This window comes from Fundulus heteroclitus, chromosome 9 (assembly GCF_011125445.2).
Source record: "Fundulus heteroclitus isolate FHET01 chromosome 9, MU-UCD_Fhet_4.1, whole genome shotgun sequence".
Classification (NCBI taxonomy): Eukaryota; Metazoa; Chordata; class Actinopteri; order Cyprinodontiformes; family Fundulidae; genus Fundulus; species Fundulus heteroclitus.
In genome coordinates this window covers 16,982,640-17,054,728 of record NC_046369.1, presented here as the reverse complement: position 1 = coordinate 17,054,728, position 72,089 = coordinate 16,982,640, and the positions used below count along the sequence as shown (strand labels likewise).

General features: G+C 38.4%; 2 protein-coding genes across 5 annotated transcripts; both read left to right on the top strand.

Annotated features, from left to right (window-relative positions):
• The first annotated feature begins 41,036 nt into the window (after positions 1–41,036).
• On the top strand, positions 41,037–46,722 carry zranb2 (zinc finger, RAN-binding domain containing 2). Of its 4 annotated transcripts, XM_012866061.3 has the most exons (10): positions 41,047–41,199; positions 42,039–42,091; positions 42,197–42,305; positions 42,400–42,482; positions 43,019–43,095; positions 43,210–43,374; positions 43,471–43,622; positions 44,050–44,109; positions 45,916–46,065; positions 46,291–46,722. In XM_012866061.3, the coding sequence occupies exons 1-10, from the start codon at positions 41,144–41,146 to the stop codon at positions 46,346–46,348; spliced, it is 963 nt and encodes a 320-aa protein (XP_012721515.2). In that variant the 5' UTR covers positions 41,047–41,143; the 3' UTR covers positions 46,349–46,722. The 4 variants fall into 4 exon arrangements, with proteins under 4 accessions (XP_035996999.1, XP_012721513.2, XP_012721514.2 ...); XM_012866059.3 differs by having other exon boundaries at positions 41,041–41,199; positions 43,210–43,622; XM_012866060.3 differs by having other exon boundaries at positions 41,044–41,199; positions 45,916–46,722.
• A 2,225-nt stretch (positions 46,723–48,947) lies between these two features.
• On the top strand, positions 48,948–52,797 carry ptger3 (prostaglandin E receptor 3 (subtype EP3)). The gene is made up of 2 exons (XM_012865977.3): positions 48,948–50,051; positions 52,049–52,797. Exons 1-2 carry the CDS (start codon positions 49,230–49,232, stop codon positions 52,373–52,375), a joined length of 1,149 nt encoding a protein of 382 aa, XP_012721431.2. The 5' UTR covers positions 48,948–49,229; the 3' UTR covers positions 52,376–52,797.
• Positions 52,798–72,089: the final 19,292 nt, after the last annotated feature.

Below are 72,089 nucleotides of genomic sequence, written 5' to 3'. Positions count from 1 at the left end.
CTTAAAAACAAAATTTATTTAAATATCACATGCAAACCACTCTTTTTCCACTCATTCATACTCAATGATGGAAGTAGACATTTGCTGAATTGATGTAAAATCAATAACCTGGAACATTTCAGATGCTGTTAATGATGAATAAAAAGTTGTTTTTTTCTAGCTCTTTTATGTCCTCTTGTTTATCGTGTGAACCTGTACCTCTTGCGCATGGTCTCCTCGGGCTCCAAGGGACTTCGGAGCAGAACTAGATGGAGTAAATGCAGATGAAGTAGGACTCATGGAGGCGATGTGGAATCTGCTTATTTAATTTTCCAACAGGAGTTGATTACCTGATCACACTGCCGAAAGTCCCAATACCTCGTTTCATGTCAATGACATCACTGCACTTGACTTACCAACAAATTGGCCTGACCTAAACTCCTTTGTGAAGATTATCTGAGCAACATCAGCTTCCTTACACTGTTGAGTTGAGGTATAGCTGGGCCCAACCTGACCAGCAAACATTAATTAAAAACACAGTACACAGTAAAGTATAGTGGGAGATGAGTTGTGCTGCATTGTGTGGAGCATATTCATTCCACAGCAGGATCATGGATCAGTTTGAATGAATTCAAACACGTGAAAGGATCATTTTGCATTAGGAAGAAGAGGAAATGAATGGCCCTGAATTGTTGAATTGAGTTTTTCAACAAAACAAAGAGCTCAAAAACACCAGCAAGCAATGCTATTATTTTGAGTGTAATGAATCTGTATATTTAGGATTCTCACTGACATGCACTCATATTTCACAAAGATCTCCGAGCTGAGCTATTTTGTTACTCATATGAACAATGCTGGAAGTTTAAGTCCTCCATCTTAATTATATGCACTGTTTTTTATATTGGATGTTGTTTTTTTTGCACTGCTTTAATGCCATCATCCAACAAAGACCCCTCCTTTTTGATCTGAAGAAATCATTATCCCCCCTCGGTGTGAAACTAAGAAACCATGAAAGGGTGGGAAAGTGCAAAGTGTGTTTTACATACTGGCTTTTAATCCCAACACTCCAATAATTGGACTCAGTCACATGTACCGTTTGAAGTATTTCTGTCTGAGTATCCACGAAGCTGAGTCTACCCCCAAAGACCACGCAAAGCCAAAAAGCTCTCTGAGCAAAACAGCCTCTGTTTTTTTTTTTTGTTGCATCTCTCCTAAAACCGGTGTGCACCACACTCACAACAAGAATCCTCACAAATCACTCTTCAATAAGCCTTGAGTATGGGGAATGAGTTTGCTAAGGGGGTAAATATCATCTATACGTGTGATCCTATCACTATATGATTAAAAATGTCAGTATGGCCCTGGAGGTGACAGATTGCAGGGTTTGTTGGCATCCCTGGGTATTTTCGATGCAGGGACAGGTGCACTATGCCTGGGAGACTCGGAGGAAGAAGTGTGCTGATGAGAGGGAGAAAGGGTAAAAATGGAAAGCAGGCAAGGAGGGAAGAAGGAGAAAGAGCTGTTATTCAATGGCCTGTGGCTAGCCTACATCATCCACTATCTAGGCTGGGCTCCAGCTCATCTGTGTTGGGCAGAAAGTACTGTTACTCTCAGCATGACTGTAAAAAAAGCATTGTAAATAAGTTTGTAAAAGGCCGTAACTAACACCAATCACTGTGCCGTTGATGTTAGGCATTTAGTGCTGTAGGGATTCAGGAGCACTCACAACATTCACACCTCCTTGTCCACATGGAAAAACTGCCAGGACAACATAGCACTGTGATAGACAAAAACCTTGCTGGAGTCCATCAGAGTGTCCTTCAAGCCCAATCCATCTGTTCCCACTGGTCAGTTGACTCAGATATGTCATTCAAGGGGGCAGCAGAGTCAGCCAGCCTGTTTCTTTGTGTGTGTTAGCACATACTGGCCTGCATGGATTTCAGCAAGTCCCATTTGTGCTGCCAAAAGAACTCTGACAAGTTGTGGTGTGAATAAAATAAATATGTTCTCAAGTGTCCAAAGCCAAGAGAGAAGCAGAAACTTTGTGTTTCGGTCATTATAGCTCTTGCCACTGCACATGCATTACAGTGCCTTGCAAAAAGTAGGGATTGTCCTTCATTTTTTTATGTGACAGACCTATAGGAATTAACACATAGTAGTTTCACAAAACATAAATATATCCATCCAGTTTGTGGGATCAGATTGCAGGGGGCAGCAGGTTCAGGAGGAATACCCAGGTTATAGGAAAGGAAATATAGTCCCTCTAATGAGTTCTGGGTCTGGCCTGGGTTCTCTCAGAACCCAGGCCAGAGTTTGACCCACTTTGTTCATGGTGGTCTTTAATATTAATGTCATCGCTCTACAGTTTTTCCAAACTACCTCATAGTAAACCTTCTTATTTCTCCTCGCTCCACGGCCAATCACTCAAAAGAGGGGCGTTCATGTGAGACCCTCCCAAAGAGTGGAATAGTTTTTATTTTACTTGAAAATGAAAATGCAAGTTAAAGGTATTTTAATGTACTGTAATGGTTATTCAGCCAAATAATATCAGTAGAAATCCGCTGTAGATCGCTAGGATGAGAAACGGAACCTTTCTGTCATAGTCCGTGTTTCCAGGTGCTCCCTCCCCTCAGAGGAGTTTTTGGAACGAAAGAGAATGGTTCGGTGTTCTTGATCCTGTGATCATTCACTCTGTTTTTCAGGTTAGTACAACGTGAAAACAACCTCAACTTATCCCTTAAGATTCAACAGTTTATGTAAAGTTACTGGGAAACCGTTTATGACATTTTTGAGTGCTTTAGATCGAGTTTTAGACACTATAAAAAGTCCGCGATGTTCGCGGGTTGTGCTGCTGTTATTGCCGCGGCAACGGGCGGCTTTGTGACACTGAAGATGGCGCCGTCCACCACATGTACTAAACACAGAGAGATGGTTGTTTATATTCATCCACGATATTACTACTGTTGGTTACCTGATTACTTCACAACTGTATTTTATTAGGTGAAGTGTTTTGTTATCTTTACATTTATTATAATACTTTAATATTTCTTCTCTTTACATTTCCAAATATTTGTGTTTAAGGGTTTACTGTACACTATATGGTTTATGAAGATAAGTGAGCCTTTAGTGCACTTATTGTTGTTGGAATGGTTTGAACATATTTGTTATTTTCCATTTTTATTCCCCATTTGCAATGATGTCAATACGTTTTGAAAAGACATATTGAGTATTCTGAACAGCTTTAAGCTAAAGAAAATGAAAGTGAATTCATATTGCACTATAGTTGTGATTAGCAGCACTATAAAAACTGCACTGGCTAACAGTATTATTTGTACTATTTAATGGCAGCTATATGGGACTAGTACCTATACAGAGAGTGCCCATGGATATATTTCAATGTGAAATGATGATGGGTTTAGGTGTTTATTGAAGTCAAAGCGTGATACTGAGTGTGAGAGGAACTAATGTATTTTGACAGAGTTATATGGTTATGTTGAATATAACAATAGCTTTATGGTTATACTGTATGTTTGTGTTCTATGGGAACAGAACAAACAACAACATTACATACTCACCTGTTTAATGGACACTGGACACTGCACATTCACCTACATTCACACATATCATACTTACCTGACAGTGACACACACTCACCTACTTACCTGAAACATACGCTACCTGGGAAAAAAAAGGGAATAAGAACTGTATACACGTTCGTATGCACGTTGTACCTGAAAGAGGACACTGAAAGAGACACTATTGCAAATTTTGGGAATATTTTATTGGTTGCTTGATTGATTGTTTTGTTATATAATTGTGAATAAATGAGAGGAGTTTTGGGAACGAAAGAGAATGGTTCGGTGTTCTTGATCCTGTGATCATTCACTCTGTTTTTCAGAGCCCAATGCCAGCGAGACACTGAACACTCATCTTTTTCAATATAGTGACGTGGTACCCGGCCCAGCTTGGGACCCGTTACATTCACTCAAAACTCCTCTAGAGTCAGCTCGGTTTGGCCTTACTCCTTAGCAGAGCCGGATAAACCTTGCCTGACCCTGATAAAAACTGTTCCTGAAACACTCGAATGAAAGCGGTGCGGTGCGTGACCAATACGAGCCTGTGGAACAGGGCCTTTGGAGCATCGAGAGGTCCTGCGGCGCATTTCAACCATGCCTGATTCTGCTGCCTCTCGTTACTAGCTAAAACCTAGACCCCGGATTTGACTTCTGCAACCTCCAGGTCATTGAAAAGGTTAGTGGCTTTTTTCAGTGCTCATTAAACATCACTAAGATGTTTTCAGCCACTAACCTGTCTCTCCCCTTTGCAGTGGTTCCTGTCGGTTCCGTCTACTTCAGCTTTTTAATAAATCTGTTAAAGGTACCTTGGTGTCTGACTGAATTTTTGGGTCTCCAGCTTCTGAGTCTAGTTAAATTACAATTAATTTACATTTCAATCTAAATCAGTGTTGTATTGGTCTATGCTTAAACACAACAACCAGTGTGCAATCATGTAGGTGGCGAAACCATTGTTGGTTTAAACATCACATCGGCTCAGTGACTTCCTCTTGGCAACTCAGAGGCATTTCAGCTGTTTATTCATTCTGACTGAACACCACTACAGTATTTTCACTGATGGCACCAAAACAGATGTACCAGGGCTGGATGGAGAAAGGATGAGGAAAATGAACTTTGGGTGCGACTGAGGAGTGAAGTCCCCACAGCCCAAGTGAAACAAGATCACTCCACCGTCTCAGTTACAAACCACCAGTGGTCCAAATGTCTGTTCTCTCTTTCATTTCTGTCGAACATTAGGTAATGTTTATAATTTCACTTATTTTAACAGCATCTGACAGTGTATCTCATAGACTTTATCCTTTCTAAACCTTTTAACACAGAAGGTTTGCTACTCTCTTTGGAATTGAAAAAGTGTAGTTATGCTAAGATCGAAAGAATCCCACATGACCCTAATAGGGCTTAAGTTGAAGGTGACCTTTCAATGAGCCAGAGACTGTAGCTTTTTATATAATGTGCCCTGAGTTATTTGATTTAAGTAACATCATACAAACTATGAAGAGTAGTGGAGGAGATTTTATGAATTGCATTTCCCCAAACACCTCATGCTTTGATATGATGTGTCATTCGCTGCTGATTGTCCAGTATTGTGCCAAGCTTAAAAAAGAGCAGCTGATGACAATGTACTGTATGGTGTCTTAACTGATGCATGACGTTGTGGAGGAAACCCGCCGTTAAAGCTTGGTACAAAGTTCAATTTCAATAATTAATAAGGGTGCAAACATGCTTCATTGTGATCTTAAATTAATAAGATTTTGATAGATGACAGATTGTATAAATGATTATTTCTGCAGGAGAAATTTGGCCAAACATTACATTAGTCCAACAGTAAACAGTAAGAATGCACTGATATCCTCTAAATCAAGCTCACAATGTATGACTTTCTCGCAATTCCTATACAGCAAAAAACTTTCTCTAAGATGCCAAAAATGATTCTTTGTGAACCCAGTTTTAAAGAAATCAGACTTATTTCTACCAACATGTTTCTCTTCACTAAAAGTAATACAGTATTAATATTTTAAAGTGGCAGACAAAGCCCCTCTTGGATCTGATCAAGAATCTGTGGGGGTACTATGGAGCAAAGAAGGGTCAAAATCATTGCGTATATATATATATATATATATATATATATATATATATATATATATATATATATATATATATATATATATATATATATATATATATATAAAGACAAAACATTAAGGTTGGAACTGAATTTACAATTAAAGTAATAATAGTATCATTAAAGTGTTTCACGACTGGGTCAAAGTGTCTTCTTTATTGCAAATCAAAATACGGTCACCCCTCATCAACACACTGTCTGGCGTAATACTTTCCATAAACCTACAGCAGTGATTCAAGGTGCGATATATAGGAGAAGATGCTTTAAATGTTCAAAAACCAAATGAAATGACAAAAGAGAAATGTGTGAATAATTTGAGCCCTTTAAGTATTTGAAACAGGATTGGTTACACTTTTAATGTAATGTTCTGTTTTGGTTTTGGTTTAGTGTTTGATTATGTTGCTTCTTTCATGCCTTTGGGTATATTTCCTTTGTAGATTCTGTTTTGTTTTATGGTTTGTTTAGTCTGTGTATTGTTTTTAAGTAATCCAGTCTTTGTATTAGTTCTTATTTTGTGCTTAGAGTTTATTCTTGGTCTTAGTTTTATCCTTCTGTCAGTGTCGTTATTGTTTCCACCTGCCTGTGGTTAATTAGTTCCCTCCGCTCACCTGTGCGTCTGTTTATTTAAGTCTCACTCCCTCCTCAGTTATCTGTCGGTACGTTACACTCTCATGCCCATGCTCCTGTGGCGCCTTGTCTTATCTCTCTGTTTTTTGGTAAGAGCCCCAGAACCTTGATTCTGTTTTGGTTACCTGTTTTCTGCTTATTCTGCCCAGCTTGTTCGCCCGTTCCAGTCTAGTGTGTTTGGATGTCTGCATTACCCCTTTTGGATCCCGTTTCTGTTCCTCTTTTGTCAATAAACCCTGTTAGAAGAATTACTGTTTCAGCTGACTATCGGATTCTGCTCCACACCAGTCATAACATTTAATAAATATTCAGAGCTGGGTTTATTTTATATAGATTGTTTCAAAGTACCAATTCCTTTGAGAAAGACCTTGAATTGGGTAAAAATCAGCAGTCTTTCAGCTTCATTCAGGATTCTTTTAGTTATGTCAGGTCATAAAAACAAGAGAAGACCTTAAAACCCTCACTGAACAAAGGCTGACATCTTCAAAGTGTTACCCTTTTATCTCTGTCATCAGATATGCAAGGTTAAGTTGCATATCTGAGCCAAAATGGCTTCTTTGGACTGATTTAAAATGTGTGCATTAGTTTTTTCCACAATTGATGTGTTTCAAAGCTTGAACAGCACTTTGTGTATGTCATTTTGGTTGGTAGACTTAGAAAAGAAACCACCCTCCTGGTGGTTTTACTTGATGAAGACCAGATTTGTTCAGAATTTTACTACCTCTGTGGTTCTGCCAAATACCTTATCAGCTCGTCAGTGTCAATCAAAGATACTTTCCTGTTTTTTCAGGCTCTTAACTTTTTCAGGTGGATTTTTAGTGAACTTGGTATTGAGTCCCATATGTTGTTTTTATTTTCAGCAGCATCGAGTCTTGATCTGGAAACAAAATCATCTTCTTCTTCAACTCATTCCCATGAGCTGGAGTCATTCGTCCATTTGTTCAATATTAAAAAGGATGCATACAATATTATGGCACACACACACATGCACACACACTTGCACGCACACACATACACATTATTTTGCTGTAATGAGTTTCCCATCTAATCATGTCTTTTAGATTACGATGCACATTTGCAAAGATGTTTATTTACTATTTCACAGCTAAGTAGCAATGGAAATATGCATAAATGTGTTTCTCTTTGAAATCTTTAAAAAATAGTTATTCAAGTATTAACTGTTTTGACCATTTTCTTGTAAAACATTGCTCCAGTTGTAACTAAACCATGCAAAATTACTTCAATTTTAACCTTGGGTGGCTCATGGGTACTGATACAAATCACTTCAGGCTCAAACTGGGGAGAGTCTAAAAAAGCTTTCGACTCAATATGTACAGTTTGTATTGGAATCATTTTAAAGGACCTCTTTCAGTGTTTAACACATAGAAATGTAGATTTTGCAAAGAGACAGCAGTGCAACAGATGCTTTTATTAATGGGGTGTGCATTTTATTCATGTTTAAACTTTACAAAGTCTTTTTACTCTCAGTGAACCAATGGGAGTTGACCCTGTTCAGTGATCCATGGCAGAAAAACGGTAGGTGTGCTGGATGGTGGACCAGCTGCTTCATCCGCATGCCCATGAAAAGAGCACAGATATTTAAATAACGCCAGAAAAACTGTAAACCACTTGGATGTTTAATGTCAAATCGTGATTTTTTAATTAAAATGGTATAGCATACTAAGGACTGTTTACAGGGAAGCTTCAGAAGGTGTCAGACACCATAGATTTGTAATTAAACAACTTTATAAACTCTACATTACATTTTCAACCCTACATACTTTCCTGAACAATGGTTTTCTCTGATCAGATGCCAAAGCAAAGTATGGTCTCTAGACCTTTCTATTTACAAGAGTGAATACTTGTCTTTTTTTTATTTTACACACAAATGTTAACATAGTTGAAAATCCAAAACCAAACTGACCAATATTGAAATAAGAGGGGATTTTTTTTTCATCTGTATGAATAGATTTTACAGAGCTCCCTAGGGGACATGGGAATTTTTATTTTTATTTGCATTACCTCGCAAAAGTATTGCATAACCTAGTAGACAGTTCATGTGGCTTATTGGATACTGAAAATCTTTCTGCTACAACATATGGTTTTAATAAGGTTTGTTCATGTATGTTAATATCTAGTTAGTGAAATATCTAAAGTTTTATATTATTTCTTTAGGATACAAATGCACCACAAACTTATGTGCAAATTGCAAAGGCAAAACGGGTTAAACATGGGCTTTCCATCTCCTTCAATCCCTTCTAAGACAAACATAAACTTTCCGTTAGAAGTAAAGAAAGAAAAAATACATTCAAGCTATTTGGACTATTTTTGAGTTATTTTCACTGGGTAATAAAGTCAACTGACAGTTTTGATTGTGTCTTTTTTGTGTTGGTACTTTGGCTAATAAAGGTCCGTTTTCCTGCACCGTTCTATCTCAACATTACACAAACAAACAGGAACACACAGTTAATAGATCAATTTTCAGTCAGTTTTCTGCGCCAAAGAGTTAAGAAGGTATAAAATTGTTTTTTCTGAGGCTGTTTTTAAAGGTATTTGCAATTTTAAATTGAACCTTATGTTATAGCTGAAAGACTTTTAGTATTCAATATGTCGCATGAACCATGTACTGGGTTAATGCGAGAGAACGCAAAACCTATTGTGAGGGAATGCAAAAGTATTGCGTGGGAATGCAATACTTTTGCGAGGGAACGCAAAAAAACAAAACAAAATTCCAATGTGCCCTTGGGGGCTCTGTAAGATTTTGTATAGAATATGAAATCCAATTTTTTTTTTTTTTTTTACTCACCTGAGGGTTTTCTACACAGGAACAGGCAGGCAGGTTATTGGTAATGGCTCATCAGGTCAAAGAGGCCTTGCTGCTGCAGGCTCTCCATAAGCTGAGCACTGATGGAGTATAATGGGGCTTTGCAAAAAAAGGAAAACAACTGTTTAGGACTTAACTCTGTTAGATTTTCCTGAACAAATGTGCATCGATAACACTAACCAAATTAAACAGGGAGAGACTTTGTGAGCTACCGTTTAAGATATGTAAGGAAAGGCCACAACTGAATGTTCAGTCGATATTAATGTAAAATCTTTTCGTGTCCTTCTCTACGGTAGAAAATGGATGCAACAGCCTTCCTCCTGCTGTTGAACTTTGCTAGGTTCCTTTGCTGCTGCTGTCTGTTAGGAGGCAGCTACGTTCATGCCTGAATGGAACAGATAGTTGTAACCAACTCTGGATGCTCAAAGCATCAGTAGCATGACCAGGCTATTTTTTTTATATTTAAAGGGGCTCAGGTTGTTCATATCGATTTTCTTTAGTCATTCTTGTCTGGTTTGGGTATATTTCAAACCCCTTTTCCCTCGTGTCTCAACGTATTTCACTGCTGTGGGTTTACAGAGAGTATGACACCAGACAGTACGTTATAAAAGGCAGAAGATTACCTGTTTCCCACTCTCCATTGGGAGAAGTGGCCATATTAAAAAGAATCACAGCTGGGGATACTTTGTGGGCATGGGATATTCCAACGGCTAAAGTGTTGCTTCCAATTTAATGCTGAACTCAATATGAGGGGGGGCGGACACTTCAGCCCTGTGGGGCATACAGTGAGAGTGGAACATAAGTCTGAATCTGGGGAAAAAAATATTTAAAGATGAATAAACTGATTGAAAGATCTGAATTAAAAAAAATCAAAACAAAAATGTATAAAAAGAAAATAGAACTGAATTAGCTTTTTATTCAAACTAAAGTAACATATCAGTTAATTGAAAAAGTGCTTGGACGTGTCAGACATGTCCACTCCTGCTGCACTAACAACTGGCTTGCCTCGGCAGCTGTCAGCTAACTGTGCGGTCGGGCCTCACCATGTCGAGAGAGAACGCCTGTTTCTCCGCCCATTGCTTTTAAACTCCCGCTGGCTTTCCCCAGTGAGTTAAAAACAATGAGTTAAAAACAGAAATAATTCAGTCAGATGGTATCTAATGTACAGTTTTTATCGCTGTTCAAATAATCCATGATACTTATCCAAGATGGCTGCGTGTGCTGCGCAGATGCCCGAGGCTCTCAGCTCATACTGCAGCAGAAAACAGAGGCTGTGATCAAGCCACCCCTGAGGCCAAAAGACCACTGGAAACACAGGGGGGGAAAAGAGGCATGGGAGGCGGACTGCGTGCTTGGCTAAAGGCTAACCCACTAAGACCAGCTCTGCCCAATTTCCTCCTGACCAATGCCAGATCACTCGCCAACAAAAAGATCTTGTAGAGGATTGCCTCACGTAAGAGTGACAGCTGTGTAGCGATCGTCTAAAAGACGCGGCTGAACAACAACAAACCGGATGCTAGCAGGCTGCTCTTTGTAGCCAACAGAACTACAGCTGCAGGGAAGATGAAAAGGTGGAGTTTTGACACTGTGCATTCATATAAGAGACAATTGGAACCTTCAGCTCCCCTGATCTACAATATGTGGCAGTTTTATGCAAACCCTTTAAACTGGCATGACAGCTCAGCTCATCATTGCAGCCTGCATACAGCCAAAGGCTAATGCTAAATTAGCCATGGAAGAGCGATATTGTTTTTGGATGGTAAAGATGTTTGTGCCTTTTTACCTACCTAATTTAGCAGAGTCACTTACTGGTTACAACATTTTCATTTGCGACCGTGATTGGTTAAAACCAACCTTTGGTAGGCGGACACTAGGTGTACCTTTGCCCAATCAGCTTGGAAAGGTTTGCATAATGTCTCTCCTTTACCTGAATGGGTTTAATGGGAACAGGCTCAAATTTATAATGTGCAGAACAGAAAGTGCTACACATCATCAACCTGGCTTGCCAGGTTAGGACTATTTGTACACTTCAAGCTTCTCAGGAAGGGATGTAAGTGCAATCAAAAAAAAAGAGTGAAAACCGTTTGTCTTGTTGTGTCTGCTTGTTATGGGTTATCTATGTGCCTTCTGAGCCACTGTCTCGCCAAAATCTCATTATGGTACCACATAATGACTTTGATCCTTGATTAGATTCACTAAGTAAGGACAAACAGAAATGCCAGAACACATAAGCAGTGTTCTTTTGTTGTTTTTCTGTACTGAATTATAATCTTCATGCCACAAAAGAATGAGCCACCCTACCTAGCATCAGCAAAAAATGTTTTGTAATGTCTAATCAGATCTTTGTCAAGGGAAGCCTGGCAACATATTCATTTGTGCATAGCCTTTGTGATTAAGATGCCTACTGTGTGCCCTTTCAGCAGACAGCGCTCTGGGGTCTAACAAATGGACGTTGTAATAGGTTATAGTCAGTGTGGTGGTGCCACGGGTCATTGCCTTTGGTCAGGAATGATGACTAAAATACTGGGTCCAACATTAGCAGAAACAAATTCTCTGAGATTTCACCCATTCTTATGCACAAAAATTACTTCACGAAATACATGAGCCAGAATGTGTGCAGCCTCATGTCTTGTTGCTCACTGTAATTTATTTTCTGTAGTGTGGAGGTGGGGAGGGAAAGGAGGGGGATTAACATTGGAACAGGAAAATGTGTGATTATAACTTCAGGAATTGTTTGGTGTACTGCAGTTAAGTGAACTACACTGCAACGAGTTTACTTTCTATGTTTACTGCATAATGTTCTCTTCTAGACACAGATTTACAAAGAAACTTTACATGCAGATAGAGGAGGAACTGTGTTGCTCACAGTAAAATATAAATGTGATGTATAATATTAATTAGTCAGCAGTGTGTCTTAAACTTTGTATTACAAGTACCACTTGAATGGACACAAATTTCCCTGAGTACCAAAAGGATGACAGCCATTTAAAAAAGTAGGAAAGACTACTTGGACATTTACATGTTGTGTTATGTCCAGAGGTGGCTAGAGTAGCCAAAAAGTAGAGTAAGAGTAGCACTACTTCAACACATTTTTACTGTAGTAAGAGTAAAATGTTGTTAGCGAAGAAATTACTCAAGTAAGAGTGAAAAATCATTCAGTAAGAAGGCTACTCAAGTCCTGAGTAACCAATCATATCAGCTGACTATTTAATATTTTATCAAGATTATTTAAATAATGTTAATTATTTAAATTATGTAGTCAGACAGACAAAAGTATAACGTTATGTGCAATATTGTCAACATTAAACTTGAAAGTAATACTTACAGCAGTTAATGTATATACAGTATGCTATAACAGTGTGAAGTTCTTCCAATGACAATATGTACTGTTTACAGATAGAAAATAACATTAAAATAACAAAGCTTGTGTACAAATAAGAAGTTTCACTTTAACATAAACTCTAGGTTTTTTTTTTCTCTGGTGCATTTTTGGTTAAAACAAGTTTGTTCTTTATTCTTGAAGTTACTCACAGTAGGTAGAGTAGTCAGAAATTTTACTCAAGTAAATGTAACGATATCTGAGTAATAACATGACTCAAGTAAAAGTAAAAAGTATATTGCAGTAGATCTACTCCTAAAAGAACATTTTGCTCAAAAAGTAAATGTAACTAGTTACTCCCCACCTCAGTCATAAAATGTGCTTATCCACACAGTGCAATGGTTACCCTGGCCATTGTGTATATCAGTGAGCAAATCCCAACACTTTCATTTAGACCATTTGGAAATGGACCACAATTAGGATTTGGTTTGATTTTATTCCTGAACGTATCAGCTGAGGTCTATTTGGAGCATAAACAGCGGCAAACCCTTGTTATTGGTTTACTGTTTGAAATAGAGGTTCTTAAAACCTTCTGAAATTTGCCATTCATTTCTGTTTATGTTTCTTAGTTTTCAGTGCAAAAGAAAAAACACCCCAAAATTGTAGTTCTGGTTCTGATGTTCATTGTTTTCACCCAGCAAGTAAGAATTTTTTTTTACTCAGTTCAATTTGAACTTGATTGTTTTAATTTAGATGTTTCAGAACTATGCTTTCATTCAGCCATCCATTCGTTGTCTGTACCCGCAGGGTTTTTGATAGGTGGGGGTCACGCTGGACAGGCTGCTTGTCAGTTACGAAGCAGCTTTGTTTTCAGTTAATTAATATTAATTATCCATGTTACACAGTTAAAATGACAACATACTTTCACAGGAATGCAGTTACTTGCCAGTTAAAACCATTTTAGACTCCTAGCTAAATTCAGCTGAGTTGAATTGATTGTAATCCAAAATACTCTAGCGTTAAACACGCCAACCAATAATGATATGAGGATAATAAAATGGACCATGAAGTAACAGGGATACCGGGGGCAGTTGGCACAGACAAAGAGGCAGATAGGCACAATGCATAAATATTTTACCCAACAACACACTCACAAAAAAAGAGAGGATGGGTCCAGGAGTGCCGTCAGAGCAGCTGAAATGATTGAAACTAAATTATTGACCAGCGTCAGATTGATTAGCTCATAACGGAGGATGTAGCCAGGCTGGCTTCTCTGTTGTGCAGAACTATCAATCCATGACAAGGCCACTCTTCATCTCAGGCATCACCACAGAAGGCTCACAGGCTTTTGTTGCTGTCAGCAAGCCTTCGGCAAAGCAGACACTTCCCTTTAAAACTCATTAATCAGTCCTGGTGTGATGAACTCATTAAAGGCATAGTAATGCAGCACAAGTTATAGAACCTGGTCTCTTTGGTGTGTCGCAGTTTTTTTTTTCTCTTCCATAAAAGCAACATGCCTTCAAAATAATGGGGGGAAAAAAACACAGATTGATTGTTCACTGTGAGTTTGGGAGGGGCGTTTATTGTATAATTTATCATTATCCTGAAAAATGTCCTATTGTGATAAGAATTTTAATTAATTGTGGCCACAATAGATTTCAATGAATGCTGTCTGAAAACCCACAAAACTGCCAGTATTGTTGGGATTTTTAATGAGGGCATCAATAATTATCAATAAATTGAAAATGTGATTTCATTCAGTTACATTCTGCAGTTTAGTAATAAAAATCACACTTCTTTATATAATCTGTTTCATGTAGAATCATTTCATTTCAGTATATTTTTCAAAAGCAGTCTTCATGTTTGTTGCGCTTGGAGTGCAGCGACACACAGTCACAGCAATAGAGCTGCCTAAACAAGACTGTTTGTGTCACTTTTATCATAATCACGATCACAAAATACTATGATAAAATTTTGAAGTCCATATCGCGTGTCCCTGGCGTGAGCATAGATTTCTGAAATAAAAATGGACCGGGAACGCCACAGAAGATTGTCCCAGCACTTGTGGATGTGTAAATGTAGCTTTCTGGGTGTAAGCCAAGCTGACAGCCATGTCAGTTGGTCTGAGAAACACACAAACAGGCAACAAACACCTCCTGCACACAAAATGTCAAGCTGAGGTGAGGCACTTTTACTGTGTTGACAGTCAAAAAAACCATGCACAATCACACACATATACACACACACACACACACACACACACACACACACACACACACACACACACACACACACACACACACATATCCTTTTTTAAAATACAAAGCGAGTGCCTTGACTTCCATTCATTTTCTAACTGTGACGTGGCCTAACCCTAACCCTCCACCTAATCATTGCCAGTATATACCTAACCCTAAGATAGACCTAATTGACCCCTTAGTGGTAAACCTAATCCCTAGCACAGAAAAAAGTGAGTACCTTTTTTAGGTCCTCACTTTACATCAAAGTCCTCACTTTACTAGTAAAATTAACAAAAAATATTCTCACTATGCTGCGAGTACAAGTACACACACACACAAACCGGAGTTCATGTGAGTATTTAGTATGAACTAACTCAAATACTGTGAGATTTCTGGGCCCTCAGCAAATAAAGAAAACAAATATTGAAAATATAATACTGTTGATTTTTTTAGCTTCAGGTACAAAAAGTAGTGCTACAAAAAATTGGAAACTTAGTTCAATAAACTTAGTTTCAGGCTGTGTCTGAACTCCAGTCAAGCCAATTTTATCTCCATCTCCCAATAACAACGGTTTTCCTCAAGAGGCTTCAAAATCCATACAGATTCACCCTACATTATAGGAATTAAAACAAAATAAAACTTTCTAATAGAAACAAATGTCAGCTGTTTACGTGCATAAAAATTGGAACATTTACAATGTCAATGATGTCAAATAAAACTCTTATACAACCAAGTATTTGCTTATTTCTATTGCACATTTTACTTATCTTTACTGAGATGCTAACAGTCCTGCAGCCATCGACTAAATCCATTGTTTTTAAACTGTTGTGCACTGCTGGTACTTGTGCTGCCTTTGGTGCTACACAGAAGACATTTTGGTATTCATTATTTGCAGGCTTAGTGGTTATGCTGTGTTCTTTTTAACTCGTAAATTTGGGAAAGACTTCATAACCAACTTAACCAGTTCTAAGTTAGGAACTGAGCAGGATTTGACGGTCTTTGATAGACAGTCTTGGCAGCCTTGCCTGGGCCTGGGACAACATAGTCTTAGTGGGGCCCCACTCACATCATTCTGTAACTAGTAAAACATTAATGAACATTTACCATTTAAAGATCTGATTGACATTTCCATTTTCTTCTTTACGCCCTTCTCTCCCCTCCTGTCTGTTCCAGACTGGATTTTTCCCCCTCCTTGGAACAGGTTCTAGATAATGTTCCTGCAATAGCAAGTTAAGTGGCAAAAATCCCAAAAGTAAATTAGTGATTACGTACATTGTTAAATGTGATCTTTTGAATACAATTGGAAACATGTATGCGAAATAAATAAAAAATACATAATATAAAATATAGAAGATATATATGTTTACCACATCTGCAAGGTCAAGGAGGAAGGAATAAATAATTTGCTTCACAAACAATCCTATTTTGAAAGGAAAAGAATTCACTAAACAGAGTTTAGTGAATTCTTTAGTGAACCCAGTTCTTTAACATGAACCCGGAACAATTGACCCGGTTCTCCGCCCTGTCATCAGCCATGGTATCAGTGATGAGGGTAACTATCATTAGCATCACAATGCCATCGCAATTTGTTTCTCAGCATTTTGCACTTTCAAACACTACAACATACTGTATTTGCCAAATGAGGCTGAAAAGTAATGAGTCTATGAAAGAATTAAAGATATATTAACTTCAACCGTGCTAATATACTGTACTTTTACTGCCAGTCACCAAGTTTATAAGCAAGGCAGTCATGTTCTGAGGTCAGGTTAGTGAGAAACCTCACCTCATAATTCCCATAAGGTATTCTGGCTTTCACGCAATTTGTTTTAAACTTCAAAACGTGAAAATGTTCATTTCTGAGTAGAAGCTGCACACATAATTAAACAATACCCTTCAAATTATACAGTGTCAATAGATCTTAATGTTTTGAGATATCGTTTTGTTGGTTTGCTTGTTTTTTTATGACATTATATTACTAACTTATCAACAAAACAGGTCCTGTTGTACTACTTTTCCAAACTGTCTGTTAGGATGGTGGCACTTGGCAATATTACGCATTTACTGAGACCAAACTGCTGAACTACATGTTGTTCTTACAAACAAATTGTTAAACAGCTTTTTAAGGTAGCTCTTTAATCTTTTTCTTTAACTACATGCCAAAAATATGAAGGCTTATCAAGCTTTCTGAAGACTCCAACCTTTTTTTCAGTTTTTTTATTTTTTATTCTACCTTCCATCTTCCAGCACAGCACTACTAAAGACGGAACAGCTGTTGCATAAGTGTTTATTTGGAGCCATCATGTCACACGTGAATGCTGAGAGCTAAGTAATAAAGGTTAACGATTATCTTTCCCACCTCTCTTTTACTATTTTGTACGTTTTTTAAGATTTTAAATTTATCATCAGACCCCAGAGCTATTCCAGCTCCCTTTGTTCAGAATTACTGATGTGGGAAATACTCATCTTTGAGGCAAACAATGTTTCTAAAAATGTAACAGTATTCATGCCCCTCACATTGTTTGGTATATAATAACTATAAACTCTGATGTATTTTAGAGGGATTTTACACAGTAGACAAAAAAACTAAATGTGTCAGGAAGAAGGGAATAAATACATGGTTTTCAAAATCCTTCACAACTTAAAAATCAGAAAACTGTGAGCTGTGTTGTCATTTAGCCTCATGATTTATTACTTTGGAGAACTGTCTTTCGCTGGACTCTTGGGGTACAACCCTACCTGCTTTGCAAGTGTAGAGAATATAATTGCTGCATATTGTTATTTTCAAAATACCTAAATTTCAGTCATACTGAAAAGAAAACATCTGTGCACATCTACTTTGAGGTTTTGTCAAATATTCTCAATCAGATTTAAGTCTAGGCCATTCTAACATGTGAATAAGCTTTGATCTAAAATTCCCTGTTGTACATCAGACTTTATGTTTAGGGTGTTTTTCCTGCTGGAAGGTGAATCTTTGACCAAATCTCAAGTGTTTTGATACCTCAAACCGGTTTGCTTTCAGGACAGTCTTGAATTTAGCTGATCAACATCCTTTTTGCTAGTTACAAAGGTATCCACACAACATGATGCTGCCACCATCATGTTTTACAGCGAGGATGCTACTTTTAAGAGTGATGTGCAGTGTTAGGTTCCTTTGGCACATTGCATTTTGCATAAACTTTAGTTATATTCGCCTCTGACCAGAACAACATCTTCAACATAATTGCTGTGTCCCCTTCAGGGCTAGTGGCTAAGTTTAAGAATTGTTAAGTAATAAATCCAATTGCTAGTTGTAATCATTAAAGGCTGGTAGCCCTTTATTGCAACCATTTGAAAATAATTTATACTTTCCTTTGATTAGAATAACATATCAATTATTATATCCAATTATGATTATTAATAGTATTCATAATAAAATGTGTTAAACTGCACAACATTTATACTTCGATTCCTTGGTTTATTCTATTTGATGAAGGAAATTGGATGCATCTGCTTTTATTTAGGGATAAAAGAATAAAATATGTTTTGCATAAATGCATTCCACAGTTTTCAGATTTTACTTAAAGAAATTAAAAAACAAGACTGTATACAATTTTCCTTTCACTTTTTGATCATGCACTACTTTGTGTTGGTGTATCATAAAAATCCCCATGGAATGTGGTTAGTTGTAACATGACAAAATGTGGAAAAAGTCCAAGATGTATGAAAACTTTTGCAAAGCAGCAAAAGCTAACGTCTGCATGTTCACTAACAGAATATTGGCAGGTGAAGCTTAAAGTATAACTTTCATGAATCAGCCAGTCCAGGTATAATACACCTTCTGGGTTTTTTCCGCGCACACACAGACACCTCAAAAAAATATAGCAAAAATGTATTTTTTTTTTTTTCCTGGAAGCACACCCTAGCCTTTCCCTAGAGCTAGCCTAACCCAAACCCCACAAGCTCACCTTAATGAAATCTTCATATGGAAAATTATACCACAAATAAAGAGTAGAAAGTTTGTGTATACCCAAACTGTACTGCCTATGGCCCCATACCACGAGGATTAGTAACATACATGCTTTGACGTGCTGCAAACACATGCAGGTCAGCACTGCAATCATGGGAAATCTGCTCCTTTGGTAAAGAGAAAATAAGCTTTGGGCACTTGTAGACAGTTGATAGCAGGCATGTTGAGTTATATACAGAGGTTAAGCAGCACCAGCGAAACATATTCCTATATTTTAGCGTGGTGAAAATAGCAGTATAATTCTGCTGAATCCTGACATTTAATTTCAGAGGTGGCATTAATGGCAGCTGAAAGTGATGAGCATGAAGGGAGAAAACTATGGGTCAGTTAGTGAGCATATTGGTGGAAAAAAAGCAGATCTAAGCAGGTCCACCAGGCGTAGATTTGCATAAATGTATCTGTATGTTACCAGAAGGTGTTTTTGATGTCCTAGTTGTCTTAGTTGAATAAAGGTGAATACCTTTATGGCTGTTCTGCAAATTCCTCCACAGTTGCATTGAGGGAAACAAATAAAAATTAAAGTTCATATTTCTTTTTAGTTTTACAAAGAATGAAACACAGTAACCTCCCTACTAAATATAAATATCTAGAAATGAATAATAGAAGTATAAGCAAACTAAAAACCAAATAGAAATATATATATATAAACAAAACCTGACTCTAAATGGCTCTTCATTTAGTCTCAACTTGATTTTGGCTAGAATTTTTTTTCTCTGGTGTCTTCATTAACACCTTATTTTGCATGTTTTGTTAAAAAGAAAAATATTGCACATTCACTACTGACCAGCCTTTTAATTAAAACATAATAAAAAAAGCAGCTATACAACACATAACCAGGTGTCTGTGCATGGACGGGCCTGCTAGTGACCCTCCACTGTTCATCTAACAAAAAGATACAATAATTAGGAGAATATGGTGCAGACAACAATGTATGCATTTGGACAGCCTTCGTGAGAACTGGAACACAAAGTTCAGCCCTCCAAACATGTTCAGTGTTATTTCTTAGGTTTATTCTGCAAGTTTCAAATGAAGAAAAAGGACACTTAATGTTTTTTTGGGGGGGGAACTGACCTGATTATCATCGTAGGAATGCAGAGAAATAGTAGAGCTAGCATTTATGCTAACGTTGGAGAAAAATGCCCTTCCCAATACTTTTGTTTTGATCAATTTATTCCTATGTTTTTTTTATCACACTCATTAGCTATGGCTTCTGAGCCATTTATTCTTATCAAATAAATTATAATATTTAACAATATTGAGCAGCTTGCAAAATATCTGCAGGCCTCTCTCTTGATGGTTTTACAAGACAGGTTGGATACTGACATTAGCATTCCACAATTAAAGTTCAAATGTTTTCTGTCGAACAGCTACAGTAGTCATAAAATAACAACAAGAATACCCATGTTTTAATTACTGCAGCTAAATATTGATTCACAGGAGAGCAATTAAATGTAATTTCTCTCGTACATTTTCTGGAAGATGCAGCAGATGATTTTTGTTGCAGGTTAATTACCAAGGAGCAAACACTCCTCCAGATCTAAAACTTTGGCGTCAGTCAGAGATACTGTGGATTTGCATACAGAACTTTAAAATTGTAAAACTAAGTGATACCATGTTAAAATCTTGGAATCAAATGATGGCTCTTCATCAAACATTTAAGATGAATTCAGATGTTGTGAGATGACGATGCCAACCTGATATTGTCTGTGCCAGCACTATGGAAATATCTTGCAACAAACAATGTTAAACTTTTTTTCCTTGGCCAAGCAGAAGCAATGAGTGAAGCTGAAACTTTTTTTGCTGAGCAGGTGTGCAGGCTAGTATCCAACTGCCTGGCAGTGTTGGCCACTAATCACGCTATTACTGTAATTGGTTGTCAATACAGGGTACACTTGTCCTTGATCTTTTCATTGTTGTCATGTGATGTTAGATGCCTGCTTATTGAGATCATCCATCTATTTTAAATACCACTTAACCCTTCCAGGGCTTGGCAGTGAAGGTGGGGGTGAGGTGCGTGTGTTCAGTTAATGGGTGAGATGCATGGTATAGCCTGCAGAAGCTGCCAGACCATCACAGGGCTAACAGTCACACACAGGACAAGCAACCATGCGCTCACTGGAGGGCAATTTAAAGCAATTAAATAAAAAATATATCCTTTTTAAACAGAAACATTTTAAAGCATGACTGATAATGGACTTAAAATGAGCAAAGGACAACCAAGCTCTAAAGAAAAAACCTTGAAAGGTTTGTCAAAAAGCCAGAAGAACTAATTATCATGTTATGGGACCACTCTGTTAAAGCCAATAGACTTTATTTACAAAACATATCTCAACCATTGATAAATTCGCCCTCAATAAATAGATTATAGAGACAAATATAGATAGGGCAGTTATTGGAATCCAGCTTAATTAGTCCTGACTGGTGTCTGGCTGGTCGGAAAGCAAAAGACTATTATCATATTTTCCCATAGGTGAATGCATCTTGCTAAAACGAGCAGTTCTCAACATCAGCAAGGTGTTAGATTTGAAGTCAGAGGAGGCGCAGAGGTGTAAAAGGCTGTTTAAGTGGAAATGTTCAACGTCTGTGGTTCATTCAGGATGCGAGAGAACAAGACTCTGCAGATAACAACAAAATAATCTTTGCCTTTTGAGCTTTCAACCTCATTTTGTCTAGGAAATAGTGGGTTTTGAAATGGTGTCCGCCTTCTCAGAATCTCAGAATTGTAATAAGGTCTATTAGGACTGAGGAGGGTAATCCAGGTTCAGAAAGTAAAAAGCTGGTCCAGAGATTAGTTTCAACCATTTGCATTTCCAGGTCCACAGCATAGACATGGACTAAAATCTTTAAGTGAACAGGAGGAAGGAAAACAAGTTAGGGTTTTTACTTTCTGAGGCTGGATTTATCCACCTCTGTGTAGGGAATACCCAGAGAGAGCTGTATTTTAAAGCTGTGCTAATCACTAATTGAAGGTGCCAGTTTGAAATTTAGATAATCCATTAGTCATAGGTTTATTATATTAGTTAAACCTTGTTTTACAGACTGCTCTCTCGCAAACGTGACATGACCTCTGTTGCTGATATAATAATATATATTATTAGCACAACGTGCGGCTACAAAAAATATTTTAAAAAATGCTGTTTTATATTATCTTATAGTTCCTAGCTTAAATGCTACACGTGTAAAATACTTATAAGAGCCCTCTCAAAAACTGCTGTTGCTTTGTCATGAAAAAAAAAAGTAAAAATAAAGGAAGAAAGCCAGGCCAGTTGTTATAACTTCATTACAGAATGGGTGAAAATAAGGCCTCATGTTCACTGTTTAAACCTTTGTTAATACAAATCATTTCTATGGTTATTCCAAATTGGCGAGTCTATTTATTTAGCCCAGAAAAATTAAACATTTGAATTTTTTACATCAAGTTCAAACATATCCTAAACAAAGGCTTTGAAACCTGTACTTGATTAATCTATCTATCTATCTATCTATCTATCTATCTATCTATCTATCTATCTATCTATCTATCTATCTATCTATCTATCTATCTATCTATCTATCTATCTATCTATCTATCTATCTATCTATCTATCTATCTATCTATCTATCTATCTATCTATCTATCTATCTATCTATCAACAGTGGAAGTGTGAAAATGGTTTAATTCCCTCACCACTCCATTAGTTGGTGCTATGTTCTTTGAAACTCAACATGTGGATGCATACAAAAACTTTCTGTCTAAAAGGTGCCACAACTATGGAAGAGGATTAGGGCCACTCAAAAAAAAAAGTCTACTCAATTCTGACTTTTTTCTCAGAATTCTGACTTTAATCTCAGAATTCTGAGAAAAAATTATAGTTGTGTACGGAAGAGGATTAAGGCCACTCAAAAAAAAAAAAAAAGTCTATTAAAGTCTGACTTTTTTCTCAGAATTCTGACTTTAATCTCAGTATTCTGAGAAAAAAGTCAGAATTTAATAAACGTTATTTTTATTTTTTTTGAGTGGCCCTAATCCTCTTGCGTACACAACTAAAAAACATCAATTCAGCAGCAGAGTGGACCTGTATGAAAGGCGTCTCCGAGGGTGAACGTAATGGGATACAAAATTAACACTTTTTTAGCAAGAGTAATAAAACTAATAAAAATAACTGAATAATCTTACACTCAGGACCTCTCAGTATTAGCACATTATCTTTACTAGCTGAGCTACACAATAACACATTATGGTATGTGCAAATAATATATGGGAAAGTCCAGAATAAAGATATTATTACTGTTACAAGTGAATTAATTATTTTTTTTATTTTTTTGTATACAAACTCTGCTGAGTTATGTTGTCAGTGCATGAAAGTGTTGTGGTTAGAAATGGCAATAGTTTATTTTTAGTTCATCCTCGTCTGTCATACACCATGAATGTTTGATGACACTTTGGATTAAATGCTTGTTTTTTTTTTTTTTTCATCAATGCATACAAAAACATGTGTTGTCACATTTTTGCTCTGAAATAAAAACATAATCTGCACATTCTTATTGTTATCACAATTTCATGTCTGAAAACAGATGAAATTCATTCATACAGTATAAAATTATGCTATCTTTAAGTTTCAATATTAGGCTTTCTGGAACCTTTACATTATTCATTCCTAAGTCACTTTTAGACCAGGCAGTTTTGCTTGGTCTAAACCTACACAGAATACATATGTCCAATCAGGGGAATGTTTAGACTTAATACTAACTCATGTTTGAATTAAGTCTACATATAGCCTCAACATTGAAACTATATCTATTGTTCAGCAGAGGAAGAACTAACATAGCATCAGCACAAACTAATATTTAATGAAATCCTGGAAATAAAGTGCTTTTAGCCTAATTTTGTACAAGAAAGATATGAAACGTAACACAAAGCGTAAAAGCAAATAATATGCTTTATCTTTGTTTGTCACGAATAGTTACTGAAAAAAATATCATGGCACCGTAATATAACCGTGTTTGTTCAGTTGTTAAGTATCCAAATTTATAATTGTGCATTTCGTCTGTAACTAAGCACAGGTATCTGTATCAACATGACAGGAAGCCATTTGGGAATCAGGAGAGGATATCTATTGTGTCAGATTGTTACAGGCTGAAAAGAATGGGAGTTGGCTTAATGAATAGATTTTCATATTCATGATTGTCCATGCCTTTTGTCTCTGTGTAGTTTTCTTTGCACGCTTATCACAATAACACAGAATGATAATCATTAGTTATCTCAATCCGCAAAAGTCTCATTTCAACAGAGGTTATTAGAGAGTGAAATGACTAGCCTTATAGCCCTTCATGATATTCCACACACACCTGCTCTCAGAGTGCATAATAAGAGGCCACTCAACTATTTAATATCCCAATTTATACACGATGATGATGAAAACATACCCGCTTCCTGTTTTATCAAAAATTGTTACGTTAAATTCAAGTAGTTTCGAATTATTTATATGTAAAGGGGCGAAGGCATCAATACTGATAAAAGAAAAGGAACAAAAAAACTCCCTAGGGCTGATATATCAACAGTGTCCTCTTGTGGTGGCATGGATTTAGAGAAAGTCCTGAATATCTGTTGTGTCCAACTGTCCCAGATTTATGCTGTTCTGCCAACATGCCTTGACATCTGCCAGACACAATTGCGCCTGGCTGTTTCAAAAGGTGGCAGCAATGGGAGCCTGATTGGCGAGGAATGTGAGCCTGGTGATGTGGTGGAAGAAAATATGGTTCCCAACAATTGGATGGTGCGCCATTAGGTCATATTTATTCTTCTGTCTATCAAGGAAACAAGAGTGTTCGCATAACCTCTTGCAGCTTTACTATTACACAACAAAAGGTTTCGCTGTTCCCCCGTGAGACGGCGGTTCACATTTGTGGCATCCACAGGCATACTCAACAATTAAGTTCATGAATTTGGATTTGACTCCTCGTTTATAAATGATAAACAGCTGCCAAGGAGCCAACGCTCTCTATGTAAAAATCTCGATCTTGCGCATTTCATTAAAATATCTCCTCTCAGCGTTAGCATTACAGCATAATCCTTTAACTGATACTGTACAGCAAGAAAAAAACAGATACTGTACTCAGCTCTAATCAGAGATTCCTCTCCTCTCTTTTTTTTTTTGCTGTGCCTTCCACAGTGATTTCCGTGTGTGTGTGTGTGTGTATTTTTGTGTATGTGGGCTGCTACCCAAGTCATCCCAAATGACCTTGCATCCTCATTATTCTTTGCAGCCAGGCACTTCAAAGCAAGCTGTGGGATGCAAGAGCTGAAATGACGAAATGGTGTGTGATCTCACTCTGATTCCTGCTCAGACTGAAACGTATACGCATGCTGCTCCTCCGCGCTAATACACTCAACATAATTACAGGGGATGGACGAGGTGCCCCTTTAAAGTTGGATGCTCCGTTTTCAGACGTAAATAATTCAGAACATCTTGCAACACAATTGCTGGGTGTCACTCAGAAGTAACTCATCTGGCTCACCCTGCCAGTTACCTTTGATGCCTCAATGAACAAGGATGTACAATTTTGCTTCAAAATACTTATTCTGTTTGAGTGAATGGGGGTGATAAATGTTGAATATGGCTAGATGCTGATTCCTGGAAAAAAGGTTAAAATGACTTCATGGCAGCTCCTGGTCATGATTTGTGCAAAAGGGTTTGAGCACAACTCTCATTTAGCAGATCTGCATTTGCGTCTCCTTAATCCTGCCTATTTGGCATTTCCTTCCCCTGGCAACCAGCAGAAAGGCTTTTACGAGGTGAAGTTTTCACGCAGGAGCAACACTAGAGATAAAACCTGCTGTACGCCACCACCAGCACACCCTTATTTCACACATCAAGCATTCTATTTCCTTGCTTCGTCTTTTTCTCTCCTTCAGACAGCCCTGATGTGGAGGTCGTAATCCCCACTTCTGTGTATTAGCTGGTTGTGGGCTGTACAGCTGAGTGCCTGGCACATCCCAAGACTTTCATTTGAGGATGATGCCATTTGAATTGCATTCTTCAACCCCAGAGAGGCACACTGGGTTTTATCACCAAATGAGTTGCAGTACACAACGTGTAACGAATCTTGTAAAACTTCCAACTAATGCAGATGGAAAAAGCAAAGTCCAAACGTGGTAACGGCAAAGGTGCGGCCCGAGCCTCAGTGACAAGCATTCAAATATGGCATTAAAGTTAATTCTGAGCTATCGGGTCACTGTGGCTTTACATGCAAATAAACACTTAAATATGCTAGTCTGAGTGCTGTCAGCGGAGCAATAAAGAGACATGAGAGAGAAAAAGGAGCGTAAATAATGCATATATTTAAGAAACTCGGATTAACCCACAAAACAGCAGCGCTAGAGAGAGGGTTTGCTGTCTCACCTTTATTACTTTATACCCTAATACGCTACTGCAAGTCTGCCTTTGTTTCAATTACATAAAAACATGACAGTGAGGATTAGCGGTCATCTAGGACATGGTAAATCCCAAAAACAACAAAAAAAACAACAACTGGACTTCAGTTCTTGTAGTTGAAAACATTTTGTCCTTCATATGAAGGGCTTTCCTTAATTCAAAGCTGGTGAAGGAGACGTTCCGGGCTTTCAAGCGGTTTGGGAAGTACTGTTCTGCATATCTAAGTTCACATGCAGATCCACCTTCCCTAACAATCTGCCATTGCTAGTCTGGCTGACTGAGAAAGTTCTCTGTCATTCCAATGCAATGTGTCTGCCTCTGTAATGTTTTTTCCTTTGTTTTTGTTTTTTTTTCATGTACAGCACTTTGACTCGTCCTCTTACTGAAAAGTGCTTTATAAATAAACTTGCCTTGCCTTGTCCAAAATATGAAAATTTTTGTCCTCAAGAGTGTCCCCTGTCAAGACAGTGAGGAAATCCAGAAAACACACCTCTGAACAGAACAAGTAAAGAACAAAAGCAAAACCTTTCTCATCCCATACGGTGCCAGAACATCTGAGAAACTCAGAAGGTTTTTCTCCAAACACAACACCCTGGTGCATTTCCATCCAAACCGAACTCTCAGAGAGAGCTTGGTTCCTCGCTGTGTCTGTTGTTCAGCTCAGCGAGGAATGTTCAGACCTGCATACTGGAGAAACTACACAACCTCTCCACAGATGCATGGCTGAACACAGGAGAGCCAGTACCTCCAGGCAGGACTCGCCTGTGCACCTAAATCTCAAGGATAAAAGATGTTTTCTCTCCTCGTTTCTCTCCCCCCATCCCTATCTTAAGATCAACATACACACACACACACACACACACACACACACACACACACACATATATATATATATATATATACATACATACATACATATATACATACATACATACATACATACATACATACATACATACATACATACATACATACATACACTAAGATGGGGGGTTATTAAATACTCCATTTACTTGAGTAACATTTTAAACACATACATTTACTGCACTGCAGTTTTCACTTTTGCCATCATTTGTTTTTTGTAATAATGTTTGTATTCTATATATATATATATATATATATATATATATATATATATATATATATATATGTATGAATCCGATGATGGAAGCTGGAAGAGAAGAAACTGAAGGAAACGTCGTGGGAGGGAAACCACCGCGTGGGATTTACCACCAACAGATAGCTGAAGTGGCAGAAATGACCAACTTCTACCAGTGGCTAGAGAAGGCTGGACTGAAGGACAGCACTGAAGCACTGATTATTGCAGAACAGGAGAAGGCCTTGAGCATCAGAGCAGTAGAGGCCCAGATCTACCATACCAGACAAGATCCCAGGTGCAGGCTATGCAAAGAGGCCCCAGAAACCATCCAGTATCTCACAGCAGGGTGTAAGATACTAGCAGGGAATGAATACATGGAAGACCATAACCAAGTGGCTGGTATGGTGTACAGAAACATCTATTCAGAATACCAACTGGAGACCCCCCAGGTCAAAATAGGAGTCACTTCCCAAGGTGGTGGAGAATGACAGAGCTAAGATCCTGTGGGACTTCCAGATACAAACAGACAAAATGGTAATGGCCAACCAACCGGACATTGTGATGATTGATGAGCAGCTAAAATCCTAAGAAGAACCATCAACCTCTCAGGCCTCTGGTAAAGGACCCAAGCTTGAGAGAAGGAGAGCCACCCACCATGCTAGCTAGTAAAATTTTACATTCTAATTAAACGTTTTCAGACAGCAAAAAAAAAAAAAAAAAATTATATTTTTAGATTTGAGTTTTTTATGACATACTGAACTCCCATGCCATGGATAGACTACAAAGATATTAGCTCTTTTGTTCACAGGTAGGAAATGTGCGTGTGAATTGGTGAGAGTGTGAATTGATCAAAGCTCAGTTTTCATGATGCCTATTCAAAGCAATGACTTCACTGTATTTTTTTTTTACACCCAAGCACATCTGAATGCTATAATCTTACCACGACCCTAGAGGGCATTGGGGTAGGGCCTACATACATATATCTGGCTACTTGGTTACTGCAGTTGCTATGTTTATCCATGTAAGAAAGCAAGAGTGCTATATTCAAGTAGATGTACAAATGGGGCAATCTGCTCTCCAATGTTTTCTGCAGCTCTTATCAGGTAATTACCAATTCACTCATGAAATACCAGCAGAGCACTGGTACACTGGTGATGGTGGAAAGGTGACATAGGTCATCTTGTAATTATAACTCCTTTCCCCTGCCTTTATTGTCTCTGCATAATCAGCTCCATCAGGGCTGAAATAATTGATTCCCCATTTATGCTAATGGTATGGATCTGGAGCATAGAGAAGCAAATACTCAGTCATGTTGTCTTTCGGGCCTGACATTTAGAATAAAATCAGGAAAGCGTTAGGTTCCAGTCAGAGAGCAGGATGTTTTCACTCTGGCCTCAGTGTTAGCCTTGAGTAGAAACACCAGGTTGTCTCTTGTTCTACCCAGAATAAGAACAAATACTTCAGATGTATTTCATCACTGTCTGTTTAAAGATCTTTTCTTTTGTGCAACAACTAATGGAGGTAAATTAGATACTACCCAAGCAAGCAGTGTCTAACCAATTAATCCCCCCTCCAACCAGGCTGTGCAAGGCTGAAGACTCACTGTGAAGCAGATCAAAACAGGCTCTACGGCTTGCCCACAGAGACACATATGGTCAGACTGGAAGAGAGACACATTTGCATACACATCTATGATCCAAAGAACCACATGCCAAAGCATGCATAGTCACAGGAACTCCTGATATCTTTAAGCAAGATCACTTCATGCTCAGATGGCATCCAGTGAAGAGGAAATAAAGTATGTTTAGGCTTTAATCCGAAAAAACTGGCTCAACCGAGGTGTTAAGTCAGACAAATCAACACATGCCAGACGAACGCATGCAATTCAAGTTGTTTCTGATTTCAATCTACGAAGGCTGGAAAAAGCATGTTCAGAACATGGCCATGTGCATACGTAACAGGTTCAAATGTTTTAAAAGTTTCAAAAATTGTGTGCTATGATTTTGAAATATATCTTGTGTGGGTTGCACCTTGCTGACAATTATCATGATCTTACTGCCAGGAGATATCAGTGTAGATTTTTTCAATTGAGAGCTCATTTTATATTTGAATTACCTTGTACTTCATTGTTTTCTTTTCAGCGTTAGGAATTGGGTAATTCCTAACGCATCAATCTTATTAAATTTCATTTGGAAAGTATTAAAACTTTGAATCATCTTGTTACTGAAAAGTGTTTTATAAATAAACTTGCCTTGCCTTGCCTAAAGCTGGACGTGAGAATCTGAGAGTGCTCCTTTCTTCTCTACTTTCCTTGCTCTCCTATGGGATACATTGGAACAAATTTCAGGTGCCAGCGTTCTCCCCTATTGAACCAAACTCATGCTCAAGCATTGATCCTGGCACATAGGAGAGATACCACTTATACCAGAACTTGATGCCCTATGCTTATTGCACTTCTTTTGTCTTAAATTATAAGACTTATTATAATAAGGTTAGAGCATATGGAACGAGGGATCTTTCACTCTTCCTTTTTGGACCACTTTTATATTACTTTCAGCTGAACTCCTGGGTCCTCTCCTTTGTTCTCTTTTCTTTAATTCAACACATAGGTTGTCTCTTGAAATGTAGATCTTGGCACTGAGATGACCATAGAAAAATGATGATTTTGTTACCAATGGACCATTTCTATGTTTATTTTAATATTTCTTTTAAATCATTGGGCTTGAGAGTTAAGATTTTGTGGATTGCATATTTGTGAGTCCTGCCAGCCAAACGAACTTGTAACCTATGAGGAAAGTTTAGAAAACTAAGAGCAAATCCAAGCATACTGCCTACAAAACCGAGCACACAGTTCTTTCATAAACATAGAAACCTGCTTTTTACTGTGATATAAGATGACACTAGTTTGATTCTGTATCCATTTGCCAGTCTTTTTTAAAGGCGTCACATTCTTTACTGGATTGAACTTTCCACAAAACTCTTGCTTTACTTTTCTAAGAAAAGTGATATTTCATTTTGAAAGCATTTCTTGTAATTGTTTTTTTTTTTTTTTTACATTATAGTTGTTTTGCTGTCAAAAGGCAGGATTGCCTTCCACCGACCACTTTCTTGCAGTGACAATATAGAAATCTGACAAAGGCTTCACAAAAACAGATCAAATCAGATCATTGCTTCACAACTACCTCTGAATCCCTTAGTACTTTAATGTCGGTCACCTGTCAAGAGTTGACTGATTGGCTGTCAGCAGCCCAGCAGGCTGCTTGTGGCAGAAAAAGGTAGGACTCATGCATTAGAAATAAAGTTTCCAGGTACCCTTCATGACATGAGTAAATCAATTGTGTGTGCATCATCTTCTCCCAAGAGAGTCTTAGTGAAAATGTAATAAATGCCATAAAAAGACCTTTTCATGTCACATTCTGTTTGAGGACTGTGTAACCATCCAAGTCCATTTTAGAGTGCATTAAATTTCATAAAATTTAATTCAGCTGCCACCGCCAGCCAACAAAATCTCACCATGCCAAATAGGCCTTTACAACAAGCGGTTAACAAAACCTGGACATCAAGGAGCTTCTGCCATATTGTACTCTGCACACTACCCCCAGAGAAATCCTTTCTAACAAAGCCAACATGGTGGAGAGGACGCCCAAGATGGCTGTATCTTATTCTCCCGTGCCATACGGCGCACACATCAATCACCGTCCATCAGTCTCTTTTCCAAGCAGCTCCCAGGATGCAATTTGTCACAGGTCCTTAGGCGCTGACATGCTTCTAAAAGGCTCGACTAACCTGTCTAAGATAACGGCTTCAGATTTTCTTGGTGAATGTTAATCAAAAGGATCTGCTCTGTGTCCAAGAAATGAACACTGGTTACTTTGAAGATCCATGCACGATAACATTTAAAGCTGTTTTGAAGCGCGTTTTATTACATAATGCACATTATAGTGCGGTTAAAATGCTCCATTTGTGCTGCTTTTCCTACTTTTTAACCTTTTAACTTTACCCGTTTTTCCTCATTCTTGAATTCACCTTTAGCACAAACCCATCAGTCCTGTAAAAGATTACCCGTGAATAGGAGCCTACATTATTCAGTGGTTGGTGCTACATTTACCAGCTGAATGATCCTGCCTGCACGGTGAGAGGATACTCCAGCAAGGAGGATACACGCAGCCCCTTCAAGAGCAATTGCCATTCTCGGTGAGCCCTCCATGGGAGCAAGCTGCTGAGAGGCGGGTTTGATGGGCCCAATTTAATGCTCCATTATGCAAATTGATCATCTCAATTGACCATCACTCGGGTAATGGGACGGGCTGGTTGTGAAAGGTGATGGTAGGGGGAAGTGTCTTTAAAAGTTTTGGTTCCAGGTGGTAGAAATAAGACAGGTGAGTGAAAAACAGGGGAAAGGTTTTTTTTTCTCACAACTTTTACCAATGATCCATGACAGAGACTGACAGCCAAGAATGACAGCAATCTCATGGCAGCTTGGATGGCTGATCGACAACCATTTTGTAAAGGCTATTTTTTGTGTTCTCCTCAAAATTTCATATGTAAAATTATTTGATAAAAATTCAGCGTCAGATTTCTCTTTTAAAATTGATATTTTAGATGCATTTATATGTGATTTAATCACATTTATTTTGATGAGTATGGGTGTGGCCAGGTGTTGGTTATTCCTTTAATAAACAGGTGGTGGAGCCTTTTGTGGGAGTGGAAGCTGACCTGGGTGTTTTTTGACTGTCTCCTGTGGATCTGGATGTTTTTTTATTTATTTATTTATTTCTGTATGTGAATTAACCCCAAAAACAGCCTTTTGAAAAAAATATCAGCACCCAAATGAACTTTTTCACATGTGATCACCTAACAATATCTAACTTGAATGTAGTTAAAGGTTTTTGCTACGGGTGTATGGTACAAGTGCAAACCTATTTAGACACTTAAACTAAGAGGCCAAGCAAGGATAGCATTATTCTCAGAATCAACATTGAAAAAGAGAACACTGAAGAATCTGTTGACAAGATTTGCTACCATGCTCTTCACAAATATTGGCTTAATAGAAGACATATAAGGTTGTTAAATTGTGGAAGGGAGATCATATCAAGTTCCCTCTGCAGTTTTCCACAAGCTGCGTAAGGGACAGAACATGAGCTGCTTTCCTTAGATGATAAAATATTTAATTTTTTTGTTCAACACGTAAAACCCTATATGTGAAGAAAATCTCAGCCTCTGAACACACAGCATTAACCAAAAGGCATGGTATTGGCAGCATCATGGTATGATGACGCATTTCTTTAGCAGAGACAGGGAACCTGATCAGAGTTGATGCAAAGATGGATGGAGCTTAATGCAGATTCTACACAGTATTGATTCAGGGGGGATGAATGCATGCTCATCCACCCAGGTCTGTAGAATTGTATTTGTTGCAGAAAATAAAACAATATAGCATTTTCCTTCCGCTTCACAATTACACATTGGTTTGTGTTGGTCTAGCACATAAAATTCCCCCAAAATAAATGAAGTTAGTGGTAGTGACATGACAAAATAGGAATACTAATCGCTTTTAAAAGGATAATCTATAAGAATTTCAGTGATTAAATTTGGCGTTGTAATTTGACTCCTTGATTTGGTCACCTTTTAGTAATTTGATTATTCAGACTTATTTTCAAAGCAAACTTGGCCACGTTTCTTGTACTTTTAATTTGGCAAAGATCTGATATTCAACAATTATAAACTGTAAAATAAATAAATAAATAAATTTAAAAAAAGCGCAAGATACTCTACCTAATGAGGAGATTTTGAACTGGATTATCTCCTTGCAAAACAGCAAGATCACACAACACACTTAAGGTTCCATCAGGATGGACAAAATGGAAGAAAGCCCGAGTACTGGCGATTTAATTTTCTCAGTGTCTAATTGCATTTATTAGCCATGCCTGGCACCTCCTAATCCTGGATTATGATGATGCATTAACAGCTGTGACTGCCTGTTTACAAGGAATTTATTAGCTGGTGTCAACATAACGAGACAAATTCCACCTATCGCATTAATCACCCTGCTACCAGGATTATGTCACTACCAAGACTAAAGCAAAGTAAGGCAAAGGGCAAGACTGCGCCGCAGCTGCCTTTCATTTTCTTGCACTATACCCATTGTTGTACGCCATTAAATTGACCTCCATAGAAGCTGTCAACCTGGTAACCATGTGGTGACTTGACAGTTCAAGTGAATAAAGGCCAATGGATTGAAGGGGTTACAGATAACAGCAGCAGAACTGTGGTATCAAATGCACGGTTCAGTGCCTCAAGCTGCAGAAACAATTTTCCTCACATAAAGCTTCTAATAGAAGTCAGGTCACTTAATTACAGTCTGAGCGTTGTTTACTGTGAGGCAATCTCTTCCTTCTTTTATTCTTTGTATTTGTTAATTTCCCCCCTGCACTGCACAGCAGCTTTCATTTGCATTGCCTTTTACCTCAATTTACGAAGAATATACAAACAAACAGAAAGAGAACAGTGTTTTTCGAAGTTCTATCAAAACCATCAAACGTGTTAAAACTGTGAAGTTGGTTCTGAAGGCATGTTCCTTTATTGTGTTGCTCACTCTTAGTTATCCTCAAACTTTTATTACCGAAAAATATGACCGGAAATTGCAGCTGAAAAAACTGCGTGTTTGAATTACCTCCTCCTGCACCTCGCTATAGGTCGAAAAGCTACATACACTCATCATGAGCAAGTGCAGTTCCAACTATAGGCTTTTAGTGGATCATTTGACCCTGGCAGATGACCCTAACATATTACGTCTATATAAAAATTACATTTATTTTGGATTTCCTGTGGCATCATAACATACATGTAGGCTCAAGCGTATGCACTGTCCCTTGAAATATTTTGTGGGCAAGTTGCAGCAAAGCCAATCACGTTACTATGCCAACAAGATGCGGACATAATTGTGGGTAAATATTTGACCACTAACCATGATAAACTATCATATATTTTAAATGTTGGTTTTGTGGCTTACACCTGGCCTTTATACATAGTTCATAAAATAAAAGCTTGCTTTATCATTTTCAAAACACAATTCTAATGCGTTTTAAGGGTCCGTATCACCCGAATATGTCCCAGGTTCCAGCCAGCTGTTGGTTTCATGTGGAGTTGATGTAGTTTGAGGTGGCCCTTCATCTTAACTAATAACACCAATTGGCTTTGCAGCTGGTGCATTTCTTTAGGTTTGAAAGCCTTGCATTGACTCGATTGTCATTCTAGCCAGCTAGCTTAATTCAATACAATTGAATTCAATTTTATTTATAAAGCGCCAATTCATGAAACATGTCATCTCGAGGCACTTTACAAAGTCAAAATTAATCATATTATACAGATTGGTCAAAAACTTCCTATATAAGGGAACCAGTTGATTGCTTCAAAGTCCCGACAAGCAGCATTCACTTCTGGAGAAGCGTAGAGCCACAGGGAGAGTCGTCTGCATTGTCCATGGCTTTGCAGCAATCCCTCATACTGAGCAAGCATGAAGCGACAGTGGAAAGAAAAACCACCCATTAGCGGGAAGGAAAAACCTCCAGCAGAACCGGGCTCAGTATGAACAGTCATCTGCCTCGACCGACTGGGGGTTAGAGAAGACAGAGCAATCTTAATCTGTTTTTCATATGCCTATGAAAGCCTGTGTGCAGCCTTTGGTAAACTGAAGGTGTCCCTTTTAGTAGTAGGGACTTTTGTCTTAGTCTGGCCCAAGTTGCCATTTAACTTGCCTCCCTGTGGAAAGTAGCACTGGTGTACCAACAGCTTCTAGTTTATAATAGGTTTGAGACTGGGGTCCCTCAAATGTGCCCATACATCCTTTCTTCTGAGGGTGACACTTTGGATCAGATTGGTTGAAACAACTGGATCCTGCAACAGAACATAGTCCCAAACACACATTAAAAGCAGACAAAGATTAATCTTGTGGAACGGCCCACACCTCACCCCTGGTGGAACATTTTTAGACTGCAGTTGAATCGGAGCCAGGAAGCCAACCAATTTACATGACCTCTACATTTCTGATATCCATTCAGAGATAAGGCAGGTGGTTGTGGTTTCTCTACAACTTTCTGAGTAACATTTTCAAATATTAGTGGGGGAATATGTATATTTTTGTGTCTGTTTATATATATCTTAACCTATAATTTAGACCCTCCGAGGATTAGATGAAATCTGCAATAAATTCAAACTCAAGTACCAATAACTTGTATATTAGGATTCACTGAGATTGCGGTCACATCATTATTCCACCCTGGAGAACGTACTTCTCAAATGAGTCATTAAAAGGCCCAAATAATATAACATTGCTACAAACAATGCCCCTTTGGCCGTTACTTTAGATGGCAGTTTATGTTGAGTTGTCTTAGGCTGACAGAGTATTTAGACTGATTTCTTTCCAAGAGGTTCCCAGAGTTATGTCCAGCTGCTCTAAGGAACAATCTGTGTGACAGACCTGACAAAACTATTTGAGAAATGATGCTGCAGAATGTCCTCCTGGCCTTTGGCTTAATCGAAGCAGGAGTTTTGTTCAGCCACAGGGGAACCACCAAGCGATATTGCTCCTCACCCTGTAAACATTTTATCTGTGGAATATACTGATTCCATCTGAGGAACAGCAGATGTACTCTTACTTCGTGCCAACATCACTCCTCCGACTGTCTGGCTTGTCACGATCCGCGAGATCTGCACTTTGACATAGTCGGCGAGGAAGGCTGAAGATGACCTGCAAAGTATTTGGGTTGTCAGTGCACAAAAGTATATATGTCCAAGACAAATTAGCTTGGGTTCCGGTCGTTTTGTAAGACGGATCGTTAGCAAACTTTATGTTCAATTATTTTAATGAAAGTGTACGAGAAAAGATAGGGTTGGGAACAATGGCTAAAAAAAACACTCTCAGTATGATTAGCTTGAAACTGCCTCAAAAGATAAATGATCAGCTTTAAGTGCTTTAATGCACTTACTCGGTAAAAAACTGATGATTCAGTAAAAGCTGGACCATCTTGCATTTCATTACTGCTAAACACTAGATTTATTGCCTTCACATTTTGCACATCATATCACAATTTGTGAACTGCATTAACAAGAAGTGTTGAGGCTGGATGGTAAACTGCACGCTCTCTGGCTCCCAAAATGAATGTGCTTGAGCGATAAGGGGCCGGATGAGGGGACAGAAGATACTGCACAATGCTGTGGCACATCTCCAAGCACAAGCTGCCTCGCTGTGCCTGTGTTATATAATTCTGATGGGGCTATTTGGCTCCTAGCACTTCACCTACCACAAGTGTGAACGTCGTTCTTGCTGTGTAAGACTGTCCTCTGACATATGTGCAGAAACAAACAAGTGTGTGCTGTACAAATGCTATCGAGTTTCGGGGGGGAAACATCCCAAAGCTGAATTTTGTTTGCCATGTGGGAAATGTATGTCACACAGCCTGATTAATGCTGAATCACGATAATAGGGGGAGTACAAAACAGTAAAGAAGAAGCGTGCCAATGTCGAGCAGCCTCCGCTACCGTCGCCCTCACCATGCGTCTGCTCCGTGGAACAGCTCCGTGCCATCTGTCAGTACTGGAAAGACACAGTGGCTTGTGGCGGGGAGGGTTTTTTTTTTTTTTTTTCCCGACCTGCCTTTCCCCCGTCAGAGACGCTGCTGTGCATGAATCTCTCGGTCGTAAACAGCCACTGGGCTAGAAAACGATGTGAGTCGAGCCAAAGCCTCATTGACACCAATGAAAAAGCTCTCCTAGTAGTATTGTTGACCCAGGAAATAATGAGAGGTCGGCCATATTTGGCTTGAAAAGGACTCAGTAAAGTTAAAAAAAGCATGACAGAAGTTAAGCATAATTAACTGCTGTTTTCCAGCGTGCCCATTTAATTGTGTGGTTCACCTAGGAATCTTTCAGCAAATGATGTCGTGCAACAAGTATTCAGGCCTGGTAAACATTGTCACATTTTGTACTTTATAAATATACGTTTTTTATTTTTATTTCATGAGCTACATAAAGTATTGCGTTGATGTGACGTGAAAAAATAATTAATGGTTTTCAAGATTTTCTGCAAATCTGAAAAGTACAATGTGCAATTGTATTCAGTCTCTTTATTTTGATACCCCTCAGAATTCAGAGAGTTGTGTAAAAAATTAAAGTGGAATCTGTTAATTAAAAAAAACTCTTACCTGAAGGCCAGCTAAGTACGATATTAATCAGAAAAGCCACAAAGCGCCCCCCTCTGGAGGAGCTGCAGAGATCAACAGCTCAGGTGGGAGAATCTACAACAGAACAACTATTAATCCTCCAAGAAAGCCATTGATGAAGAAACAACATAATACACCTCGTTTGCACTTTGCCAAAATCCGGAAGACTTTGACCCCTAACAAGTAGTGAAAGAAGATGCTCTGTTCAAATAGAACCAAAATTATAATCTTTTACCTACTTGGTGTGGTGGAGAACTATGGCTCTGTTTATCTGATGACATTTATTTTTCTTGGTGAAAATGGAAGTTTTGTTACATTTCTACTGTTTGTCTTCACTGCTATATATATATATGTGCCGTTTTCTCTGAAAACGGCACGGTTTGAAAACAGACCCAGAGTGTACTATTTTGATTTCATCTCGGTCTCCTTTGCCGTGTGCACAGGAAAAACGCAACCTGCCTGTTTGGGGAAGACCTGATACATGCCATGGAATGGTTGAAAGCATATTCCCATTTTAGAATGGTCCAGACCTAAATCCAACTGAGAATCTGTGGCAAGACTGAAAATGTATGTTCACAGCTATTCTCCATCCAATCTGATCGAGCTTGAGTTTTTTTTTTTTTTTGCAAAGAAGAATGGGCGAAACTTCAATCTCTGGTAAGGTAGAGGCATCCCCCTTAATAACTTAGCTTTGCTTCCAGCAGCAGAGCTTCGGCACAGAATTGACTTAATGGGAAAAATCACAAACCGTACTTCTACTGTATTTGTTTAAAAAGATTGAATTTGAAAACCATGAATTGTGGTTCTTCCTTTCCACATTCATGCCCAACTTTATATTGTTCTGTCACTTAAAATTGCAATAAAATACACTGTGGTTAGTGGTAGTAATTATGGTAATTGCAGGTTACGGTGTCAAAATATTTTTGCAAAGAAATGTAAACAGTACAATGCCCACAATGTTACTTTATTAGTTATCTGTGGCTTCTTATCGCCTCTAGTTATTTATAATCCATATTAAAAGCTAAAAAACACACACAATCAACTGCAACCAGCCGTGTGGCAAGTTTCCCTAAAATATTAAAGTCACGGTCTCCATTTTTGTATTGTAAATCATACTGATAAAGGTCTAAGAATCATTTCCTCTTTCAGCAAGATTCAAAAATAAAAAACATGCCTCTCTCACCCCTGGAAGCTTATCTCTGCTGGCCCTTAGGCCTAACTGATGTGTGTGGGATTCATGAATCACGTGCACGTCTCCCCAACCAGATATGTGATGATTAAAAAAAATAATGTATGAATAAAACAAATCTTGCCCAGTTCATCTCCAGAGAACTTAATAAAATAAAACCATGTTGTCCAAGTCATGGGGGACGTGCCTCAGCAGTGTCGTTTCACCCTCGGTCAGAAATGAGCAAAAGAAACTGAGAGCAAAGGAAAGAAAGTAAAAAAAAAAAAAAACGTTCAAGCTGAAATATTGAAATGGTTGCTGGCACGGCTTCAGGGTCACACGCCAGCTGTGACAGTAACCTCCCCGGGTCTTTGATCTTGACCGAGAGGGTGGACAAAAGTGGTTCTGCAGCAGCTTGAGATTCAAACTGTAGCAGTTGTTAAATGTTATCTTGTGCAAGATAGCAACAACTTTAGCCCTTGCTTCACCCACACTGGTCACATTTCTCATGCGGCAACATATGCTGTTCAACTCTGCTCGTTAACTAAGCTGATATGCAGCGCTTTCGTGCACGGCTATTTTATGATTTCACAGGTTGTGCATAACAACGGTATATCATTCTGAAAATACATCCTTACACAAAAGCTAAAAAAGAAGCGTCCACCCTGAATGTCAAGTGACTTTTTGGCTTGGTGATTATATTAATGTATATGCTGAGGATGTTCATTTTAAAGTGGCCAACATGCATCTATTTTACATACTTTCCATGAACTCTGACTGCTTATCCGGGCTTTAAACGGGCACCATTTGACAACCACACAAGGTTTTTCCTCCATGCTCAGTGCTTTAAGCTTATCTTTCTTTAACAGATATTTGACAGATACTATCTAGCCACTAAACACACACCACATTGCCTAAAAGGGCGAGCAATAATATGTACAGATCAGACTTGAATATCACTCATGTTCTATCAACAAGGCAATTTTGCATTTGGAAACATATTCTAGCTGTCGCCAATGACAAACCACAAGGACTAAAGAACGAGTCATGAGCAAAGCAAAGAGCCCGCAGCAAAAAAATGGCCTCCACATTTATTTATTTTTTTAACAATACACATTCACAATTCTTGCCCCATGAGTCAGTTGTGTTTTTATTAGGACAAGGAGGATGGTCTAAATGTTATGAAGGTGGTTCTAAGGTTGTGGCTGATTTGTTTAAGGTACATGTACCGTGTTTACAGATTTATCCCTAAATCTAGTCCACTACATGTGGTGTGACATAACTACTGAAGTCTTTGTACTCGCAGGACTAATAATAGACAAGCTGTTGCGTAACCCAAAAATAATTAATTCCTTCTTCATGTGGGAAAAGACTCACAGGGTTTATATTTATTGAATAATTATACATGCAGATCAGACATGTCCGCACAAAGACAGATTAGTCTGTTCGATGTAACTTTTTTTTCCCCCCACTGTAACCTTTACACAGCCTTGATAACGATGAACAAGTTATCCTCATTAAGCAGCCAAAGCCAAGCAAGATGGAAATGTTTTTTGTCTTAGTTTAAGTTGCCATCTAGTGGTCATCACGGGTATTGCAAATGTGCTTTTAAAATTAGACGTGAACAAAGACAAAATGAAAATGAAAGGCTTTATGATTTTTTTCTACACTTGTAAAGTTGTGCTACAACAGCAATTATTATTTAAAACAGATTAGAGATTAGTCATGTTTTTAAAGACTACTATAAGCTGGTGAGGCTCTATTGTCAGGTTTAGGCATCCCTTTACTAATTATGACCCCAAAAAAGCAAAGAAAATTCTGTCATAATGAACTTCTCCTTTGCTTTGCTTATGAAGGAAGTAAAACAAAATAATTACATTAGCCTACCATTTTCATAATTAATAACAAGTATTTAAAACGTTATTTATAAGTACACTTTCTATTTTCTGTTGATAACCACCATATTTTGTTTTCCCCCTTGTTTTCCTTTTTTGCATCTAAACGTAAAAACAAATAAATAAAAACGTATAACATCATCACAATGATAACAAAACTAACAAAACAAAGTTTTAAGCGTTAATATATACTAATATATACTCGTTGCAACGTGTGACAAAAAAAATGGTACAACATTGTAACATAGGGGTAAAATTAAAAGCAGGAAAATAAAATGTTTCTTGGTAAGATGTTTCCTTTATGATGATCTGTCCTTTGTGAATGTTACATTCAAGTGTTTTCAGAAATATTGCGCTGAGGTTTATTTTTGGGTAGACATGTTTCAGTATGTGTCAGATGCATTCATGACCTGGTAGAAAGAGCGTTTTCTGACAGCGTATTTTACGAAATTGCGGAAACTGTCATCTTTAAAAAAGTGGCAACCAAATTACAAAACGTGTAAATGAGATTTACGAGTAACAGAGGGGTACGTGAAGGCAGCAGTGGAGGGAGGCGTTGACTGACTCAAGCTAACGTCGTCTGCTGGCCGACGCCGCGTGAACCTTCCGTGAGCTCTGTGCGCACATACTGTTAATGAGTGGAAAGGCACAGAAATGTCGGGGAAGAGTTTTCGAGTCAGCGACGGTGACTGGATTTGTCCCGATAAAAAGTAAGACCGGCGACAAAAAAAATCCAGACTTACACTTTAGAGGCTTACCTTTATCAGGAGATACGAAGTTCTTTAGCAACGTGGCTCTGATTAGCACAGGCCTGCTAGCATGTGGCTCAGGCTAGCCTCGACGAATGAAACTAAAATGTTATTGCTTGCTTGTATGCATTTTGTTTTGTAGACGTTAAATATAATGGCCACAATAAACAAGTTAGACATTCAAATGGTGACTTAGGGATGGATTTTAGAGGTAAATATCACTGATCGGCGCGGACTATCAAATTAGCATATTAGCCGTTAGCTTGCGTGGGTAGAAAGGTATTCACGCTCTGTTATGGGTGTTGTTTACATTGAGTTAATGGGTTTTTTTTATGCTTGCTCAGGAGTATCACGTTTCGAGGGAACTCGGTTTATGACAGACGGGTGCAGATGTCCTAACCAGACCTTTTTGGTTTAGTGTTTCTAAACGAAGACTGCTAGCTTAATCTGCGCGGAGACATGACAGAGCCTGTGCGGTTTTAATCATTCTTATTCATCTTTTCTTGTCATTGCAACATACATTCCAATGACATTTTCAATTTGCATTTTAACCCTTCCCTTTTACGGAGCAGTGGGCTGCTACTGTGCAGCGCCGGGAGATTATTCTGGGGCTCAGGGGCTTGCTCATGGACCCATAGTGGCAGTCTGTGGGATTCGAACCGGGGAATTTACGCCCTGCTCTAATCATTAGGCTTGATTGCTTGGCATGACAGTTCGCAGCTGATGCGTTGTATTTCTTTCTTTCTATTTTTTTTTTTTTTTTTTGCCTTTTTGTAACATATACATCATATATATTTTAGGTGTGGTAATGTGAACTTCGCCAGAAGAACAAGTTGCAACAGATGTGGCAGAGGTAAAAAAAATAAAAATAAAAATGTGAAGAATAACATAGACCAGCGATCGCAGCAGATTATTTACCAAGTGGATGTCAATAAAGCGGATGTTTTTGCGTCAACAGAGAAAACCACAGAGGCCAAGATGATGAAAGCAGGAGGAACAGAAATTGGGAAAACCCTGGCTGAGAAGAGCAGAGGCCTCTTCAGTGCAAACGATTGGCAGTGCAAAACGTAGGTGCACAATGTGAACGTTGTGTGTCAAAAGTGTAACGTCCATCTTGATGTTTGAATAAATCATTGCATTTTTTTCCTCCTCTGCCTAAAGATGCGGCAATGTGAACTGGGCGAGACGGTCCGAGTGTAACATGTGCAACACTCCGAAGTACGCCAAGCTGGAAGAAAGAACAGGTTCTGCAGGAATTCTTAGAAGTTTGCCGTTAGCTTTAATATTGTCCGTTGCAAATGTATTCATCTCGACTGGAGTCTGTTTTACATTTTGTCACGTCACAAAAACAAGATGTAATCTCATTGAGGTTTAATGTGATAAACGAACACAATGTAGCTTGGAGTTTGGAAGCAGTTTTGAGAAGTTGGTAGAAGTTACAGCTGTATGTTTTCCAGGATATGTTGCTTTCAACTTTGGAGCTAAAGGCTGAATTTTTGCTCTTTTTTTTTTTTTTCAAATTTGCTCAAGCAAAGTCTGAAATGATGGGGGAACATATGTTCACCATCTTTCAAGACCTGTCATGAATACAGAAAACCATGGGTCATATTCCTTCCGCTTTGTGCTGCTTTTAGTTTGCTTATCGCAGAAAATCAAAATAAAATTCATTGAAGATTATGATTGTAATGTGACAAAATGTGAAAAGGGTCAGTTGCTAAGAATACCTTTGAATGGTATGTGTGTTGAGTAAGATTGATTTACTCTTTGTATTTAATCACAGGTTATGGAGGCGGTTTCAATGAAAGGGAAAATGTGGAATACATAGAACGGGAGGAATCTGATGGTGAATATGATGAGGTGAGTACTAGCTGGAGGTTAGCATGTTGCTGTTTTTTATGACGTATTCAAAGTGAATTGAAGAAATCAATATTGATAGATTTTCAAGAGGACTTTTCTTTTAATTTCCTGCAGTTTGGTAGAAAAAAGAAAAAATATCGTGGGAAGAGCAACAGCTCAAGTTCAGCAAAAGAAGTTGAAAAGAAAGAAGTGCCAAAAGATGAAGTCGAGGAGGAGGAGGAGGAAGAAGAAGAGGAGGAGGAAGATGAAGACGGTGACCTTTCAAAATACAAACTGGATGTAAGATCAGCGATTAGTCATTCTTATAACTTCTCCCAGAGGGCTACAGCTTTCTTAATTAAAAGACGAAGAAGAAAAACAAATGTTTCTTTGCAGGATGACGAGGATGATGAAGATGGGGATCTATCAAAGTATGATCTCATTGCCAGTGATGAGGACGAAAAGCCAGCCAAGAAAAGCGGCAGCCGCTCTGGTTCCTCTCGCTCGTCCTCGCGCTCTTCTAGCTCCAGCTCTCGGTCGAGGTCCAGGTAAAAGGGTACAGGTCAAGGGTAACTCCAGGCAAAATGTCAGTATCAGCTCAATCTTCCTTTTGATTTAACGATCAGTATCAGAAAGTGTCCTACGATGCCAATATGTTGTTTCCCCCCCCCACCCCACCCCCATCTTTTTGTCCCATCCCCTTCCCATCGGTAACAAAAAGGCTGATGTGCATAGCAAGCTTTCTTTGTGTGTGACTCAGGAGTTAAAATAAAATATTTTATTGGCTTTTGGAAGTTCAGGGGCTTTCTGTAGATTTATCTGCACCATTTATGCCATATTAACATTTATTGGGTAACTGCCTTTCTATTTTGAGGACTTTGGGTTTCCTTTAGTGTTCGTTAAACATTGAAGTATGGCCGTGTTTCTGTATTTAAAAAATATTGGAAAGGTTTTGTTGTTTTGTCTGTCTTTCAGGTCCCGTTCTAGAAGTTCTTCCAGTTCCAGATCTGGATCTCGTTCGAGATCTCGCTCCAGGTGAATGAGGTGACATGCACTCTCTCGCCTTTAGAGAGAGAGAGAGGGCGTATGTGTGGGGCAGAATGCTCCCTAACACTCTTACTCCTAAAGACACGCTTTTGTTCTTTTAACTGATGTAGTTAGACCCAAGAGTATGATTTAAAGATAAATTGTCTGCTTTGGCTGATTTTTATGACTCCTTTGGCCCAATGTCCACATCAACATGTGGGGTATTTATCACACCTCTCTCAAGAGTGATGCTGAGTTAACTCTTAAGTTTAATGAGACCATATTGAGAAGAGGGAACGTTTATTTCTGAATCTAAAGGTACCTCAGGTACATGCAATCAGTGAGTAATAAGGTTTATTGGGTCAAAAATAAATCATAGTTGCAGTGCGTTGCAAAGGTATTCATACCGCTTGAACTTTTCCACATTTTGTCATGTTGCAACCACAAACCTAATTGTATTTTAACTGGATTTTCTGTAATTGCCCACCACACAGTCATGCATATCGGAGAAGTGGACTGAAAATGATTCATGCTTTTCAAAGCTTTTAACAAACGGAAATCTCTAAAGTTTGGTGTGAATTTTTATACAGCCTCGTTACTCTGATGCCACACACACAAAATCCAAACCAGACAATCGCCTTTTTAAAGTTGCAAAAATAGTTAAGGCAGTCCACCAGTCATGGCAACTGTGGAGGAGATGCAGAGACCCACAGGAGGAAGAATCTGTCAACAGGACAGCTATAAGCTCTGCGCTCAGCTATGTTTTTTATTTATTTTTCATGGAGAAGCGGCAAGAGTAAAAGTGTCTAGTCAAAGTAAACACTTAAATCCACTTGAGAATCTCAGCCACAGTAAGACTGAATGGAGAACATCTGAACAGCAGTTTTCAATTCTTGGCAGAGCTGTTTTTGGGGGGAAAACGGCCAAAGAACTTGAGTCTCTGCAAAGCCGATGAGACACTTGCCGCAGTAGTTGAAGGTAATCGCAGTTCTCCGAAGTATTGGGTAGAAATGTATGCTATTCTCCAATTTTCTTTTGATTAAACAGGGTGCTTGCGCAAGTCTTGAAAGTCTTAATAAGTATGGAATTTTGAAACACTGTTTTCCAGACCTTGAAAAGTCTTGAATTTTGTGTGAAAGTCTTAATAAAGTATGGGAAAAAAATGTGTGGTAGAATTTTACAGTATGCTCAAAGGCATTGTGAAATGAGAAATAGGAAGGTAGGCTATAAAACTATAATTTTACTAACTGGTCACGTACTGTATTAGCCTAATGGAATCAAACACTTGTTTGATGTGAAATTCATGTACTTGTGATTTTCATGTTTTGAAACGTTTTCATCAGTAAAAGCATAATTTACTGTGAATAATGCATTTGTTCATTGAATACAAGCCTATAAAAATGAACATTTCTGATAAACAGTTTGTACAATCTCAACCAATGAAGTAGGCAGTAGGCACACAAGTATACAAGTACATAAAGTTAAGGTCTTGGGGGGGAAAAAAATATCAGTTTTAAAAAAGTCTGGAATTTTAATTTGGAAAAAGAGCAAGCACCCTGTTAAAGCTTAGAAAACCGTGATTCATTTTCTTCCCACTTTTGGGTTACATTGTGTTGGTTTGGTGCATAAAACTCCAATGAAATACATTGGAGCTCGTGGTTGTGACATAATAAAAAGGCGAGGGTGCAGGTGGGATAAGTACTGCTGTAAAGCACCATATGTGCTCTTGAAGCAGAGAAGTCTGATAAATACTCCCACTTGTGGGAGCCCGTTTCACCTGTACTGACCTCGGTGCTTGGTTTATTCCTCCAAAAGATCGAGCTCCAGGTCTGGGAAGGGCTCCTCTCCCCTGAAGAGGTCCCGCTCACCGTCCTCCTCCCCCGAGAGGAGACAGAAGCGCAGTCGCTCCAGGTCTTCGTCTCGAGGAAGAAAACGCAGACGCTCTAGATCCCGTTCGTCCGAAAGGTTTGGGTTTCTGTGGAATACCACGATGGCACTGATTATAATTAGACCTCTGTTGGACCGCTTATGGGAGATCAGATTTACAAAGATATGCCCACATTTTGCCATTGTGTTTTAAACATTTTGACACTGTTTAAATCTGCTTACCTTGCTTCATGTATACACCGTGCGCCAATGGCCGCCTCTGCTGACCTCGTTGTCCTTCCCACGATGTTTGTGTGATTTCAGGCGCAGCGACCATTCGTCTGGATCGTCCCACTCTGGCTCCAGTTCTAAAAAGAAATAACTTTCTTACAGCCTCATAAACCAGTAAAGTTTAGTGGAAGTGCATGTCGTGTCGCAAACACAACAACCATACACCGTCAGTATGCTCTTCGTTGTCATAACCTCGCAAAAGTCTTACTCCTAATCATCAAGAAAAGCAGACAACATGAAATCATCTTGTCATTACCTATGTGCTCCCTTTTTAAAAAAAAAAATTACCTGGAGTGTTTGTAATTATAGATGTCCAATAGGTAAAACAAAAAAGTCCTAATGGGGGGAAAATGATTATTACACATAAAGGGTTCGCCTTTAAAACCCATCCTGCCTAAAATCTTCATGAGCATTTAGCTCTGGTCATGTGTTGAACTGGAGCAATTTTTTTTTTTTTTTTTTTTTATAAAAAGTAAACTTAATTTAGTATAGCTTAAATGTAGCTAAAATTTAGATTTTATTTTTTTGTTGTGGGGGAGGGGTCAAGGTAAGTATACTTTTTGATATTGTTTTTAATTGAATACATTTGGCATTTGTTGCTTGGGGTTTTGCTTTGACTACTTTCTTTCCCTTCACACAATTGTGGGTTATTTTGGCATTTATGTACAAAAAAGGATTCCCCTGCTTTTGTCACATAGGAAACCAACAATTTTTTTTCCTGCTCCAGTTCAGTGTAGCACAAACTGCTTAAAGTTGTGATTAAAATGTGACATCAAAGTCTTTTTACTAGTAAAATGACTAAAATGTACACATGTAAATAATAAAAAAAACTTGTTAACCTTGCTTCTTGGTAATAGTATTTATTTGATGCCATTTTCATGGAGCTTGTGTTTAAAAATAGTTAAAACATGTAACCTATTTAAACTTTTGTATCTTTAGTATATGGTTATGATGTAGAAACCTTGGAAATGTTATAAGACAGTACAAGTATCAATAACTAAGAGTTTAAATAATTATAAACTTAATTGGACCAAAGGATTTTGTAATGTTAAGACTGGCTTTGCAGACAAAATGTGTTGGTATAGTAGTTTTATTTTTAAACATTTGTTTTTAGCAAAGCTTGCACTGTAATAGGGATCTCTAAGACTTGTCCCTCCTGATTCAAATAGTTGCTACATCTCTGCATTTCATTGTGAAAATCCAGCTGTGGCAACAAAAGCATTAGAGGCTGGCCCCTGAGAACCAAGGTCTGGTAGCACTGCTCTAATGGGCCTCTTCATAACTGGATGTGTCATTTTACTTTTGCAAAGAAAATGCAAATGATGCATTTTTGAATCTTGTCTACATGAAAGAGAAAATCAAGAAACCATTTCAAAGGATATTGATGCTTCTGCAAGGCTCTGTAAGCTGTATTGGTGTAGCAAGAGTCTGCCATCACTGTCAGATCCATCTTTACCCATTGATCATCACCTTTTTATGAACATTTCCAAATTTAAAATAGTATCTATTCAGTAGAGTTGATGCGCCAGCGTGTTGGGGACTGAGGATCTCTGCAGGTGTAGATCTCAGTATCATCAATAGGTGGCAGGTTTTCCTTTAAGATAAAAGCTGATAGCTGAAAACCAGGAGATCCCTTGGAATATTAAAGTAAAACGGTCGAGAAATCATTGAAAAGTGAATTCAATTAAGGAATATAATTCCTGTTATAGCGTCTGACTCTATTAGAGTTGATGAAATCCCAAATGTAGGTTTAATGAAATTGGAATGTCTAATATAAATCATTCCTGTAGATATGTTACTAACTACTTAGTCATGGGGAAGACTGCAGATAACCTGAGTATTATTAAATAAGATGGCTCTCCATAGGGTACTGCGGCTGACCAGACTAATATCTGGAGATATTTTAAGGAGAGGCTTGGGCTGGATTATTGCTCATCGGCCCAAAGTACGGTAAAATGGATCGGTTCTAACAAAAAATTTGATTAATTGCTATACCTTTATAAGTTTCCAATACTTTCTTGTTAGCAAATGATTTACTGACAATGGAAGTAAATTTTGCCAGTCATTTGGCAAAATCCGAGTCTGGAGAAGGAGCTGAAAGGCCAAGGACCCGATCCAGGGCGAGGTGATGACTTTGGGAGCTGCCATGTGCTGGTTTTTGGTCATCTATGCTTTATCCAGTTCAAAGTCAGTGTTACCATCTAGAAAATTCAGTACAGTACTTTTTAAAACAACATGAAAGTCATAAAGCAATCTTTTCTTTAACAGAGCCACCTCCGTGTCACGCTGCAATGATTTATCCATGCTAAAAGGTCACCCAGCTATAGTATTGAGTGCAGAAGCACAATATGCTGACATTTGTGGTTTTTAAGACGTGTTGCGTTATTGACTGGCTTAAATGTTCTAAAAAACCTAATATTTGGTTTTCAATAGCCGTGAGCAATGGTTTTTAAAATACAAATGCACTTGAAATAAAACTATCCCTATATAATGCTTAAGTTCTTGAAATATCTGAAATAAATTAACTGAAAATGTTCTAATGATGCAGCTGTGCTTCATATTTTGGTATAGGCTGTCCAATCTGCTGCTCTCGAGAGCAGATTTACGGAATGAGCCAAATTATCTGATCAGAAATCTTGGCTCGTTTCCAGGAACAGTTTCTTTATCACTTAAATTCGCGCGGGATGTTTTTGATTTCTCTGTTTTCATCCCGAGCGTTATACCTGTGGGCTCAGAGACACAATAGACCATCAAGGCCTCCTTTAACTTGTGTTATTAATTCGCTTTTACTGGCAGTGTCAGCTCCCTGCTCGTCCTTGGCGATAAGTAGTCCCGCCTCCAGCGCGCAAAGTCTTGATGCGCCTTTACGCACCGCCCTCACTGTTCGAGAAGCCGGGAGCGCAAGAAGATGCTGAACGGATTCAGGCGGGATACTCGCAGCATTTAACAATTTCAATCCTTCAATAATTGCCATGGACACCCCGGAGTCCACGAAAATGACCACCACAGCCACGGGGTGCGCCAACGGTTCCATGACAAATTGTGGAAGCAAGAGGAATGCCGGCGTATCTGTTGGATTTCCGATAAGCATGATGGTCACTGGCGTCGTGGGCAACTCTTTAGCTCTTATTCTGGTGTACATATCCTATAGGAAGAAGGAAAACAGGAGGAAAAGGTCTTTTTTACTTTTCATCGGATCTCTGGCGTTAACGGATTTGTTTGGGCAACTTCTGACTAGTCCGGTGGTCATAGCAGTCTACCTGGCTGATCTAGACTGGTACACCATTGACACCTCTGGGAAGCTGTGCCCCTTCTTCGGTGTCTGCATGACGACCTTCGGGCTGTGCGCTCTCTTTTTGGCCAGCGCCATGGCCGTAGAAAGGGCCACGGCGATAACAAACCCCCACTGGTACTCTAATCATATGAAGACAAGTATGACAAGGCACTCCTTGGCTGTCATATGGGCTCTTGGGTTTCTCTTTGCTCTGCTGCCCATCGTGGGAATCGGGGAGTACACGAAACAGTGGCCGGGCACCTGGTGCTTCATCAGCACGGGGAGGAGTGACGCTCCTGGCAACGTGTTTTTCGCCATCACTTTCGCCGTTCTTGGGATTTTCTCCCTACTCGTGACGCTCTCCTGCAATGTGATGACTATCCGAGGTTTAATCCTCCGATGTAAAACAAAGACCGGCGCGTCCCAGTCCTCGAAGCAGTGGGAGCGCCTCACCACGGAGACTGTCATTCAGCTGTTGGGGATCATGTGCGTCCTGATTGTCTGCTGGTCTCCTCTGCTGGTAGGTTCTATTTCAGGCGACTGCTGCCTTACTCAAATGAAAACGTGGAAGGGGAAATAACCAGATTTCACTCTTTTAGTCTTTTAGTATTTTGCATTTTCATTTTAATTCTGTTGTGAAGTCCCTTGATGTGCAGTTAAATTAGCTGAAGGTTTTAAATTGGCTCTTTTTTTTTTGTAACAGAGTGCCTCTTAGGAACAGATTAAAAGCTTTGCATCTCTGGAGATGCTCCCACTTCTCTGCTCCTGCAAAACAGCAGACTCTTGATACACCAACGCACTGCAAAAGTATTTACATCCCTTGGTATTTTTCACATTTTATTACAGTGGAACCACAATTGTCCAAGCATTTTATTAGGACTTCGTGTGAAAGATTAACACAATAATAATCACATAGTTCTCAAAATGTTGTACAAATAAAAAGTTAAAGTGTATTGCTTGTGGGTATTTGGCCTTTTTTAGTCTGATAGCACTAAATAAAATCCGGAACAGCCACTTGCCTTCAAATGTAATCCAAACAGTAGTCCTAAATAAAGCCTATACCCGTGTATAATATAATTTGAGTATAAATGCAACTGTTCTGTGAAGGCCTCCGAGGTGTTTTAGGGAACAAACAGCATCATGAAGGGGCACAGCAAGCAGCTCAGAGATAAAGTTGCAGGAAAGTTTAAAGCAGAAATATGCTGTAAAACAAATTCAATGGATTTGAAACTTCTCAGTGAGCATTTTCAATCTATTGTCTAAAAAAGAAAAAGAAGTATGGCACAACTGCAAACCTACCTAGCCATTACCATCAAGCTATGTTACCAAGCCAAGCAAGGAGAGATTTTATAAACAGAAAAGGAGCCATGAGCCCCATTGTAACGTGGGAGAAGCTGCAGACATCTCAGGTCCGAGAATCTGTCGACAAATCTATCCTTCATGATGAAACCAATGGGAAAAAAAACTTGTTTAAAAATTGTTACAAGTCATGGAAGACACGTGGTAAGCATGTGGAGAAAAGTGCCCCGGTCAGATCAGACCATAGCTGAACCTTTTGGCCCACATAGAAAATGACTGCATGTAGTGGAAACAGACCAGTCTCACACTGAAACCTGTTGGCAGCATTAGGGTGTGGGGGTACTTTGCTTCATCAGTAACACGATAAGTGGTCAGACCTGAGGAGAAGATGGTTAAAGCTAAATACTCCAAGGTTTGAAACTACAGCCGAGGTTCACCGTCCCACAGAACAGACCCAAAACAAAAAGCCAGAGTTAGAATGGAACGGTTTGGATCAGAGCATATTAATGGGTTAAAATGATTCAAGACTGAGCAAACATGGTGGAGACATCCAGCAGAAGGCTTGCAGTTGTCAAAGCAGCGAAAGGTGGTCTTCAAAAATTTTGACTCAGGAGGACTGAATATGCACAACACACTTTTAAAATTTGCGTTTGTGAGAAAATAAGGAAATATTTTTCATGTAATATTTTCTTACCACTCTATAATTCTGAACCATTTTGTTCTGTTACATAACAAAATGTGTTGTTGCTTTTGCAACCCACTGTGTGCTTTTTTTTACTTCACTTATCTGTTTAGTCACTTATTTCAAGTTGTTTCCAATTATAAAGTCAAACAAAATCCCATTTCCATCACTTAGAAAAAAATGTCAATTTGTATTCCTGTCAAATGCTTCTGCCATTTTTTTATTATTATTATTTTTTTTTTTGCATTAAGGTTTAATCCACTCAGGATCCCTGTTGGTTACTGCGCAATGAGGTCATGCGTGGTCGGCCACATCAAAGATACTAAAAGCCAAAGCACTTAGCAGAAAAACTGAGTTCATAGACTGTAGACGTTGCAAACCTTCCTTGTTATAAGGTATCAGCTGGAAAGGATTCAAGTTATACATTACATGCACAGTTTCCTTACAATTGTTATATGAAGGTAAGGTTTAGCCAAACAACACTTCTCCTCCTCGGCTTTTTGGATACTAAAATTTGTCCCAATATTTCTCCTCAGGTGTTGCTGCTGAGGATGATCTACAGCCAAGTATCCTCCAATGATTGTAATTCAACATACATAAAAGCCAATAACATGGAGAGCAAAGTTTTAGACCTAGACTGTGACTTCTTTCTGACCGCGATACGTTTGGCCTCCCTCAACCAAATCCTTGACCCGTGGGTCTATCTGCTCCTGAGGGAGATCCTCCTGCGGAAGTTCTGCATCATGGCTAACGCCGTCTCCAACTGCTCCATAGAAGATCACAAGGAGACGCAGACGGCACTGGATGCGCTCAACAAACAGAACCAAGGTGGCAACAACAATTGCAAATCACAAACGAACTAAGTGGCTGTGATCACCGTCTGATGACCTTCAGGTCAAAGAGCTTTCAAAACTATGGAAATATAAAAAGGAAGCAAATGAGTGGATAACCTTTCACACGAGGACTTTGTGCAGGGATGCAGCCGAGCGTCCTGTACAGGTACAGGCATCTATTCTGTTTAAAACACATTTCATTGACGGGTACCAAACCAGCATGTGGATGCATGACTCTGCCATCTCTTGAATTTGGCTACTGTGTGGCCATAGGATCTCTCTCGTGGCCAAGGTTGATATCAACCTGCGACAGACGCAACGTCCGAATGAGGAATACTTCTGACTGACAAGTCATTTATCTCATGAGGCCATGGGTTGACTGAAAGACTGTCTAACATATTTTGTGAATGAAGAAAACAATGAGAAAAGTGCTTAAAACCTGTTGTAAATAACTTTGCTTTCTCTCATGTGACACACACCATTTTGCTTCAAAAAAGCAATCCACGCTAATATATATATATATATATATATATATATATATATATATATATATATATATATATATATATATATATATATATATATATATATATATTCTAAACTGGGGGTGACTATCAAACATACTGTTATTTATTAGTGTCTGTAAGATTTTTGTTCTGATGACGCTAGCTGCTGGGTGCCCCTGCAGGTCATGCTTCTCGACTACCAGCCAGGACCAAGAAATGTGAAGTTTTTGTTGGCAGGTCTCATCCTGCACATAAAATGCGTTGCACATGTAGACTTTAGTCTGCAGTACTTGTGTCAAAACTCCAAGAATCTCACTGGTAATACAGTGTGAAGGATGGGAGAGGGGGCGGGGGGGGGACAGTATACTTGTGGTGACTGACATTATGAGGTCATGGCACAAAACTACCTGTTGGTGCCTCCTACCAACGTCTAGAAGAGTGTACAGTAATTTCACCAGCCAGTTAATAACACGTACAACGTACATCAATAGAAGTACACTATTGGGTATATAGTTTGTTTAAAGCAGACTATCAGAACGCATGAAATTATGTGCATCTTTTAAATGGATTCGTTTGTATTGATTTTGTAATTAAGGCCGTTCCTGCAGTGGATAGCATGTTAAGTATGAATCAATATTAGAATGTGTTGGAAGGTAGAGCGAACACCGTGCTAAAAGTGGGCCAAGGCCAAAACATCCTAAAGATCTTAAAAACGTCATAGTGGTTTGTACAAACTTTATTTTATTTACCTTTTAACTATTGTCAAATTTGCACTGGGTGATCGTTCACACAACCCAAGGGGCAATGATTATTCACACTGGAATAGGAGGTTGGAGGCGGTGCACCAGCAGTGATCTTCCTTTGTAAAACATGCACTGGGGGACAGAAGTAAAGCATTTATGTAAAAAAAAAAAAGAAATGTGGTGTAAAAAGCAAAAATCCTATTGGGGTATAGGTGAATGTTTATAGATTTTTACACTGCATTACTTTTCCTTTAGGTTTCGAAACACTATTTACATGTTCCTAATAGATAATCAGTTTTAGTTTCACCAAATGAAAACATGACGATGGTTTAGAGTTTAATAAAATAGTGTTTGCATAAATACATATTTTTTGTTTGAAGTAAGATGGTTCAAGCTGATGTTCTCAGCCTTTCTCCTGACTAGCCCATATTAAGTTTTATGAGTCCCTGCTACGTAAATGATACACAGTTAAGCCCAAAACTATTCATACCACTGGTGTTTTAAAATTATTTTAAGTAAAGGAAATAAGTAAATGAAGAAACAGGACATGCATCTCTCTAAAGACAATAACGTAAAGGGATTATCAATGATTATTTACATTTCATTGAACGGACATGTGGAAAATTACATGTAAATATGTGCTCTAACTGATTTAAAAAGGTTGAAAAATAGAATGTTTTTGTTGTGGGAATTTGATGTAGATATTTGGTAAAAACAAACAGAAAAACCCTTTCAATTCCTTTCTACTTAAAAGCACTCCTCATTGGTTATTATTATTGGGCAAAAGTACAGAGAGCCATGGAGGACATAAAGAGGCACCGCCTTAAATTAGCCGTTAGCTTCAGTGTAAATCCAACAAAACAGAATTTATGCAAAATAAAGACGAGTTATCTACTTTAGGTAAGATATTTAATGCTTAACTTCCAACAGAACCTCACTAGAAAATATTCTTGACTATCTAATTGAGCTTCAACAACAACATGTTAATACAGATGTTACAACATCCACATTTTTACTCATCTGAGGATATCAAGTGTTTCAAACCTGTTTCTATGTTCATATTACCTTTACTTTCAGTGTTTCTCTGTGTTTTGTGCCATACTTGAAGGTGGGCTTTCTGTTTAGTACTTTTAATGTACCTTAATTATAAAAAAATGTCGACTGACTTTATAAGGTGCTCCAAAAAAAGTGGGGAAAAAAAGAAGAAACAGAAAAGACACTGTGAAACGTGCTGTACGTCACATTGCAGTTTACGTTTATACAAAACAAGCTGATATTTGCTTGGATATATTGAGTGTATTTCAGCGTGCTAGGTTTTCTCCCAGCGTCAGCAGAATTTAATCCGTTTAATCCCAGTGCTCCTGCTAAACAGAGTTATTTATTCACAGCCTTTAACACACAAAGTGCAATTTGCCAGAGGGCTCCGATGGAATCGACGTACCTTATAATGAGGTGGCTTGATCTCCGTCCCAACTCTCTAAACGTCAGTATGAAGAAAGTGCTTTGACAGTGTTTTTTTTATATATATATATATATTTGGACAACAAAGTGTTCATGACTGGTATCATTTGCACATTGTATGTGATCTCATCATCAGCTTTTGACACATCCGCTACCATGCTGGCCTTTGGGTTGTCTGACTGGCTAGAGCAGTTAACCAACATCTCTGCCTCCCCAACACATCGACCAATCAGATTAGGCTAATGTGCACCATCATCCGTGCCTGGTTTTGCCTTTGCCATTTAACTGTGAGAAGACACACGTGCTCAGTGATAATGACCCTATCGGAAATTGTTATCTCTGAAAGCGATGTGAAAGATGAGGAGTTGTTTTCCTGTTTCCAAGTAACTGTTCGTTTGCAGAGAAAAACAGAGCAGAACTGGGTTTATCTGATGCTACTTGTAAACGTTGTTGACTGAAAGCTGTTAGACGAGAAAAAAAACTCAGAGGTTAGGGAAATTAAAACATTTTTTCTCCATAACAGCCTATTGATAGTCAGTATTACTCAAGAACTGTACTTAAATAAAGCAATGGAATCTAAAGAGAAATGGAAAAAAAAATAATGTATTCCTCAACAAGGTCTCAATTTCATTACGTCTAAGTGGCTTCACTTTGCTGTAAGTGGTTTTCACCTGAATTGATACTGAAACTAAGTGAGCGTGTGGATGTGCATTAGCAACATTTATCCTGAGCGAGTGTCCACCTTCTGCGGAAGTTAACATGGATTCAAACAGGCAGCTCCGATGTTGATGTTTCACATTTAAAACAATGCATATTAATGTCTTTGTTGCTTCAGGATACGGCTCAGACGAAATACACTGGAAAACTATGGCATATAATAGTTTTCAATCCTTTGAAACTTCCTGGGGGAAAAGAAATTACAGAGGAACATTCCCTTAAAGCAAAACATCGTCTTCTGGAAGGGAAAGTGTAAGTATTGTAATTAATTCAACGGTAATACAATCCAAATGGATGTAGAAAGACCCATTGCAATACTTACTGGGACCATTTCCTGTTTTAGTCATTAATTATGTATGAGCATTTGATCCAAGGTCCACCCAAGGGTAATATGAGATGAGAATATGAAGAGATCCACTGTATTGGCCCACAAAGCTCAGTCTTCACAGGCCATCAAAGTTAATGTTTGGCCTTATTTAGAAATGTACCATAAACATACTTAATCTATGTTCACACTATGACCAGCCTACCTCTTGTTTCAATGCATTAGAAAGACATAATGCCATGGGAAAACAATGTTTAAACATCTCCCTAGTACACATTTGTAAAGCGTAGTGTTCAAAATTTGATGCCCAAACCAGGCAGGCTGCCACATACTTTTTGGACATGTCAAAATGTTCTTCTGTATATGAATTGCAGCTTGCAGACGTCATGCATACTCCACATATGCACCTTTACCAAAGAACTGACACAGCTGTGACTTAGAAACAGCCTAATAATATTACTTATTGTCAGACAATGCTCTGCTGTGATGGTGTTTGAAACTGAAAGTAAAACCGATAACATGAGCTGATCTCAGATTTTTTATGTATATCTGGCCACTCCAGGCACTCGTGGAGCATTGAAATGCCCTTTCCAGGAGGCTACTCTATCCTTAGATATGCAAGAAAAATAAAATAGTGATATAAAGGAAAGGGTCATGATGCAACAGAGCACTGTGAATTTCGCACCCTTAATCTGAACACACAAAAACAATCCACAACGCATCAAACGTGGTACATGCTTCAAAGATCTAACAGGATTTCATGTTTCTGAAGGTCTCGCCTCCCTTTCTCACATTTCAACCAGTGTAGCATGCATTTTTCAAGATGCCAGCATACACAAAAAAAGATACATGCAGCAGGGTGATGGGCGCGTTAAGAGAACAATGAAAATCAACTTTGACTGTAAGAATGGTTAAATTTGGGTCGGGCGCATTATGAAACACATGTACTCAGCACCAGCATCATTGCAGAGAGTGCATTTATCTAATCATGAGGCGCACCATATCCAGAAACACCAGTTAGCCTGCTCTTAGGAACTGATACATGGAAGGGATTTACTGATTGCCTTATGACCTTGGTGTCTTGAGATTTTTGGAGGGGATAAGGTGAGAATGTCTGATAAGACTGTTCTTGAATGACACACAACTTGAAGACTGTTTCACTTTTGTTTAAAAACATTTCCATGCAAAAGATTAGCTGGATCAGCCAGATTCTTAAATGCAGCACAATTCTTGTGGTATGAATATCATTAATTCTTCAGCTGCAAAAAAATGTAAACATTATCTTCCCATTTCCATTTGTCAAGCATATCTGTTTTCGGTGTATAGATCTTGTCAGGTTTCATTTTTAAAAAGAACCAGATAAGACACTTCCTGTTTGTTTTTTTGTTTTTTTGATTGCTTTTCGGGCACCATTGATGGTGTCGATGTTTTGAAACTTTGACTTATAATAATGAACATAATGAATGGATTTCAGAAACTTGGCTGAATTAACAAATGTGCAGAAAGCAAATGTGAGGGGATTATTAGGCTGAACCAACAGGAAAATATCCCGTAAATCTATTTTAAAGAGCAAATATGGATTTAATTTCCTCACAGAAACAAGTTTGTCTGACTCGTGTCACTAAATGCCTCAGATGTACGTCTTATATTTTTGTACACATGATGCCTCAGCCATTAAATCTCACTGATCGAAGTTCTCTAAATTCCCATCAATCTTGGATATGCTTTGTTTTAGATGAGGGCTCGCTGCTCACAATGCTGTTGTTCCTTTGTTATATTTCTTACGCATTGCGCAGTGCAATGCTGTAAAATTGTGCAACCTGGTGTAATTTCTATCTTCAAAAGACTTACGTAACGTTCTCGTTGAATTGAAAACAGAAATGTCTATCCACCCAGATAGGTATCTTCTCATGTCTGTCTCTTTTTTTGGATCAGTTCCTCATGCAACACACTTTTATGTAATTTAGTGGCAGTGTGGCTAATGTATGATGTGATTCAATGAAAACAAAAAAAATATCTAGTTTCTCACTATGTGAGTTGCTGCTGCTGTTAGTTTCATTGTTAAATATTAAAGTGTCTTTGGTCTCATGGTAAATAACGACTGGCTTCACCAGGGTCAACATTGTTTCACAATGTAGAGCGTGTTCTAAAAGAAAGCAGGCGGAACCACGCAGTGAGCTGCAGAAACACATTGGGAACAATGGCAATTTCAGTCTGACACTTGAATGTAATTTTTCTGCACTTGCACTCTGACTAACTGGAATAACAAAGCAGAAATAAAACGAGAATGACAGCAATTAACACGACTGCTTAATTATTCTGGAGTAATAAGTCTTTAAACTACAATAATCCAAAACAACGAGAAGTACATTCCTATAGTAAAAGGCAGAAAATACATTGTTGGAAATTTTTGTGTTTTTGTGCTAAACTGATTATCAGATGACTCAGACGTTATTTTCTTCTTCTAAATATATTTAACATTGTGAATGTAACTGGCTGCTGAAAAGCATGTGAAGGCTTCTTGTTCTTTATGCATTGTGTTTCTAATGGGCCAATAAAAAGATCAATGTGGTATTAAACACCGTGCAGATGGTTTGTTCATGTGAATTGCCGTTTTTGCTACACTGCCATTATTATAATGCGAAAGGTTAAAGCTCCACTCCGGCATTAACAAAAATCCCCTGAAAATGAATGTGGTTTACTATAAGAGACCCTAGCCTTCAGACTGGAGATGAAGCACTAGAACAGGTCTAAGTGACATGAATTGTCTGGTGCATCATCCCTGTTGCCATAATTAGCATTAAACGGATATAAAGGATGTCCAGGATTTCACTTCCAATACAAAGGTGTGCCTCAGAAAATTTTATTATCGAAAAAACTTCAGTAGTTTATTTAAACAACAAATGAGAACTCAAAATTCTGTTAGGGCAACAACATAAAAGATGTGTTTTTGTGTATGAAGATGGTACATTATGGGGTGTTTTAGCCTAGACAATCAAGGAAAAGCCTACGGGAAAGCTGAGAGAAAGGAACAGCTGTAGTGCTAAAAAGTGCAAAAACAACAAGTACGTCTGCAACCTTGAGACGATCAAGAAGCAAAAATCGGTCTGCATTCACAAGTAGTAAATGCACCTGCTATGGCACTTAGCAAATATCACTCTGTGTGTTATGGTTCTATGTGATAAGTTTAATTTCTATAGCTCAGTCACCTTTTATTCAAATACCTTTTCATGATCTTTTGATAGATTTTCATCTAATTTTAGATTAAAAATTAGCTTGTGAACAAATGAAGTAGTTTGACTAGAACAGACCTCAAGCTCATCTCTTTATGATACAACTGTCTACTTTCAGTCTGAGACGCATCAGCCTTTTAGCTCACACAAAGCACTAGTACACAATGAAACATACTCAGTTTCACCTCGTAAGTAAGTCACGATGCAAAGGCATCATATTCCGAACTTGTGCTAATGGATTTGGGGCTGTTGAGACTGTGGAGCCCATTTAATTAGAGCAAACACACTATCATGTCCAAGAAACCAGCTTGCAATGATGTGTGTTTTCTGGCGTGGCAGCTTATCCCATGGAAAGAATCATCTGAACAATTAATTAGTTGTAGTCACTTGTCTAAAATTTACCTTCCTACCTTTACTTCACTACTTGATGATGCATCAAGCACTCAAACACACCATTACGCAATCAAAGACAAGCTGAATTGTTAATAGCTGACAAGATAAAGCCGCACCGAAAGAATGTTGCTTAATGAAGTCACGACTCATCAAACAATGTGTGGTAAGAGGTAATCCTGCTCTCTGGCCCATTGTCCACCTCTGATTGTTTGATTGGCACACAGCCAATTATCATTCAGTTCACCCAAGATGTAAATTGCCAATGGATGGTTGCCTCTTCAGTAATATTGAGTGCTGTAGAACATCTGACTCACATCAAGTGTATCAAGTCAGAGGCCAGGAATACCAAATAGTAGAGAAGAAAGTAAGGAAAATGCTGACTTTATTTTGCTTTTTGAAGTGAAGAGACTAAAAAGAGGGGTAGAATTTAGGGCACAGAATGCTTTAAAAATAACCACAAGGAAGGACATAAAATACACAAGAAAATTCAGTAAAGTTTCTTCGTAATAATCAGAAGGTTGTTTGAAAAAGACACAAAACACACAAAAATCTTTAGGTGCTCCTTACAGATATATATATATATATATATATATATATATATATATATATATATATATATATATATATATACATATATATATATATATCAAAATGTCTTTTGCCTACAACTGCCAAATGTCTCACAACAACAGCTTCAGGAGCTTTTATCTAAGGAGGAGCTTTTACCTAAGCCCTGAAGGGATTGTGATACAGTTGATGTTGATTTGCTGGGTCTCAAATGTTGCACATCAACAAGCTGGGACACCCTCAGCTTGAGGTGCCATAATACTGGGAGAAAACAAAATAAAGGCAAGTTGCATATTATTACTGGACATTAAACAACATAAAATCTAAATGTTTCATCAACACTTCTGCTTCCATATGGAAAATAATTCAAGATATTAAAATCCTGTACCACCAGAATGTGGAAAAGCTTTTTACCCTTAAGTTACAGCCTGAAAACACACCAAAAAGGTTAAAGACAGTTAAATACACAGACACCTGAATCTATTGTGTTATTTACTCTCAGGGCTTCTGTTGTTGCAGCAATGCTCAAAAACATTATGTTTCTGTTATTCTGTTGTTGTTTTTTTTCATTTCGATAACAATAATCCTTAAATACTTTCTTTTTTTGTGCTAACTAAAAGTTTATTTCATTTATATGAGTGTTAACATAGTCTCATATTGTTTTATTGAAGTGTCGGGACGCACATCCTAAATCTTCGACTATTTCAAAATACTTCATTTAAAGACCTTATTGGTTTAAAAAGAATGTTTTCTCTCCATGTTGTCTTCACTTTATTGGATGCCTGTAATAATCAGGATAAAATAACCCTGGACATGACAAAAAAACAAAAAAAAACATATATAGACAATCGTATGTAGAGGCGAGATTCGAGTCACATGACTTGGACTTCAGTCAGATTTGAGTAATTAATTTTATGGCTTTAGACTTGACCTGAAAAAGTGTTCAGAGATTTGGACTTTAACACCAATCATTTAAGACTTGAATTGGACTAGAACCTGTTTGCTTGAAAAGACTTGATATTGCTCCCAAAATCTAAAGCTTAACACATCTATCATTTAAAAAGTGCGCACCGTTAATTAATTTCACTCAATCAGTATCTACAAACGCAGACAATCTCTCTCTGTTTCCCTACCCTGTACGTATGTGTGTGTGAGATGCAGCACAGCCAATCAAATGAACCAATTTTTTTTTTAAAAAGTACAAGAAAGATTACCTGACTCCGCCAGATAGATTTGCTCCGCATATCCATCTGGAAACCTTCCGTTGAAGTAATTTTGGGAAGGGGCGAAAATACTGGTTAGCTGATTGGCCTATGTTGGTGATAGACGGGCCAAATGAACCAATCAGATTCGTCGTCGCTCTGTTACGAGCGACGACGAAAACACAACCACAAGCCAAGCTAGTCTTGCTGCTGCAGGTAAAGGGACGTTAGCTCAGCAAAGAAACACTCTGTAATTCCGATAAAACTTGCTCGATAGCCACGCTAACGCTAGTTTCATCGTCTGAAGCCGCCATGTTCTTTAGACTGAACTGTCGCGCTTCTCGTTGCGTCACACCTCAACCCGCCTCAAAGCCAACGCTGATTGGACGTTCGTTTGGTGAACGGCTCCAAATTTTCTTTAACGGAGAGTAGCCAGACTGATCTGCGAGTGAAACCTTGAAAGCTCGCGACATCAGGATGGTCTCACGAGGCTACAAGAAAGAAGACTAGTTTTGTTTGGGTCTGAATATGAAGTTCTGCTGTTGCATTTTGCACTGAATATTCTGGAAAAAATATAGTACAAAGGAGGACTGTTCTTCAAACTAAGTTTAATTTTACTGTTTTGTAATGTCATTTGCACTATTTTAATCACATTTTTAGATAAATACTGATTTAAAAAGACATGCTCTATTTACATTTAACATGCATTTCAACATTATTAAAGACTTGAAACGACTTGAAATTAGATGTTTCAGATTTGGGACTTGATGTGAGAAATACACGTTTTGACTTGAGACCTGACTAGGACTTGGCTGTCCTTAATTGAGACTTACTTGGGACTTACAAAACAGTGACTCTGTCCCACCTCTGATCTTATGTAATCGAACTACCAACTGTGGCACCGTGCAGCCCATGAAAATTACACTGGATTATAATTACAAAGGCCAGGTGAAATATCTATTTGACTGGGGACCAAGACAAATTCTATAAACATATCTTTAAAACATACAGTTTGCAATGCATCCAAAAGGTGGAAAAAAGGTCTTCTGGGTTATTTGTGTTATTTTCTTATAGAAACGCTTTGTAAATCAGAAAGACATCTGCCAACATCTGCCAGGTAGTATGCTCATCTCAAGCTGTAAATATCCTTTGCAAGTGGTTCTTTGAAGTGCGACGCAAGAAGCTCAATATACCATCCATCGCCCTCTGTGTCACCTGTGACTAATTTGGAGGCTTAAAGTCATGCATCATGCAAATCGCCTGCTGCAGTCTTTTATTGCTGAGTTGGGGCAATGTCTGTATCCAATAAATTCTCGTGAGCCCATTAAAAGACTGAATGTCCCTTTACTCATTAGAGTTGAGGTTAGTTTATACTCCATGAAGAAAGCGACAGGAAGAATAATGTTGTTGACACGCTGACATGTTTGTTGTCTGCAGTTGTCCACATAAAAAAAAAAAAAAAATTCTTAATGTGCAAATGAATACATTATTTCAGTGAAAGAAATTCAAAGTTAAACTTGTTTGATGTTAGAATATATTAGAATAATTATGTAATTGTCTGAGAGAGAGAAAATGCAGCGTATATCAATGGAAGAAAAACAAGAATAAGAAGGGCATCCCACAGGTTAGACTGTGTTATGTTTATTAATATTATTTTTTATATACTGATGAAAATGCTGAGGTGTACTTGGCTGCATAATGCTTTGGGCACTGATTTGAATGCTAAGGTTATTACAACCAATATTAAAAAGACAAATAATTAGACGGCATCAGTTGAGAGGGAAAGGTGCTCTGGGTGCCATTATATCATCGCTGTTTCTGTTTTCTCACCATGTTGAGACTCTGTGCTGATTTTTATCTCAGGGAATGCATTAATTTTGATACATCGCTCAATGCTGTGACCGCAAAGTGAAGTTATATTTGAGTCACATAGTTTAAATTTAAGTATACATGAATATTACAATGAACAAACAATACACATTATGTTCAGTGCGAGCCTATAAAGAATGATTGTGTGGCAAGGTTTTCTGGTGTTCTTGTATAAGTAATACAAATCTATGTGACTACCACTGCCTACCTGAGATCAGATCTCCCTGGAGGTCGCTGGGCAGAACAATACATGGAAAAAAATTTCATGTTTACAATGCATGTTACTACATAGATTTCTGTAGAACATATTCAAAGCACAGAGGTCTCGCAGTGCTGTAAATGTTATCACTATGAGTCGCATCAAAAAGGTAATTGATGGAAATGTAACTCCTGTCCCAGTCTTACATTTTTTGCATTCAGTGGGTATGTTCTTGGAGAATGTAGGTCACTATGGGTTGCTACAACTCTCCTTCCACAGACTATTATGCTAAGAGAGATAAGTATCTGTTTATTCTAATAGATATAATTACTCTCTAGGGCCCTTTCAAGGAAAGCAAAGGCATGACTATAACTGAATTAATTAGCATAGTGATGGATCACCATCTTACCTTGCTTATGGACTGACTGAGTTTGTTTTTCCTTTTCAACTCTGTTCTGGGAAATGAGGCAAAACTGTCCTGCAGGGCTTTGTGCGAGGACAGAGAGACCTGAGGTCAGGTAAACAACCATGAAAAGTCAAAAGGTCCTCCACTGACTGCAATGGGGCTCCATCAATCTCCATGTCCCTTCACACAGTTACTCAGAGTGCTGAGAAACAGCTCAGCTGTACTCCTCTGGAAATGAGTGGGTTTTAACATTACATGGGGCTGGTAAAACAAGTATAACAACAACTTACATTGTCCCAGCTGTATCTTCGAAATTACTGAATGTTGGGTGGTAAAGTTTGGAAACAGGAAGCATGACACGTGGGGAAAGGAAATAATTTTAAAGGCTTTAATCAGGTCCACATAATCCTAGACAGTTGACTGAACCACACTGGCTGTTACCTACCAAAACCAAGACTTTAAGTCACTATTTTGGTTAAACTCATGAGGTATTAACTGAGGATATATGCAAACCAGGTAGCTCCTGTACCATAGATTGTTGGAAGAATCTGTCAAAGTAGCGCAGGTTTTGCATCTGCAAAACATGAACAACCCAGAGTTTGTACTTCTGTCTGATGCACAAAGCGCTGGCAAAAGGACAATTGCACATCAAGCAGCACTGTGTGCGCACATACAAGAAAATCAGAATATATCTCTTTATTCAGCATAGATTTACAAACGGAACAAAAAGCATCATAGTCTAGGCAAGGCAAGGCAAGGCAAGGCAAGGCAAATTTATTTATATAGCACAATTCAGTACAGGGACAATGCAAAGTGCTTTACATGATTAAAATATAGCAAATTAAAACAGAATAAAAGGAAGTAGGAATAAAATGTAGATAGAAATTAGAACAAAGAAGTGGTGATTCAGTTAACTAGAACAGTCGAAGGCAATCCTAAACAAATGTGTTTTTAATCTTGATTTAAAAGAATTCAGGTTTTCTGCCCTTTTACAGTTTTCTGGAAGTTTGTTCCAGATAAGTGGAGCATAGGAACTAAATGCTGCTTCTCCATGTTTGGTTCTGGTTCTAGGTATGCAGAGTAGGCTGGAGCCAGAAGACCTTAATGGTCTGGAGGGTTGATACACTGATAACAAGTCTGTGATGTATTTAGGTGCTAAGCCATTTAGGGATTTATAGACTAACAGAAGTATTTTAAAGTCTATTCTCTGAGATACAGGGAGCCAGTGTAAGGACTTTAGAACTGGGGTGATGTGCTCTACTTTCTTAGTCTTAGTGAGAACGCGGGCAGCAGCGTTCTGGATCAGCTGCAGCCGTCTGATCCACTTTTTAGGCAGACCTGTGAAAACACCGTTGCAGTAATCTATTCGACTAAAAATAAACGCATGGATTAGTTTTTTCTTATCCTGCTGAGACATCAGTCCTTTAATCCTAGTCTAAAACTGATGATTTTCGCGAAACTTACTCTGAGCATAAAATACTTCCAGGAATTTCTCAGGTGGAAGCATGACTTAGATCATGGGTCTTCAACGTTTTCCAGGCCAAGGACCCCCAAACTGATGGCGAGATGGAGCGGGGACCCCCTAATTATATATATTGTATAAAATTGTGTTATATCAAACTGGTCCAATAGTGCCATGTGTAAATGTACCTTATTGTGCATTCAATACTGAGATACTCAAATAATACACAGGTTCATATATTCATGTTTTTATTTTTATTTTATTTAGTGGAAAAAAATTGCAGGGGGGGGGGGGGTATAAAAAAATGTCAAATCAACCAAAACTTTCGTGACCCCCATGCAGTACCTCCGCGGACCCCCTAGGGGTCGTGGACCCCCTGTTGAAGACCCCTGACTTAGATAATATAACACCCATTTGACAATCAAGGAATGAATAGGAGTCCTGCAAATAATTAAAGGAGCAGGCTTGACTGGCCTATTTGTACATACAGTAGGTGAAGCTGCAACAAAGAAGGCGTGGCCCCGCCTTCATGGATCTGACAACCACAGGAGGAGAGGAAAGACGGATAAATATACTACCTCAAATCACAATATTTTGTGTTTACTTGGAGAAAACAAGATATAACTTTTTAAGATTTTTAGGTAACATATAATAAATTACTGTAATACAGAATATTGTTGCAATGAGGCAATATTACAAAGGCAGAAATGTATCAATTACAATGAGACAGAAGAAAGCAGGGGAGAAAAAATGCTAGATTTCTACTGGAGCAAGGCAGTCAATAAACTGGCAGAGAGCCAAAGACTGGGAAGAGTTTATGTAGTGCTGGCACTAATTAGACAAGGCTCAGGTGCGGTGAACAAGGCTGAGTGGAGAAGAGAAACATGACTGGAATAACATGAAGGCATGAAAACATTAATAAATAAAGTACCTGGGTAACAATAAGCTCATAATACTGATGTTCTTTACAGGGAGAGTCAGAGCAGACTCTACCTGTGAGCAGGCTGAGGTCTTTTGGAGTGCAGGGGGCGCTAATATAGACCTTCTTTAACTCTGTGGTGGCATCAGCCATCTTGTATGGTGTGGTCTGTTGGAGCAGCAGCGTATCTGTAGCTGAGAGGAAGTGGTTTGATAAGCTCATTAGGAGGGCCAGCTCTGTCCTGGGATGCCCCTGGACCCTTTTCTTTTTTTATTGCCAATAATTGTGTGTAACTGTTTGTGTGTTTGCCACTGTCACACCTGAATTTTTCTATAGAGTGACAATAAGATAATTCTTATCTTATCTTATCTTATCCTATTTCATCAGATCTTAACTTAAATCACAGGCATGGCATGACAAAAGTATGAATCATTACAACCGGATTAAAATCTAATCCTCATTTTGGTTTAGAAATTACATCTCAAATATTATCCTCTGCGATACAGTAAAATATTGTCGCTGTCAAAGAAAAACCTTGAAGCCTATCTCAAAGATTTTAACTTTTACATTAAATTAATAAAACTTCCTTCTTCTTTTTAAAATTTTATTTTAATCATTGTTGTGGCATTAGTGGAGCTGAAAACAAAGGCCTCCACACATGGGCCAAGCGCACTACACCTGCATCACCGATGTGCCCCTAAAACTTCCATCTTCTTAGTGTAAATTCATATTATCTTGTTGAAGCTCCGTGCTGTTTTGGATACTTTTATATGGATATTTATCATTGATACCGCAGAGAGATGTCAAAAGGGATCAATAAGGTAAATTTTCACACACAAACCATATTGCATAAAAGTGGATGTGAGCTTTTGGGCTGACAGTGACAATGTTGTTCATGGTGTTTCCATGGATTGTCTTTATCTTTTCATTTTATGCCATACAAAAATACAGAAAATGGCTCACACTTGTGCTATTTGCTTTGTGAATGAGACCCTCAAGTGATCAGTTTGGCTCTTCATTCATTCATCTTTCAATTCAGTTCAATTCAATTTTATTTATATACCGCCAATTCATGAAACATGTCATCTCAAGGCCCTTTACAAAGTAAAAATAAATCAGATTATACAGATTGGTCAAAACTTTCCTATATAAAGGAACCAGTTGATTGCTTCAAAGTCCCGACAAGCAGCATTCACTCCTGGAGAAGCGTAGAGCCACAGGGAGAGTTGTCTGCATTGTCCATGGCTTTGCTGCAATCCCTCATACTGAGCAAGCATGAAGCGACAGTGGAAAGAAAAACTTCCCATTAACAGGAAGGAAAACCTCCAGCAGAACCGGGCTCAGTATGAACGGCCATCTGCCTCGACCGACTGGGGTTACAGAAGACAGAGCAGAGACACAACAAGAGAGACAAAAAAGCACAGAAGCACACATTGATCTAGTAATCTGTTCTACATTAGATGGTAGTAGCAGGTGATCTGTCTTCCCTGGATGATGTCACAGTTAACAGAACATCAGACCAGGTGTACCTACTATGAAGAGAAAGAGAGAGAGCAAAAAGTTAAAAGCTGAAATGACGACAAGCAATGCAAAACTGGAGAACAATAGAAATCAGTAGAGTGAGAAAAATAGGCCCTGATGTCCTCCAGCAGCCTAAGCCATAGGAGCAGCATAACTATAGAGATAGCTCAGGGTAACATGAGCCACTCTAACTATAAGCTTTGTCAAAAAGGAAAGTTTTAAGCCTAGTCTTAAAAATAGACAGGGTGTCTGCCTCACAGACCAAAACTGGGAGTTGGTTCCATAGGAGAGGAGCCTGATAGCTAAAGGATCTGTCTCCCATTCTACTTTTAGAGACTCTAGGAACCACCAGCAGACCTGCAGTCTGAGAGCAAAGTGCTCTGTTAGGAACATACGGGGTAATCAGAGCTCTGATATATGATAGAGCTTGATTATTAAGGGCTTTATAAGTTAGAAGAAGAATTTTAAATTCTATTCTTGATTTAACAGAAAGCCAATGAAGGGAAGCTAAAATTGGAGAAATATGATCCCTCTTGTTGATTTTCATCAGAACTCTTGCTGCAGCATTTTGGATCAGCTGAAGGCTTTGAACTGCATTTTGTGGACTTCCTGATCTTTAATATCTATAAACAGTTTAGCTATTATTAACTGATGTGGTACAATAATAAAGGCTTTGGTCTTTGACGTACGCAGTATGAAAGGTGTTTGGACAAATGGTGCATAGTTTAAGAAACTGTAGAGGCCAAATACTTGGAGCACTCATGCTGTCTTTTGTTCACTGTGTAACTCATTTCCTAAGGGATGAGCTGGAAAAACAGACGCAATCCTCAGAGGCTCCACCCCACATCAAATAAGTCTTAAAGGATCATATGTATTTTTTTGTAGCCGATACCATGAGAAACCATCTTTGAGCCGTCTTAACACAAAGTAATGAGCCCATAAATCCATCAAACACCCACAGTGAAGTTTCCCTGCAGGATAATCCCTTATGGGTGTTTGATACTTTTCTCATTTTGGCAACAAGAATCCACAGCCTGCAGCATCACCCTGTAGATATTTCTGGAGTAATACTTGGAGGCTCGACTATCAAGCTTGTGCTGAAGAAGGTAAATATTAGGAAGATAGAGTCCGTCTCCAGAAGGTACTGATGAGGAGAATCAAATTAGAAAAGACCATAATGCCGTTCTTACAAAGATGGAGCCATAAATAATCGAAGGAGCTTTTAATAAGAAAGTGTCCTTAGTGCTTTGAGAAGTCTGTGTACTCTGAATATCAATGAACAGCAGCTGAGGTTGTGATCTCTGCTTGGTTTCTTCAGGCTATTATTGATTATCTAACAACATGTTACATCACAATTTCTACAAAGAAAACAAGCAACATGTAATGTTTGAAACTATGCAGAATTTTCTATGGGTGTTGTCTTGTGGTTTCGAACCAAATCAGACAACCTAAAAAATGTATCTGATGTCAGATTGTTACTTTGATGTTCAACATCTGGCTTGTTTTGTACCTTTGGACTTGTAATTAGTCAGACAACTGGGAGTATTCTTCTAGCCTTCAAGAATAATATAAAAATAAGAACAATGTTTTTATTCACATCATTATAGCTACTTAACAATAACATCCATGAATAATGAAAAAAAGGGGTGGCTTCTCAAATGACCATAGTTGGTGGTAGGGTTTAAACTATGCTGCTTTGATAATTGGGATTTAATGAGATGATCCTGCTCTAATCGTTGCATAACACTGTGTGTTTGTGCATATCGCTGTAATTAGGTGCATTTTTCCACATAAAGAAAAAAAAATAGAGGAGCAACAGCAATAATGAGGTAATATTTAGGATTCAATTAAAGTTTGAAGTTAGCTTGAAGTTATAATTGGACCAAATTAGTCACCAGTCAGGATAAACAAACTGGAATTTTCATTTGAATAGGCAAGGTTAACCATAATAATAAATAAAAAATATCATCAACTGTCATCTTGACATTACATGTTAGCTCATTACGTAATTATTGGCCCATATGGTCTTTAATCATTGCTGATTTCTTTATATGTAGCTTCCAAGGAGCTAGGGTATGTTGTACTGTTTTGAAGTTACTTTATTTTGTCTGTTTTTTATTTAAATTACTTATCTGCTTGTTTTTTCCTTTTGAGACCATTATTTTCTTGTCCATTTTATGGCTTGTTTTCCAGGGGATTTGTTTGTATATTCATATGTATCAGTCATAAATTCTCTTCAACTCAAAAGAAAAACCAAGCGATTAGTTACACATAAGGGACGGCATGCAATGAACCAACTTCAAATCAGACTTTTAGGATACTGGTTTCTAGCAACCACAAATAAACAATTTGTCAGAAAACATATTAAATGTTTTAAGATATTAAAAAAAAAACCTGCATAAAATACTGTTAAAGATTACCTCTCCCTGTCGGCCACCCCCCAGTCCTTTACCCTGGAGAAGTGGTCTTCTTTTATTAATGACTTCTTTAGTAAGAAATGACTCTTGAGGCAAAAACTATACTGTAACACATTTAATCTAAACATGCCAGAGAAATGGTACAGCTCAGTAATGGGCTCCCATATTGATCACGATGCAGGAAAAGGTAAAATGAGGAAGAGAGAGCCCCGAATGTCGGTTACATCAGCTTAAATATAAATCAGCGAGGACACGCCCCTGCAGGAGCGGTCCATCCCTCACATGTTGTCAGGAGGAGACCTCTCGCTGTCAGACTGAGAAATTGTATAGACTCCAAGATTTATCCACATGTACATGCTGCCCCGAGATAACTGCCCATTTAGTTATGTATGCCACATCTGTGACATCCTCAGTGTCAGCAAGTAATCTGTTATTTGCCAGAAACGTCCTATAGTTTGATATAATATCTAACAGCGCCCTTCTTGGTGTGCCCAAAAGGAAAATCGCAATAAAACAGTTCAGATAAGTCTGACAATATTGCACAACCAATAAGGTGATTTCCAAAGTGCTATTGGCTGAAAACCTGGCCATAATTAGCTTGAAGGATAATGCATTTCTCAATTACTGTGTCTGGCCTCCTCAGTTCTATGTTAATTTCTTCTAGATACTGTGTCTCTATTGTCAATTGTCTTGTCTCTTCTTTTGTCCATCACTTTGCCAAAAAAGCTGGTTTTGTAAGGACATTCTGCATGTTATGCTGTCATTATCTGATATGGAGACACACGTGGAGAGAAAAAGCTGCCTAAGTATAAATCTAAAGGCTGAAATACCTTCAGAAGGCCTGGAGAAATATTGTTTAAGATTATGTTGACAGATTTAAATGGTAAATGGACCGAACTTATAGCGCTTTGCCAGTCATACTGGCCACTCAAAGCGCTGTACACTATAGTAACATTCAGCCACTCACACTTACTACCGTGCACACATTCATACACTTATACGCAGATCAGTAGGCAACTTTAAAGAAATTTAAAGAAAACATTACTGCTTGGAAGCAGAAATATGAAAGTAGTATTTATCTCAAACTTTTGCTCAGAACTGTGTCACAGTTATTCCTATGCGAACTTGTCATTCAAAAGAAGGCTACCTGTATAGGTTTGTGAGTGCATTTACAAGTGTGCACGTGTTTGTTTTACCTCAGACTTATAAGCAAACAGCAATGCTGGAAAGGGTTCAGATGCTCCATGTGACTTTTTTATTAGTGGCTGATCAATAAAGTCTCGAAAGCTCAGAGACCTCAAGAGACCTCAGGATGGTAATAACACTAAATTAAAGCTGGGTTAAGGAGAAAGATTTAATTTGCCCTCTTCTGTGTTTGTCAAGGCTGTATTTGTTAGAATTAGTGTAAGGGAGCCACATTCAGCTGCTCAGAGTAAACAGGAAAAAGCGCCGCTGTCGGTTTCACTGCTCAGATCGGCTGCTGTGGCAACATTACTCCCGCTGGTTTGGAGCAATTGTCAAGCAGAACCCCAGTTAAAAAAAATGATGAAAACTGACATTTTAATGCACCACTGAAAAACTGAATCAACAACGTATCTCCACCTGCAGTCCTGCATCAGTTGGTATTCTGATTAATTTGATGCTCAACTAAATTGCAGAAACTAGCTATTTTGTTTTTTTTTGGACTGTCTGCACAAATTTGCAACAACGCACCAGTGTTCCTCTTCACATTATTACAGTGATATAGATTTGCCTCTACAGGCTGTCAAAATAATTTTTTGTTTTAAGGCTTTTCTTACCAATT

Bases quoted from the DNA above. Each gene is read 5' to 3' on its own strand.
- ptger3 (XM_012865977.3), top strand. From the start codon at position 49,230: ATGGACACCCCGGAGTCCACGAAAATGACCACCACAGCCACGGGGTGC. The intron at 50,052-52,048 runs GTAGGTTCTATT...ATTTCTCCTCAG, and splicing joins TCTGCTGGTCTCCTCTGCTG to GTGTTGCTGCTGAGGATGAT.
- zranb2 (XM_036141106.1), top strand. From the start codon at position 41,144: ATGTCGGGGAAGAGTTTTCGAGTCAGCGACGGTGACTGGATTTGTCCC. The intron at 41,200-42,038 runs GTAAGACCGGCG...TATATATTTTAG, and splicing joins TGGATTTGTCCCGATAAAAA to GTGTGGTAATGTGAACTTCG. The intron at 42,092-42,196 runs GTAAAAAAAATA...TTGCGTCAACAG, and splicing joins TTGCAACAGATGTGGCAGAG to AGAAAACCACAGAGGCCAAG.